Source organism: Zingiber officinale, chromosome 4A (genome assembly GCF_018446385.1).
Source record: "Zingiber officinale cultivar Zhangliang chromosome 4A, Zo_v1.1, whole genome shotgun sequence".
NCBI classification, from domain to species: Eukaryota; Viridiplantae; Streptophyta; class Magnoliopsida; order Zingiberales; family Zingiberaceae; genus Zingiber; species Zingiber officinale.
Genome location: NC_055992.1, coordinates 132,620,673 through 132,692,761, shown reverse-complemented (window position 1 = coordinate 132,692,761; position 72,089 = coordinate 132,620,673). Strand labels below are relative to the sequence as shown.

General features: G+C 37.6%; 4 protein-coding genes across 6 annotated transcripts; 2 read left to right on the top strand and 2 right to left on the bottom strand.

Moving 5' to 3' along the window:
* Positions 1-36,473: 36,473 nt before the first annotated feature.
* On the top strand, positions 36,474-41,203 carry LOC121971302 (serine/threonine-protein phosphatase PP-X isozyme 2). Its single transcript, XM_042522495.1, has 8 exons — positions 36,474-36,688; positions 37,984-38,136; positions 39,288-39,350; positions 39,431-39,516; positions 39,597-39,672; positions 39,740-40,005; positions 40,511-40,589; positions 40,671-41,203. The coding sequence occupies exons 1-8, from the start codon at positions 36,548-36,550 to the stop codon at positions 40,719-40,721; spliced, it is 915 nt and encodes a 304-aa protein (XP_042378429.1). The 5' UTR covers positions 36,474-36,547; the 3' UTR covers positions 40,722-41,203.
* A 277-nt stretch (positions 41,204-41,480) lies between these two features.
* Positions 41,481-44,110, bottom strand: LOC121971301 (protein RTF1 homolog). The gene is made up of 2 exons (XM_042522494.1): positions 43,972-44,110; positions 41,481-43,664 (listed from the first exon to the last, which is right to left on the bottom strand). Exon 2 carries the CDS (start codon positions 43,638-43,640, stop codon positions 41,652-41,654), a length of 1,989 nt encoding a protein of 662 aa, XP_042378428.1. The 5' UTR covers positions 43,641-43,664; positions 43,972-44,110; the 3' UTR covers positions 41,481-41,651.
* Positions 44,111-46,441: 2,331 nt separating this feature from the next.
* Positions 46,442-50,461, bottom strand: LOC121971300 (protein PHR1-LIKE 2-like). 3 transcript variants are annotated; one of them, XM_042522491.1, is made up of 6 exons: positions 49,985-50,461; positions 47,907-47,983; positions 47,741-47,795; positions 47,264-47,333; positions 47,104-47,188; positions 46,442-46,884 (listed from the first exon to the last, which is right to left on the bottom strand). In XM_042522491.1, exons 1-6 carry the CDS (start codon positions 50,145-50,147, stop codon positions 46,651-46,653), a joined length of 684 nt encoding a protein of 227 aa, XP_042378425.1. In that variant the 5' UTR covers positions 50,148-50,461; the 3' UTR covers positions 46,442-46,650. The 3 variants fall into 3 exon arrangements, with proteins under 3 accessions (XP_042378425.1, XP_042378426.1, XP_042378427.1); XM_042522492.1 differs by having other exon boundaries at positions 47,104-47,173; positions 49,985-50,459; XM_042522493.1 differs by having other exon boundaries at positions 47,907-48,089; positions 49,985-50,124.
* A 10,251-nt stretch (positions 50,462-60,712) lies between these two features.
* On the top strand, positions 60,713-71,815 carry LOC121971299 (flowering time control protein FPA-like). Its single transcript, XM_042522489.1, has 5 exons — positions 60,713-60,877; positions 61,099-61,413; positions 65,327-66,645; positions 67,059-68,293; positions 71,428-71,815. The coding sequence occupies exons 1-4, from the start codon at positions 60,875-60,877 to the stop codon at positions 68,281-68,283; spliced, it is 2,862 nt and encodes a 953-aa protein (XP_042378423.1). The 5' UTR covers positions 60,713-60,874; the 3' UTR covers positions 68,284-68,293; positions 71,428-71,815.
* Positions 71,816-72,089: the final 274 nt, after the last annotated feature.

The following is a 72,089-nucleotide window of genomic DNA, read 5'->3' as shown; positions in this document are numbered from 1 at the left end:
TGCTCACTGATCGCGGAGGGATCGATCGGCTGACCGATCCTGGGGGATACAGTAAGCTACTGTATCCATCTGGATCGGTCGGCTGACCGATCCAGGAGAAGGAATGGCACTGGATCGGTCTGCTGACCGATCCAGGTTCTGATAATCTGAAACGAAATCAGAATTCCTGATTTCCAGCACTGATTCGTGCCAAAACCTCACACTACCACTATCTAATGCATAATAAACATTCTAGCAACATGTAGTAACAATTCTAAACTTAAGCTAAAGCAAGGTTTACTGGTTCACGGCATTTTAACAACTTAAAGTGCATGAAGGTATGAATTTCTAAAAGTTCTAATTGCTTAAAACATGAAACTAAACCAAATACTGAAAAGTGCTAAGGTAAATGCTAAATCCCCAGAGGGTCTTTTATTCCAGTTCCTTCCACACACATCCTCATCTGCATTGACCTCCAGCCTCCACTGCTAATCCATTTTCCTTTTTCCTATATCTGCAGTATAAGGAAAATAGTATCTGTAAGCTTTAAGCTTAGTAAGAAACCATCTACCTCACAAAAACACGCAACGATGCATTTCATGACTTTTAAAACATGCTATTTGAAAACTGAACTGAGCATGGCAACATGGCATGACATACAAAAGCATAAACTGGAACTGAAACATGGCATAGCATATAGATTGAACATGCTTTAAATTGAACATGACATACTTATAAACTAAGCATGAAACTGAACTAGTCATGCATATATCTAAATCTGTACATGAACTCAAATCATATAAACGGAACCTGAACTGAACTGAAAGCTAAATTAGTGTTCTCATCACTGGTTTCAAATTTGAAAACTATACATATAATAGATGAAAATACTAAACATGCTGCTGGGGCCCTCTGTATTTACTGTGCGCGATCCCTACGAGACCCGGATTGCAAGTTCGAATCCAGCAGGTTACTAGGTTATCTCGAACCTAGGAACGATGGGAGTCCGCCCATGGATATCTGATCCAAGTACAGTGCCAACTGAAAAAAGTAAAATACTGCATTTTATTTTACTTTTTACTAGGTTATCTGAACCTAGAGCTAGGTTATCTGAACCTAGAGGCTACTGTGGGAGCCCACCCAATGGATATCTGATCCATATAGCTGTAATAACTGATAATAAGCTGAATAAAATGTTTCTATACATTTTACATGCTGTTAGGACGCCTACTGGTGCATCCTTCTGAACTGGGCATTCTACCGAATACTTGGTGTGCACTACAAGCACACCCTAAAACTGAAAACTGTAGAACTACTGAACTAACGCCAAAACTAACAAGCGAGAGCAATTATACTGCAGGTGAGGGGTTTCTTACCTCAATCGCAAGGTTTTCTTACGATTCTAACCGCTAGGTTTTCCGGAAAACTGCTCCGTTCGACGAACCGCTTATGTCCTCGCATTCCTCTCGCGGAGAAGAACCTTTTTCGTGTTGGAGTCGTCGCCGGAAGATGTTCCCTTGACCCTTGGCTTGGTGTGCTGTGCGTGAGGAAGAGGGGAAGAAGCGGCGGTGAGGTTTCGGTGGTGAGGGTTGAGAGATTGCCGAACCAAAATAAACCAAAACCCACTTAAGTTTATATTTATATTAAGTGGGTAACTAGGCCCAAAACAAATATAAATATAAATGTTTCCCTTCTCTTTCAGCACGGCCCTGCTGGGTTCAACTGGCTACTAGCATTATCCCTTACACCATAGGTCTCGGGTTCGATTCCCGCCTAAGCTATTTTGCGACTTATTTATTTTTGCTACTTCCGGTACTCCAAAAATTATGTAAAAATATCCTAAAAATCTAGCGAAATCATAGGATATTTCTAAAATAAATTCGGGAATTTTTCGGGCTTTACATATCGAGAGACGAGCCGGCGTCTATAAACGTCCGAGCGGAAGACCGTCGAGCTCCGACGTTAAATATCGAGAGACGAGCCGGCGTCTATAAACCCTCCGAGCGGAAGACCGTCGAGCTCCGACGTTAAATATCGAGAGACGAGCCGGCGTCTATAAACCCTCCGAGCGGAAGACCGTCAAGCTCCGACGTTAAATATCGAGAGACGAGCCGGCGTCTATAAACCCTCCGAGCGGAAGACCGTCGAGCTCCGACGTTAAAAATCGAGAGACGAGCCGGCGTCTATAAATCCTCCGAGCGGAAGACCGTCGAGCTCCGACGTTAAAAATCGAGAGACGAGCCGGCGTCTATAAACCCTCCGAGCGGAAGACCGTCGAGCTCCGACGTTAAAAATCGAGAGACGAGCCGGCGTCTATAAACCCTCCGAGAGAAGGACCGTCGAGCTCCGACTTTAAAAATCGAGAGACGAGCCGGCGTCTATAAACCCTCCGAGCGGAAGACCGTCGAGCTCCGACGTTAAAAATCGAGAGACGAGCCGGCGTCTATAAACCCTCCGAGCGGAAGACCGTCGAGCTCCGACGTTAAAAATCGAGAGACGAGCCGGCGTCTATAAACCCTCCGAGCGGAAGACCGTCGAGCTCCGACGTTAAAAATCGAGTGACGAGCCGGCGTCTATAAATCATCCGAGCGGAAGAGGCCAATAAAAAGGGTACAATTGTCCAAGAAACTCGCCGTCAATATCGTTCGATCGTCTCTACGTTCCGCTCGGCCCAGTACCCAAAGATACTTCATCGGTGTCTAGCGAGCGATCTCTTCTATCAAAGCGGAATGTTGCATATTGGAAATATTACATATTTTGCCGAGCGGAAGGGCAACGCCAAATACTTGCATCTCATAATAGGCGAGCAGACAACACACATTAACTAGCAAAAGGACAAAGTACGCGAAAGGGAAATGTTGCATTAAAATTAAAACTTTAAGCCGAGCGGCCTAAGTACAAAAAAGGATCACTTTTTGGCCTAGCGGCCCAATTACATCTACCGACGTCTACTCAATGTAATCATAAAGGGTCTTGGGGATGTTATCCAGAAGCGCCACTTGATCGCCGGCTGGAATAGTAGTGGACTCCGGAAGAAGGCCCTGAGACTTCAGATATGTCATGGTGGCGGTCATAGCTAAGTCGAAAGCTGTGTACATCCGCTCGCAGATTTTCTCCGAGAATTCGGGCGAGCGGATGTAGCCCTATCTCAGAGCAGCAACCTTTTCTCGGCTCAGCCTCTTGGTACTCTTTGAATGCCAATTGAGATGCAACGAGGGATTCCTGCAAAGTGGTCAGCTCGTCCTTATGCTTGGTGGCGTCGGCCGAGCGGCCCACCTTCTCCCTGTCGAGCTGCTCTGTCAACTCCTTTATCTTCAGCTCCAGGCCCCGAGCCTCCACGTTCTTTTTCTCCAGATCGGAGATAGCGGTATTTTTCCGAGTGGTGGCCAAGGTTATTTTTGTGTCGAGCGACTTGACTTGTCGCTCGGACTCGGCCAAGGCATGGGCCTGATCGGTCGTCTTTTTTTGCTCGGCCGCCAACAAAGCTTGAGCTTTCTTCAGCTCCTTTTGCAGCTCAGAATATGAAGGGCCGTGAGAGCCGGACGGACCGACTGCCGCCTTTAGTTGTCTCAGTTCTTCATCCACCATGGCTAGGCGGTTGGAGACTGCAATCTCCTCCACCCATCTCTGGCAAAAGAAAATTAAAATTGTTAGTGGCCAATCGGAAAGAATGCATACAAAACTTCGGAAAAAGCGAACTTACCCCCGTGGCCTCTTGCATGTGCTATTGGCCAAGTTTCGGAGGGGGATCAACGCGATGCGCGCCCGAGCATCGGCCCACATCTCAGCTAGGGGCCCTTTCAAGGTAATGGTGTGCTCGGGCGCGGTTGGTCGGTCGGCCTCTGGCAGCAGCTCTTCAGTCGGGAGATGAAGGGTTACCCGAATCGTGCGGCCATGACCAGGGGTCGTCCGACCGGCGGTCGGAAGGGGATCAGAAGCCGACGCAGAAAACTGGGAATGAATGGTTGAGCGCTGGACTGAGTGACGAGCGAGCGGAAGGGTGCTGACCGGAGTAGCCTCAATTGGAGCAGCCGACTCGTCCCAATCAGAAGGCGTCCGGTCGGACGAAATGGCTTCAACCTCTGGCGCCTTGCCCCGAGCAGTCGCAGTGACCCGCTCAGATGGTTGGACCGCGGACGTAGCCGACCGAAGGGGAGTCTCCACTCGGCGCCTCTTTTGTAGAGGTTGTTCTTCCTCCCGAGCGGAACCTTCCTCGGGGGCAGTTGGTTCTCCGGGGGGGTGGCTCCGCTGGCCACATTTTGTTGAGAAGCTTGAGCAGCCGACTCAGCCTGAGTCCCGCTCTCTCCTTCATGGGATCCGACCGGCTGGATACCCAGCGCTTCCATTTCTTTGGCCGCCACGACTTCCAGAGCTGCCGCCTTTCTCTTCAAAACGTCGGCCATCACCGAATCCATGACGATGTCCGCTGCAAAGGAAAGAAAAGAAATCAGTTAGCAATCAAAGCAAATGCCAAAGTAAAATTCTTACCGAAGCCGGTCGGAAGAGGAGTCCGTATGGGACTCAGGCCAAAGATGTACATCACTCCTTCGTGAAGAAGCTTATTGATGTCAAGGCGCCGACCGGCTAGCATATTTGCAGCATGGAGGTAGTCCGGTCGGGTCTTGAATTTCTTCAGCTCGGGAGTGGGGGGTAGGCTGACCTGCCACTGGGTCGAGAAGTTGGCCCGATCGGGCATACGGATGTAGAAAAAATAATCCTTCCAATGTTTATTGGAAGAGGGTAGTTTGTTGAAGAAGACTAAGCCGGGCCGAGCTTGGAACATGAAAGTACCCGGCTCAGCTTGTTTGGGATAATAGAAATAAAAAAAGACCTCCGGTCGGAGGGGGATGTTGTGAATCTTGAACAAAACAACAACACCACAGAGGAGACGAAAGGTGTTGGGTACCAGACTGCCGAGAGGCACACCGAAAAAATTACAAACATCTATGATGAACGGATGTACAGGGAAACGCAGACCGGCGGTAAACTGGTCGCGGAAGACACAGAAAGCTCCGCGCGGCGGCCTATGCGGCCGAGCGGAAGGACCGGCTAAACGAATTTCGAAATCATCTGGGATCTCAAAATTGTCTGTCAGAACATCGAAGTCCCGCTGTTCGAATCGGGACTGCATGGTAGTATACCATGGACCGAGGGACTGGTCTTCAGGATGAGAAGAACTAGCCATGATCCGAGCGGGAGAAATCAAAAAGGTAGAGGTAGAAGAAAGACGGTATCAAGTGAAAAGAGCACCCTGGAAGCGAAAACTGGGGAAAGAAATGCGAAAAAAGTACCGGAGACAAGAAAGAAAAGGAGAGAATCTTACGGGAAAAAAGGAGGATCGAGGGAAGAACACCGAGGATCAACGAAAGCAGGAGAACACGATCGCCGGAGCTCTAGAACGAGACGAATAACGGGGGGCAAGCGCAAGGAGTAGTGAGGCAACGGTGGAGCAAACGAAGATTTTATAGGGTGGAGGCCGGGCGGCCTCCACCGTTGGATCCAGGTAACAGGAATCAAAGTGCACATCGCGCCGTCCATTTCGAACCGCCTCGATCCCATCAAAGCACCACACCGCCGCCGTCGTACGATGACGACAGTTCGCCACGTGGCGTTTGGTCATTCGATGCATTTAATGAGCGCATGCTCAGCCTTAATGTTGAGGATTGGCACGGGTTACGAGGAGATCCGAGGAAGGTTGCTGTTGACCAACCTTACAAGGCCATCCCTGCGGGAAGCCGATCGGAAGAGGAGTGCCTGAAGATGCCGCCCGGCTAGGCTAGTAGTCCAGTCAGTCGGACTAATCGCCTCCTTCGACTAGACTTGAAGGGGAGGCAAGTGATCCGATTGTAAGAACAGGGGTCCCCGTCCGGAGGAGTCAACGCCACGTGGAAGTCAAAGTAGCAGATGGCCGGGCGGAGAGGGGCGGGTTCGACCGGCCGGGCGGCCGGCCGGTGTCTAGTTGATGGTTGAAGGTGTCTCGCCGAAAGTCAGGGTTCCGGCGCTCAGCGGACAAGATCGCAGGGCCGATCGGATTGCAAGCTCGGCCACGCGACATCCGGCCGGTCGGACTCTCTCCAGGGAGTAAGGGGCAAAAGGACAAGGGACATCTTTTTCTGACAGCGGATATGTTCCACATGTAGGCCATACTGCAAATCTTATGACAGGGGATTCCGCTGTCCCATCGAGGACATGCTAGGACTGTAGCAGTATGGGTCAGGTAAGCTCACTGACAAGTCCTTACTGGGGTATGGGCCGTTGACACGTGTACACCTCGGTAGGTGTACACTTGCTTCTCCACCGCTCTATATAAAGAGCCTTATACTTCGCCGGAGGTACGTGTGGGACACCTTTGGAGTCACTTTTTTCATTATTTGCTTGCCTGACTTGATCGTCGGAGGGTCGCCGCCGGGAACTCCTTCCCGGCCAGACTTCTGTGTAGGATCGCCGGAGGTGCGTGCAACCAGTCGAAGATCCACATCAGCCATCAGAGAATACCACGTACCCAACGTCCGTTGATTCAACATTCGGACATGATCAATGATAAATAAGAAAGTACATCCTTTTAATGATTTTGAAAAAAAAGGTAAAAGTTAAAAGAGCGAATTATCAAAGAAGTGTGAGCTTTGATACTTTTTAGGGAAAAAAACATTTTATCCCGTCAGTAATTGTATAATTGTCCTTCATTATATTATTTCCATTTTTATCTACTGCACACATTGTAGTTATTATTTTCATAATTATTATAATACATATTTAACTTAATTTATTTAAAAATATTTTATAGTTAGTACAAAACATATTCAATTCTGTTTAACTATTATTTACACTACAATAGTTATGATTTTATTACTACTATAATACAGATTTTACATGCATATGTAATATTCATATATATGATAACATCCACAAAACTATAATATTATAACATGTTTAATATCTATGGTTTTAAAATTACTATAATACTTTTAATAGTTTAAGATTTAGATAGAAAATATAGATGAAGTATAATAATACTATTGTACTGGAGGACAGTTACCCTTTTATAAAAATCAAAATGGTGCATACCTGCTAATTAAAAAAAAAAAAAAAATAGGGCCGCCCTATAATTTCTCCCAAAAGGCAATATCCATTTGTTTTTTCCCATTATTTCTTTTGATGGTAAAATATTGTTTATCAATAAAAATAATAGAGGAAAATAAAACAAAATTCTGTAGAATGTCACATTTATTATATATAGCAAATAAGGATAATTTAATATTTATACGATAGAGAATAGCAAGAAAATAAAAATAAATTATTATTTTTTAAAATAAACCCATGAGTAAAAAAAAAAGTCTATGAATTTATCTTCGTGAGCAGTGTACTTGATTCGGTATTGAAATGATCTTATAAGGACAATGAAAATCACAGAGATCGTCGACATAATTGTTGGGACACTTTCAAGATTTATCCTTGGGATCGATGGAAAATTTTTATGGGACTAAATCGACCACCTTTAGAATTAGTTGGATCGTAATAATTGAAAATAAAAGTTATCAAAAAAATATTGAAAGATATAGGAAGATTCTAAGGAATATAACTTGGCTTGAGTGAGTGAGTGTTGTTATATGGTCTAGAGTAGGAGTGTTGGTGTAATCATTCTTAAGTCAAAATTGACCAATTTAAATAAACTCGAGATTGATTTGAGCTTGAGTTTCACTGTTTAACAATATTTGAGAAAGAAGTTAAGTAGGTCAAGAGATGATCGGATACTTATATGGAAAAGTCTTAACTGAATGTTAGGTAACGGAAAGTCCTAATTGGACGTTAGGCAACAGTAAAACCCTAGTTGAGAACTAGGTCGTGGATGCTCTAGCTGAGCTAGGCAGTGAAGACTTAGTTGAAAACTAGTCAATGGAAGTCTTAGTGGAGCTAGACAAAGGAAAATCCAAGTGAGTCAAGAAGGATTATACATTGGCAAAGGAAAGCCTTAACTGAGGTTAGACAAGGTGGAAGTCTATCGACTAATTAGTCCTAATTGAGGTTAAGCAAAGAAAATTTCAAGTGGGTCAAGAAGGATCACATGTTGATAATGAAAGTTTTAACTGCGGTTAGGAAAGGGAAAGTTCTAACTAAGGTTAGGTAGGGTAGAAGTCTACCGAGCGACTGTTGGGACCTTGATGTCCGCTAGGGGGTGAATAACGGCGTTTCCTACAATTGTTAGTACGTAGCGGAATACAAAACAACCTAACAAATAGAAAGACACACCCAATGACATGTTGATTTAACGTGGTTCGAAGATAAAGTTCCTACTCCATGACTGTCCGTAAGATGGACTATCCAGATTCGTCGGTGGATGACTCCTCGAAAAACCTCCGGCTAGCTCACGTAGCTCCTTATGGATGGAAAAACCTCACCACAACTCGCACAAACACACTTGAGATGCTAGGGCACTTGTAAGACTACTAATAGAGGTTAACCACCTCTATTTTGTCAACTTTACGGGCACCCCGAGCTCTATTAAATAGAGTTTGGGAGGAAAACATCAAGTTATTTTCCTGCCACTAGTCGACTGGTAAAAACACCAATCGACTGGTCCTAACTGGAATTCGATCGTTACAGACTAACGACTCGATACTAGTCCACTGATAAAAGTATCAGTGGACTGCTCTATATGGGTTGAGCGAACAAAGGCATTATATTCGCTACTAGTCGACTGATGAAAACACTAGTCAACTGCTACAGTAATTGCTACGGTACTGCTAGAGTAACTACTGTAGTAAAACCCTAAACCTAAGATTTTAACCCCTAGTACATTCACTCAGCACTCGTCCTTGTCCGATCAACCTAGACCTAACCTTCTAGCCTCCTCCATCGCCTTGCGTCTCTCGGATGCTTCCCCATCCGTCACGCCTTGCCTTTAAGAGTTTTCTCCGACCTTGTCACTTCCTTTGCCAAGAGGTCGCGCCTCTAGAACTTCAACCTTTACCAAGTTACACTTGGACTTACATTGCCAAGACTACATACTTACACCGCCAAGATTCCTCTTGGACTTTTCTCCTTTGCCAAGATCACACTTAGACTTTTGTTGTTGTACCTATATACTGCACACTCACAATACATATCAAATACAGCAATAAACCTAACTTAAACCTCTGTCCGAACATCAAAACCTAGGGCACCTAGATTGCTCCAATAGTCTTCCCCTTTTTGATGTTTGGCAATCCGTTTAAGTTAGGTAAACATAAATACAATAAAATATAAATAAACATGCATATATACTCATGCATAAGTCATGAAACCTAACCCTAGACTCCGCCTTCACCTAAACTCCCCCTTGAGCTAGAATTTCCCACAAAGTGAAACTTCTCCCCTTTGCCAACAAGTGAGCAATTGCTCCCCCTTCACCTAAGCTCCCCCTTGAGCTAGGATTTCTTGCAAAGGTGTGAAGTGCACAAGTGTAGAATTTGTAATTGCTTGTTTTGTTTAGCTTCTTGGACCAAGACTATATTTATAGCCTTGGTCGGGGCACTTGGAAGCGTTCTAGGGGCCTAGAAGGGGATAAAACTTTATCCCTTTCGCATAGATCATGTTTGACCGTGATCTGGATAAAATCCAGGTTTGGGCGCTTGGACTTAGGGGTGTAAATGAGTCAAACCGTTCATGAGCTATTCGAAGCTCGATTCAATAAAAGCTCGTTTGAGCTCGTTTAATTATGCTCGTTAAGATAAACAAACCAAGCTCAAGCTTCACAATATTCGGCTCGTTAGCTCGTGAACATGTTCGTTAAGCTCATGAATCAATTTTTAAATAAAAAAATAATAGTTTTGATATTGAATTTATAGATTTTACACTCTACTTATGAAAAACATAGACAAATATATTAAATTTATTTATTAGAATAAAATTATAAATTTTAACAAGAATATTATAATTTTTTTAAAATATATAATTTAGTTTTTAATGAATATTTAAATTTATAATTTATATTTATTAAGCTCGTTTAGGCTCAATAAAAGCTCGAATAAGCTCGTGAGCCATGAATATACTCATTAAATAAAGCTCGAGCTCGACTCGATTATAAACGAGTCAAACTCAAACATCCAAGAGTTCGGCTCGACTCGGCTCGATTACACTCCTACCTGGACTAAGAAAGTCAACAATGTTGACTTTTTTTATCTTTACCCTCTGCTCCAGTTCAACTCACCTCGGTTTGGGTCTTCTGTTCCGACTCCACTTGCTTGGGTGATCTCAGCCATCCGGAATAGGGCTCACCCGAACCCAACTTCTGGCCTTTCCGAGCAGGCTTCCGCTTCGGCTTATCGCCCCTCGGAATCATTGCAAGCTTCCTTCTCGTCCGCTAGTGTACTCATCCACAATTGTTCGTCCATCGGACGCACCGAGCTTGTCGGCTCTCTCCCGTGCCGACCTTCTCGCTAACTCCGTCTCTTGTTCCCCGAGCAATCTTTCGCTCCAACTTCTCGTCCCTCGTAAACACCGCATGTTTCCTTCTCGTCCGTCGGTGTACTCTTCCGCAGCACCTCGTCCCTCAGACGCACCGAGCCCGTCCGTGTCGTTCTTCTCGCTAGCTGTGTCTTCTGCTCGACTTCCTATGCTTCTAAGTTCCTGCACACTTAGACACATGGTTAAAACACCACAGGACCTAACTTAATTTGTTTGATCACATCAAAACAACCATGGGGTTCCAACAGATACAAAATCTAAAACTAGCTAAATGGTTCATTTGAACGTTGACCTAAAGTCCTAGTTTTGACTTCCTCTCGATGTATCTGCCTATACTAAACTATAATGCACCCCTAGCATTAGTTTATATGACATCTATACATTAAAAACTTCCTCTCGATGTATCAACTATCATGATGGAGGTCAAAGTTAAGGTGGTCAACGCCCAGATGTCAAACAGTTAAAGGGCCAAACGGAGGACAATTGCAATGGTCGGTCGGACAATTACGCCTCGACCGACAGGAGACGGGTCAGCGCATACCCCCATTCCGAATCGGGATGATACTCAAGACAACTGACGCTCAATACGGAGCAGCAGGACGTTGAAGGAGACCTCATAGTTGGTTTGAACGGTGGAAGATATGTTACTACACGGTCACCGCATAGAAGAACTACGAAGGCTGATACAGAGGAGGAGTCTCAGCCGAGCGGCTACCCCTCTCGAGTAGCTGCTTGGCCAAGCAACAGGACTTGACCATGGATAAAGTGAAGTCCTGATCGAGCTGTTGGTTGCTACTCGGAAAACCTAGAGGTTCCACTGTACAAAAATTTTGTACAAAGGTCTGAACCTTTTCCTAGCTACCATGTGTTCTTTTAAATTAAATTTTGGATCGCCTGCGGAACTTAACACGTTTGATCCAAAACTTAATCTATTTGTTCTTTTAGGTTTTGACTTGGATCTCCTGCGGAACTTAACACGTTCGACCCAAGTCACCTTAAGTTATTAATTCCATTAAATATTAATTTCCATAATCGGTTCCCAGTACTGACGTGGCGAAGCACATGACCTTCTTGGATATGGGAGCAACCACCACCGACTAGACAAAACCTTTTATAGAAAGCTAATATTTAATTTCCTAAAATAACTTTAGGTTAACCGAAAAGAACAATCAAATCACAAGGAAAAGAAAAACAAAAGAACACTATATCGAAAACAAATTCGAAACTCTAGAATCATATGCCTCTTGTATTTAGTATTATTTCCAAAAATAACTAGTATGATGCGGAAAGAAAAATTACTAGTTATACCTTTAAGAAAAACCTCTTGATCTTCTACCGTATTCCTCTTCTAACCTCGGACGTTGTGTGGGCAACGATCTTCCGAGATGAGAAACCACCAACCACCTTCTTCTCCTCCTAGCTAGGTTCGGCCACAAAAGAAAAAGCTTCACCAAGGAAGAAAATCAAAACACTAACCAAGCTCCAAGAGATGCTCGCTTCCTCTCCTTCTTCTTCTTCTTCTCCAAGTAGTATCCGGCCACCACAAGAGCTCCAAGGAAAGAGAAGGGTTCGGCCACCACAAGAAGAAGAGAGGGAAAGGATGGCCGGCCACACCAAGGAACCAAAAGAGGGAGAGAAAATAATAGAGGTTGTGTCTTGTGAAGGCACCCTCACCCCTTCTTTTATATTCCTTGGCCTAGGCAAATTAGGAAATTTAATTACAATAAAATTTCCTTAATTCCCTTGACATGATTTAATTGAGAAAAATAAAATAATATTTCCCCAATTAATCTCTAATGGCCGGCCACATCAAGAGAAATAAATTAGACAAGTTTTAATCAACAAATTAAAACTTCCTAATTTATTTCCGGAAATTTTAAAAATAAAATTTCTCTTTAAAAATCTCTTCATGGTTGATAAAAGGAAATTTCTATAATTTTATTTTTATCAATATGTGGATAATTTTAAAGAAAAAATAAAATATCTCATCAATCTACAAATAAGGAAAGAGATTTAATCTCTTTCTTTAATCTTTTGTAGATCTTTTACAAGAGAGATATTTTAATTTTAATTCTCTTTAATAAATTATTTCTTCCACATAATAAAAATTAAAATTAAAATCCCTTTTTAATTTAATTTGGCCGGCCCCCACTAGCTTGGGTTCAAGCTAGGGCCGGCCACCCAATTTTATACCTAGGCCGGCCCTAGCTTGGTTCCCAAGCTAGCTTGGCCGGTCCCTTATTGGTGGGTATAGAAGGTGGGTATAGGTGGGTATAGAACTCTATAAATAAGAGGCTACGATAGGGACCGAGAGGAGGAATTGGTTTTGGTCTCCCGATAAAATTAAGCATCCCGTGTTCGCCCCGAACACACAACTTAATTTTATCAATAATAATTCATTCCACTAGAGAATTATTATTGAACTACACCAATCCCAAATTACATTTTGGGCTCCTTCTTATTATGAGTGTGTTAGTCTCCCTGTGTTTAAGATGTCAAATGTCCATTAATTAAGCGAGTTACTGACAACTCATTTAATTAATATCTTAGTCCAAGAGTAGTACCACTCAACCTTATTATCATGTCGGACTAAGTCCACCTGCAGGGTTTAACATGACAATCCTTATGAGCTCCTCTTGAGGACATTCTCAACCTAGATCACTAGGACACAGTTTCCTTCTATAATCAACAATACACACTATAAGTGATATCATTTCCCAACTTATCGGGCTTATTGATTCATCGAACTAAATCTCACCCATTGATAAATTAAAGAAATAAATATCAAATATATGTGCTTGTTATTATATTAGGATTAAGAGCACACACTTCCATAATAACTGAGGTCTTTGTTTCTTTATAAAGTCAGTATAAAAGAAACGACCTCTAATGGTCCTACTCAATACACTCTAAGTGTACTAGTGTAATTATATAGTTAAGATAAACTAATACCTAATTACACTACGACCTTCCAATGGTTTGTTCCTTTCCATTATGGTCGTGAGTTACTGTTTATAATTTATAAGGTACTGATAACATGATCCTCTGTGTGTGACACCACACACCATGTTATCTACAATATAAATTAATTGAACAACTACATTTATCATAAATGTAGACATTTGACCAATGTGATTCTTATTTCTAGATAAATGTTTATACCAAAAGCTAGGCTTTTAGTATACACTCTAACAATCTCCCACTTATACTAAAAGACTAAGCTACCATATCTGCTGCCATACATCTGATTCCCAACCCTTCAACATGTCCATCAAAAGCTCTCGCCTTAAGGACCTTAGTGAAAAGATCTATAGGTCATCATCTGATGCATTCTAGGCGGCAACAACTTCTCCTCATTTATACGATTTCTCGTATTGGGTGGTACTTGCGCTCTATTGTATTTACTTGCCTTATAGACTCATGGTTTCTTCGAGTTTGTTACTGCACCATTATTATTACAATAAATTGTAATAATCTTTGGGCAAACTAGAAATCATATCTAAGTCTATCTTGAGGTAATTAAGTCATTCAGCTTTTATGGCTTCCTCAGAGGCTTGCCATATACTAAGCTTCTATGGTGGAGTCCAGAAAAAACACCTATGCTTATCACTCTTCCATAGTTATGACTTTACCTCCTAAAGTAAACACAAAACCCCGAGGTTGACTTATTATTGTCCTTATCCGATTGGAAGTCAAAATCCGTGCAACCCACAAGGACTAAATTAACTGCCTTGTAAGCTAGCATATAATCTCTAGTGCCTCTAAGGTACTACAATATATGCTTTACTGTAGTCCACTGTCCTTGTCCAGGGTTACTTTGATATCTGCTAACTATGCCCTTGGCAAAACAGATTTCTGATCTCGTGCATAGCATACATTAGGCTTCCAACAGCCGTAGCATAAAGAACTGCCTTTATTTCCTTTATCTCCTTTGATGTCTACAGAGACATATCTTTAGATAAAGTTACTCCATCCTGAAAAGGTAAGAAACCTTTCTTGGAGTTTTGTATGCTTAAAACGAGCAAGGATTTTTCCGATGTATGAAGCTTGGGATAAGTAAAATATTCTTTTCTTGCGATCCCTTATTACTTTGATCTCAAGAATATATATATTCTCCCAAGTCCTTTATATCGAATTGTTTGGACAACCATACCCTTACTTCGACAACATTTTGATATTGTTTCCAACTACCAAAATGTTATCTAAGTATAGTACAAGAAATACCACCACGTTTCCATCACAACTTTTGTATACACAAGACTTATCCAGTTACTAAATCCATAGATCTGGATTACTTTGATAAACCGGATGTTCCAAGACCTTGAAGCTTTGCCTCAGTCCATAGGCGATTAAGCTTCACACAAGATGCTCTTAGCCCTTTGCAATGAACCCTTCGGTTGCTTTATATGGATGTTTTCTTCAAGACTTCCATTAAGGAATGCTGTCTTGACATCCACTTGCCAAATAGATAAAAGAATCCGGATAGACTTAAGCATGACTACCGGTGAAAAGTTTCATTTTCATCTAGCCTTGCTTTGAGAGTTTCTACCTTCCTGTCATCCCTCTTTTCCTAATATAGACCTTTTTACACCCAAAGGCTTTTATACCATTTGGTGGTTCTATAAGCTTCCAGATTTTATTAGAATACATATATTCTAATTCTTTTATTCATTACTCTTTGCCAAGATGCTGCATCTTTATCTTGGAGTGCTTCGTCATATGTCCGGAGATCAGGTTCATGTCCTCCAGGGATCGAGTCCATAAACTCTCCCAAAACATGAATCTTTTAAGGTTGCCTAACAACCCTCCCACTACGACGAGGCACTATCTGCAATTGTGTATCATTTGTGATACGTGATGCAGTTTTCTTATGGTATCTCATCTTGTACAGTTGGTACTAGATTAGACATGTCTTTTATTATTTCCTTAAGAACAAATTTTCTTATGAGCACGTGGTTCATTATATAGTCCTTTTCTAAAAATCAGTCATTGATGCTATCAATGACCTTTTGATTTTTAAGACTATAAACCTACTTTTGTTTATCTAGGATAACTTACAAACAAGTGAACTCCTATCCAACTTATCATTATCTCTCTTTAACATATGTGCTGGATTACCCGAATCCGAATATGCTTCAAAATAGGCTTATGTCTATTCAGCAATTCTATATGAGTAGAGAGTTATGACTTGGAAGGCACTATGTTCACTTTCGTTTTTTAGAGTTTATCCTTAAAACAAATTTGGTAATTTTCTGAATAATTCATCATCTATCTAATTATTCCATAAGAGTCCTTTACCTTCTTTCTACTACACCATTCTATTGGGGTGTACCAGATGCAGTTAGTTGGGATTGAAATCCAACTTATGATAAGTGACTCCTAAAATCTCTCAAGAGGTACTTGCCACTACGATCTTCCATAGTGACTTTTTACTTTATTCCTCCGCATCAACCTTGTACTCTTTGAACTAATCAAAGTACTTAGTCTTGCGGTACATTAAGTAAATTTATTTGTATCTTAAATAGTTGTCTATAAATTAGACAAAATATTCAATACTACCTCTTGTCTGGATAGTCATAGGATCACACAAATCAGAATGAACCGATTTCAACATATCTTTGACTCCATACCCCTTGGACTTAAAAACTTCTTGGTTATTTTTCTTCCAAGTAAGACTCGCAGGTTGGAAAGATTTCCACTACCAATGAACCCAAAAGTTCATCAGCTACCAATGAATCCTACTCAAGTATAACCTAGCTTTAGATGCCAAAGATATAATTGATTCATTTCCGAAGGTTGCTTTCTCTTAAAATTAGAAAATGTGTTACTAATTTCCATTTGTTGCATTGTGGGAGTTTTTGGATTATAAATTGTCAACCATCATACCAGAATAGATAACTTTCCTATTTTTCTTGATAACAACTTTGTTATCAAAATAGACACAATATCTATAATAGTTTAGAAACTGAAATCAGGTTCTTTCTAAACTTGGTACGTAAAGACAATTACTTAAAATCCATATTTTATTCTTATCAAAAGATAAACATCTCCCATTGCAACAGCTACCACTTTTACAGTAGTGCCCATGTGGACGGTGATTTACCTTTCATTTAGTTGTCGGGTTTCCTGGAACCCTGCAATGAATTGCAGACATGATTAATGACATCTTGTATCTACACTCCAGGTTCTGGTAGATAACACCACTAGACATGTTTCAACTAATGAATTAAATACACCTAAATTGTTCTTAGTTCTAAGAAGACAGTCTACCTTAATGTCCAAGTCCTATTTCCAATCAATTATAATTGGGACCAATAAGTCTATCCTAAAGTATATCAGCTAGGGATTGACCATCATCCTAAGAATCACAAAAATATTTGGTTAAGACCAACTCCTTAAAAATCCCCATGAATTTTGTATGCCACGTTAGTGTGGACGTATACAAATTCAAAGAGGAAATTTTAATTTTATTATCTCGTCAACCTTACTTTATGACGAATAAAATTAATAGTTGGTCTATCTTTAATCAAATATTTGGTCAAGACTTCTAAATTTAAAATAATATTGATTCCTCTAACAATACTATTTAAATTTACCAACACCTCAAAACACCGTAAATTTTGCATGCCACGTTAGTGTAGACGTATACAAAATCAACATTTGTAAGAGGAGGGTCTTACCCATTAACTATCTTGTCAACGTAACTTTATGACAAATAAAATTATCTCAAACACCGTTAATTTTGTATGCCACGTTAGTGTGGACGTATACAAAATCAATCATTTGTAAGAGGGGTTTTAACCCTTTAATTTTATTATCTTGTCAACCTAGTTTTATGACAAATTAATAGTTGGTTTCATTTGGTCACACAAATAATAACAGTGACTCCGATGGGGAGGATACTATTAGATGTGTCTAAGTGTATACCATTACTTGACACTAAGTCTATTAATAAGATTATGCCTCTTCCGTTGGGGAAGATCACACGCTCTTAATTAACTTCCTATAGTCATCCAAAAATGGAAGACTGTTCTAGTGATCTGCAAACTAGCTCATCCGTTATGGAGGAAGGCACTCAGAGCCAACGCGGAAGCTTGTTTGCATCACTTACAAACCAGTAATGGAGACCATGGGATTTACTTAAAATCCCTCTCCCACTTAGTTATTTATTAATGAGGAATTCTAACTATGCTAGCCTACTAAACTTGTAAACTAACATGCACACACAGCACAATATAAAAGCAATAAATAGAAAATCTAATTTTCAACTATTATGGCTTTTATCTCTAGTTGTCCTTCGTGTGTTGTCATCCCAAGCTGCTGCCATATTTGGCCACCGCCACCGGGTCTAGCTGTCGCATCCATCTTGCTCCTTGTTCCGCTGCGCCTCTGGTCCTTAGAAGGTTCCACGCTTTGCAAGATTCGATCCGCGACATAAATAGAATTTTATAATTTTGATCCTATATTCCATAAAAGGAATGTACATGTATCTAGATCAAAAATAAAATCCTAATAAAACTAAATACTCTGTATTTTATAATACAATCATGCACACATATAAATGCCCTTGACATGTCCAGGGTCCAATCACACACATAAAACTATAAGCCATAATAGTTGGATCCTGATCCACAAAGTTAGCACATCCTACTATTATCCCGCCTAAATTATGTATGACATGCATAATTAAACTAATACCAAATACACGAGGCAAAACCCTAGCTCGATACCAATTGTTGGTTGCTACTCGGAAAACCTAGAGGTTCCTGCAAAAATTTTGTACAAAGGTCCGAACCTTTTCCTAGCTACCATGTGTTCTTTTAAATTAAATTTTGGATCGCCTGCGGAACTTAACACGTTTGATCCAAAACTTAATCTATTTGTTCTTTTAGGTTTTGACTTGGATCTCCTGCGGAACTTAACACGTTCGACCCAAGTCACCTTAAGTTATTAATTCCATTAAATATTAATTTCCATAATCGGTTCCCAGTACTGACGTGGCGAGGCACATGACCTTCTTGGATATGGGAGCAACCACCACCGACTAGACAAAACCTTTTATAGAAAGCTAATATTTAATTTCCTAAAATAACTTTAGGTTAACCGAAAAGAACAATCAAATCACAAGGAAAAGAAAAACAAAAGAACACTATATCGAAAACAAATTCGAAACTCTAGAATCATATGCCTCTTGTATTTAGTATTATTTCCAAAAATAACTAGTATGATGCGGAAAGAAAAATTACTAGTTATACCTTTTAGAAAAACCTCTTGATCTTCTACCGTATTCCTCTTCTAACCTCGGACGTTGTGTGGGCAACGATCTTCCGAGATGAGAAACCACCAACCACCTTCTTCTCCTCCTAGCTAGGTTCGGCCACAAAAGAAAAAGCTTCACCAAGGAAGAAAATCAAAACACTAACCAAGCTCCAAGAGATGCTCGCTTCCTCTCCTTCTTCTTCTTCTTCTCCAAGTAGTATCCGGCCACCACAAGAGCTCCAAGGAAAGAGAAGGGTTCGGCCACCACAAGAAGAAGAGAGGGAAAGGATGGCCGGCCACACCAAGGAACCAAAGAGGGAGAGAAATAATAGAGGTTGTGTCTTGTGAAGGCACCCTCATCCCTTCTTTTATATTCCTTGGCCTAGGTAAATTAGGAAATTTAATTACAATAAAATTTCCTTAATTCCCTTGACATGATTTAATTGAGAAAAATAAAATAATATTTCCCCAATTAATCTCTAATGGCCGGCCACATCAAGAGGAAATAAATTAGACAAGTTTTAATCAACAAATTAAAACTTCCTAATTTGTTTCCGGAAATTTTAAAAATAAAATTTCTCTTTAAAAATCTCTTCATGGTTGATAAAAGGAAATTTCTATAATTTTAATTTTATCAACATGTGAATAATTTTAAAGAGAAAATAAAATATCTCACAAATCTACAAATAAGGAAAGAGATTTAATCTCTTTCTTTAATCTTTTGTAGATCTTTTACAAGAGAGATATTTTAATTTTAATTCTCTTTAATAAATTATTTCTTCCACATAATAAAAATTAAACTTAAAATCCCTTTTTAATTTAATTTGGCCGGCCCCCACTAGCTTGGGTTCAAGCTAGGGTCGGCCACCCAATTTTATACCTAGGCCGGCCCTAGCTTGGTTCCCAAGCTAGCTTGGCCGGCCCCTTATTGGTGGGTATAGAAGTTGGGTATAGGTGGGTATAGAACTCTATAAATAAGAGGCTACGATAGGGACCGAGAGGAGGAATTGGTTTTGGTCTCCCGATAAAATTAAGCATCCCGTGTTCGCCCCGAACACACAACTTAATTTTATCAATAATAATTCATTCCACTAGAGAATTATTATTGAACTACCGCACCAATCCCAAATTACATTTTTGGGCTCCTTCTTATTATGAGTGTGTTAGTCTCCCTGTGTTTAAGATGTCAAATGTCCATTAATTAAGCGAGTTACTGACAACTCATTTAATTAATATCTTAGTCCAAGAGTAGTACCACTCAACCTTATTATCATGTCGGACTAAGTCCACCTGCAGGGTTTAACATGACAATCCTTATGAGCTCCTCTTGAGGACATTCTCAACCTAGATCACTAGGACACAGTTTCCTTCTATAATCAACAATACACACTATAAGTGATATCATTTCCCAACTTATCGGGCTTATTGATTCATCGAACTAAATCTCATCCATTGATAAATTAAAGAAATAAATATAAAATGTATGTGCTTGTTATTATATTAGGATTAAGAGCACACACTTCCATAATAACTGAGGTCTTTGTTTCTTTATAAAGTCAGTATAAAAGAAACGACCTCTAATGGTCCTACTCAATACACTCTAAGTGTACTAGTGTAATTATATAGTTAAGATAAACTAATACCTAATTACACTACGACCTTCCAATGGTTTGTTCCTTTCCATTATGGTCGTGAGTTACTGTTTATAATTTATAAGGTACTGATAACATGATCCTCTGTGTGTGACACCACACACCATGTTATCTACAATATAAATTAATTGAACAACTACATTTATCATAAATGTAGACATTTGACCAATGTGATTCTTATTTCTAGATAAATGTTTATACCAAAAGCTAGGCTTTTAGTATACACTCTAACACGAGTGGCTACCCCGCTCAGCCAAGCAACAGAACCACTATAGTATCTCTTGACATCCTTTTGGGAGATAGTGCCGCTGACACGAGACATGGTCGACAGGTGGATCATACGACAAAAGATTCTACTATTGCGTTAGGAATATGCATACCCTGTTAAGGTATGAGGTCAGAGGTACTTTCCTAATAAGGTCCTTTCATGGGATACATGGAAGAGCGTGCCCATACCTCGAGAAGCGCACATGCTGCCCCCTAGGGCTCTATATAAAGAGAGGTCAATCATCGGCAGAGGTATGCGTTATCTACTGTTTGTGCATAGTGCTACTGTTGCTCTGCTTCTCCATATTTTCCGGTGACTGACTTGAGCGTCGAAAGGCCAACACCCTACCCTAGCTCGGCACTGACGTTAATTATTTTGTAGAGTGGAGTGAGGTCCACAGCCGATTAGCGGAGCCACTACCTCCCCAGCTTTCTAGCTTCACGCTTTCGGATAGGATAATTTTGACGTCGTTTGTGGGAACATAACCTGCATCTGAACGAAAAGATGGAAGATGCTGGACTATTCAAAACAGTGACGCTGACGCAAGAGGAGCTCAATATGCTGATACAAGCTTGAACAACCAAGATAGTGGAGCAACAACAATAATAAATGCTTGCAGAACGCTAAGCGTAGGAGCCCGCAATATTAGCCGCTAGTTGACCAGCCGAACAGGGTGACCGAGCAAACTGAGTATCTGCTCGGGGTAATAGCAAGAAGCCAGCTGGCACGTATAGAGAAGCGCCCACTATGTCTATCCCCGTCCACCAAGCACTGTTCAGGACCCCATCGAAGGAACGAGGCCGAGCGGACAGGAACCGTGGGTCTTCCTCAGATGTTGCACCCGTTCGGGATGCAAGGAAAGGGAAGACACCCAGGGAGGATAATTCGCCCAAGCGGATCAATCAGCAATTTCCGGAGGGGATTCTGAACGACCCTTTGCCAAAGCACTATACATCGCTGGCGATCGAAGAGTACAACGGAACCATCGATCCAAAAGACCACTTAGCCAAATTTGACAATGCGGCCACACTTCATCAATGCACCGACGGAGTTAAATGTCGGGTCTTCCTCGCCACTCTCTTCAGATCAGCACAACGCTAGTTCAAGAGATTGTCGATCGGCTCAATCCACCACTTTAATGACTTTCGAGCGGTATTTCTACACCATTTCACCAACAATCGTCGTCACTAGAAGACGAGCGTAAACTTATTTTCATTGAAGCAAGGGCCCAGAGAGGCACTAAGGGCTTACTTCCAGCGCTTTAATCAGGTGACCATGGACATCCCAGTGACCTCCTCAGATGTATTGATGAATGTCTTCACCTCACCGAAGGAGAATTCTTCCGATCGCTCATTCGGAAGCTGCTGAGGAACTTCGACCACTTGCAAAGGAAGACAACAGAATATATAAACCTGGAAGAAGCCCAAGCGGCCAGAAGAAGAGAGGTACCGATCGAAGCTATAACAACGCAGAAGAAGCAACCACCGAACAATCATCATCCACCCAAGGGCTCTCGATCGGAGAGATCACAGCCACATCAATCGTCTTTCTCTTTTAAGCTTTAAACGCTCTCTCGCACACGAGAGACCCTTTCCATTTGCCCCAATAGCCGTGTCAGAGAAAGAAGAAGAGGAGAAATCCGATCGGGTGAAAATGATCCACCAATTATAATCTAATTGTCATTAATGCGTTCTTGCAATAATTAGATTTTATAGTTATCTCACAATTTATTAAACCACATCAAATTACATTGTGAACACGTGCGTCGTCATCATCACATGATTTTGTTCAAATCACATCTAAACGCCAAACATAAATCATGAAAAATAAACACAAAATTATTTTTATTTTTTAAAATAGACGGATAGATAGAAACATATAACTCAGTTGGAAAAGCAAGTGACAAACGAGAAAATGGTGGCTCCGATAACTATCATCAGGGTGGGCATCGTTGTGAATATCGTGGCCGATACCGGTGGGCTAGCTGGCTCGGGTGTCGACGGAGCCATGGCACCATGATCGTGGCCTTCATGAGCTAGAGCTACGATGATGGAGATGGCCACGATAAGAAAAGCAATGACAAACTTCTTCATGCTCACCATGCTATTTTTGGTTTGCTCTCTTGAAGATTAAGCAAAGGAGACTTGATTTATAGTCTTCAATGCTTTGATTGGTCTAGAAAATTATTATTTTTTGGCCAGCTAAAAATATATAGATTTTTATTTAAATATTGTCAAATTTGGATTAAAATAATTGCTCATGATTGCAACTAATTAGGCAGATGTTTATATAATTAATATTGGAAAATTTTAATTTTACCGTTGATATTTTTCTTTGTTAAAATGCCCTTCAACTTTATTTATTATTAAATACCCCCAATATTTTAACTATTAAGAACCTTCCTTTTGTGACGCATTATCAATTTATTTTAAAATTATCAATTAGGGATAAATTTTTAATGTTAGTAGAGTTCCTTTTTATTTTTTAATTTTTTTTCTCGAAATACCCTTAAATTTTTATGAAGAGAAATGAGTTAGAAATAAATCATTATAATACATAACAATTGAAGGAAAAAAATAAAGATAAATTTAAATTGGCACTTCAATAATAAAAAAAATAAATTGAAGAATATTAAAAGATAAAAAGACTCTAATAATTATATATTTGATTTATTTATTATTTGATAATTAATATTTTATTTATAAAAATAGATAATTAATTAAAATTATTATTAAACTATTATATTTTTATTGAGAATATTTATTTATATATTTATTTTTAACTATTTATAGTTTTAAAATATTAATGTAATTTTGTTTAATTATTTCAAACTCTAACCATTAACATGGCTATTTTATAAAAGGAATATAAATGATTAGGGATCAAGACTTTGAAAAATTAGGGCATTTTGATGATTTCAAAAATTTAGAGGGTATTTAAAAACAGAGATAAGTTCTTGAGACCAAAATGAAAATTGATTATAGACAAAGCGTGTGTTGACTTATAAATGTCAACGGCAACGTACAATTGAGAGGCTGACTTTTATAAATTCAAGTACAATGCCCAAGTACACGGTATCTAGTACAACACTATACAAGTTACTTTTGGAATTGAATGCATTCGCCCAGTCATGGTGCGTGAAAAGAGATTTATAGGGATGATAATTTTTGACCCGATATAAAAATACGATTCAAATCGAACACGAAAAAATCAGATTAGGATTGGGTAATTTCGGGTTCGGGTTGAAATCGGATCGACCCATTTGACCCAATTAATAAACAGGTCAAGTTTGGGTCCACCTAAAATGACCCAATTACAACCCGCGAACCCGTTTATAAATAATTATAAATTTAAACTAAAATTACAAATTTAAAAAAGTTAAAAACTCTAAACATAGAGATATGTTATGCTATTGATTGCAATGTTGCTATGACTTATCATTTATGATATGAATTTTCAATTTGTGTAGATAAATGTTATTTTTAATTAAATATACAAATTTTATTTAATGAATTCAGGTCATATTCGGGTCAAACGGGTCAAACAGGTTAAACGGGTCAAACGGGTCGAACGAGTTAAACGGGTTAAACGGGTCAAACGGGTCGGGTTCGGGTCGGGTTCGGGTCAAGTGCAAATAAACAGATCAGGTTCAGGTTGAATATTTTGACCCGAATTAATAATCAGGTCAGGTTCAGGTTGTCATTTGCCAACCCGCCAACCTGCCAACCCGAACCTGTCAACCCGAACCCGAACCCGAACCCGAACCGAATTGCCACTCCTAGAGACTTCCTTATTGGTCAAGGATGTGTCCCATTGCATATTTATGCGTGATGTATTATTAAAATTTATATATATAAAAAATTAATAATATTAAATAAATATATTTATAGTTGATGTTATTATTAAAATTATATATATATATATATATATATATATATATATATATATATATATATATATATATATATATATATATATATATATATATATATATATATATAAAATCTGTGCACGATGTGCGTGGACACCTCCATATGGAAGGCGTCAGTTAATATTATTATTAAAATTATATATACATACATATTATTTTGGGTGATATTAGTGTACGACGCACGTGGACATCTCTTTGCATGGGGCACACCTCTAGAGATACCTCTTATGTAGAGAGACGTCTACGTGCATTGTACACGGATGTCGCATATATATATATATATATATATCGTATGCGCCCGTGTGACATGTGTTTAGGCCCCTGGAATTGATCAAGGCATATCAATCGTTTATTTATTTATTTATTTTTTAAAATACTAAACCCTAAATATTATACTTTTTTTTAAAAAAACAAAATGCACCCTAAATACTCCTAGCACTGTTGCGCCCAAAGAATGTCCATATATCTCCACAATGATATAATATTGTCCACTTTGAGTCTAGACCCTCATAACTTTGCTCTTGGGCTTTACCCAAAATGTCTCATGTCAATGGAGATATCTTGCATCCTTTTAACCTCATGATCTTTACCAAATCTTTTCAATGTGGGACTTTGATTGAATCCCAACAATCCTCCCCTCAAATGAAGGACCACAATTACTCTCATGATCCGGGCCTTCCCACGAGTATCTTGTCACTCTGACCTGCTCTGGGTCTCCCCGCAAGCATCCGCACCCGGTCACCTTGACCTACTCTTGGCCTCCCCGGGAGCATTCGACCACCTTGACCTGCTTTGGGCCTCACTACGAGCATCCGGTCACCCTGACCTACTCGCCTCCCCGCGAGTATCTAGTCACCTAGACTTGCTCTAGGCCTCCCTCAAGCATCCAGTCATCCAGACCTGCTCCAATCCTCCCCGCGAGTATCCGGTCACCCTAACCTGCTTTGGGCCTCCCTGCGAGCATCGGGTCACCCTGACCTACTTGCTTTCGCACAAGTATCCGATCACTCTGACCTGCTCCAGACCTCCCACGAACATCCGGTCACCCTGATCTACTCCGCGCCCACCCTCAACTTCGTTCAAGGTCACCCCACATGGTATCTAGTTCGAACCTGGCTTTGATACCATTTGTTGGATTGAAAAGAATTTAGATATCTCCACAATGGTATGATATTGCCCACTTTGGGCCTAAGCCCTCATGGTTTTGCCGAAACGATCCGTAAAAAATTTTTTTAGGTACCTAGAATTAATCCAGGCACCTCGATTTATTTATTTTTTGGATTTGATCCAGGCACCCGACTCTTTTTTTTAATTTAAAAAAACATAAATTTCTTAAAACATTCTAGAGACATATATTATACCCCATGAATACATGATTGAATCCTAGAGAAAAATCTTATTAGTTTAAATCCATTAAAACTCAACTCTAAATTTTAAAATCTTAAACCCTAAATACATTAATATACCCCGTGAGTATCTAAAATTTTTAATCTTGAACACTATAACCCAAAAGGGAAGCATGAGCCATTGAGGGAAAATTTTATTGACTTAAATCCATTATAACCCAATTCCTAAATTCTAAAATTTTAAACTCTAAATCCATATAATATACCCTAAAATAAAATAAAAAACCTAAGAGAATAATCCAAGTGTCTGGACTCATTCACACACGTGCGCCTGGATCAATTCCAGGTGCCCCGAGTCCAGTCCGGACGAGTTCACAAGATAGGAAAAAAATGTGAATGGAAAGTAGTGGAATGGATGAAGGAGACTTCATTGTGCATGAAACTTTAGTCCCATATTGGAAGTTTCAAGGCTTGATGGTTAGTTTATATTATTTCACAAACATGTAAGTTGTGAACAAATGCATGAGTAGAGGCTTTTTCTTGTGATTGGGTGCGTAAGAGGGTGCAGATCCATCGCCCTGATTGCATTGGACCCGGTTGACTCGTGTACAAGCACGTCAAATGTTGAACCGGTTAGGGTTAAATTTACCCAAATGAATGACATTTTGCATTTGTGTGTTTGCCCCATGTATAATAGATGCATTAATTAAGTTAATGAGAATCCAAAATTGACTTATGAAATGTTTGCGTTTCATTGGTGGGAATAAAAACCTTTAAAGGTTCTTTACCACCAAGGGAAGCACTCCCCTATAAAAAGAGCATGAGTCTTGAGCATAAAATATAATCAGAAGTATTGGGAAATCTTTCCATCCACCTGTCTTTCCCCTTTCTTTATCTTCTTCTTCTCTATCGTGTGTTTCTTTCACTCGACAAAACTCCAGTGATAGCATTTAGGTATTTCTCAGTTCGTTGTGACCACCAATGCTTAGTGGAGATTATGGTTTCACCATTGTATCCTAGGAAATGAACGACCCATGAAAATCTCAAAGCACAGCGAAGGTGAGGTGAATCTGTTTTAAGGAATCTGCATTAAACGCAGACCTCGGCTCCTTAATTCTCGCGCACTCTACATAGGCACTCAGTTTGGAATCTCAACTATCCAGTTTGACGTTTGGCCGACATGGCTAACGTGCTGCCCTACTCAACCGACTTGCTTCCCCAACTCAACCACTCGGCAGTCGGACTTGGCCTCAGCTGACAGCTTGAAATTATTAATTCAATCCTCTCAACAGATAAGTCTGAATCCAGTTTGTAAACTCAATATCATTAATCTTAGATTTTTACACCCCCTGCGTGCCCATGAGTGAGAGAGAGCGTCTACTTTTGTATTTGTTCGCAACTTATATGCTTGTTGATACGATGATAACGGCCGAAAAAAAGGCAGGTCAAGGCTGAGAAGATCAGCTGATGAGGTAGTCAAAATCAAAGAGCGCTCAACCTTCAGAGTCATCAACCGGGGTAGGGGCACACCTGAACGGGCCATATGGATGATCGACACTCGGCCGATCAGACCTTGGATGACCGACTGGACCTCAGGGCTTCAGGGTGCAATAAGTGGTGATAACCCAGCTAACCAAGCCTTCTGATCGACCAATTAGATCTACAAACCGATCGGACATATTGCACTCTTGATACAAATGAAAAGGCCGAGTGAAGACCGAGTCACTCATCATGTTCCACTAGGACGACCGGGCGGTCCTCCTGAGTGATGGCATGTTGGCCCATTGTGGGTCTCATAGCCCAACGACTTTGTACTCTCTTTTGAAAATTTCTGCCATGAAGGACAGAGGATATCATACAAGCAAATCGTGCTTTCAAAGCTTCCAAACTATCAAATCACAGACATTTACTGACTCATTTTAGAAAAGATGTCAGAGTCACTTTATAACCTGTCCTTTCTTAAGAGTGTTTTGGGATGCATGCATAAACACAACAATGACACTATAAAAGGGGTCTTTACCTACAAGAGGAGGTATGCGATGCTACATTTTCTACACACACTTTATTACAGTTTTTTCACTATTCCTCTCCACTACTCAAACACTAACTTAAGCGTTGGAGGGCCAATGTTAGGGATCTCCTCTTTGGTGCGACACTAACGCTCTCTGTGTTACAGAGGACAGCGTGGAGTCTTCCTTTGTCAATGATAAATCTAATTTTATCGTGAAATGTATCGAATAATATCACCAAACCCTTTTCTACACTAATGCATTATAGGGTTATAGGGTAACTTGGATTGTATCTTGCCAGGAATGTAAGCGGTAAAATGATAGTGATATGATCAATTATTGTTGGGTTGGGGTTTTTTTTTTTTGGATAAATTGGGATTTTAGAAATGACTTTTGAACAAAAACAAGAAGTAAGAACCAAAGCCTATGCTACATTTGCAAATTCAACTCATGAAAAATAACAAACAAATAATCTAATTAATCTAAACTACTGCATTGAAAGAAATAACAAAAAGAAATAACAAACAAGAATAGCCTAATGGAACAATTAAGCAAAACCTAAATTGATTAGACATCAAGAATAGTGACATTAACCGAAGGTTTCAAAGCAATAACAAAGGAATTTGAATCAACTATGCATTGATCAACTACAACAAAGCTACAATTCAAATAAAGATGAAGAAACTAGCATTTAGAAGATTCACACTAATCAAACTAGGAAAACCCTAGCTTGGATTTGATGTGCATTAGATAAGGAACTCAGCAATGAAGATAAATAGAGGAGGCTCTGTTGAAGCTTAGCAGATGGTGTTGATCAGAGCTGGTGGCATGAAAATGGAGGTGAAGGATACAAGGAAAATCCCTTTACCTCGATGGATTTCGGTGGCTATAGAACAATCAACAATGGAAGATTTGAAGAGGAAGATCAGTTGTAGACGGATGCGGGATGGATGGGATGACAAAAACAAAATTCTGAAGAAAAATTGTAAACCCCTATCTCCTTCGTAACTCCGGTCTTCTTCCTCTCGTTTCGGAACCAATCAAGGAAGAAGAAGGATGGCTTGCGGTTGGCGTCGATGGAGTAGATAGTCAGATGGAATGGAGGGACGCCGAGTGGATCGAGTAGGGAAAATGGTGGTCAGAGGTTCTGATGGAGATGAGGATGGACGAGGAAGGGAACCCTTGACCTCTGTGGAGCTCCAGTGGCCGACAATGGATTGGGAGGAAGAAGATCGCTCATCCTCTGCTTCGTGCGATCACACCCTCATCGTAGAATTTGACAATCGAAGAAGAGAATGCCTTCCCATTCCATTGTAGCACCTCATTGGATGTCGCCGATCGGGGAGGAGTTGTTGGGCGGGGTCGTTTATGACGCTGGTGTTGGATCATCGGCTCAGCAGAAATAGTGGACTCCGAAGGAACGACAATGGGCACCAATGAAGAACACTCTGGGGGCAGCTCCTCAGTGTTGGCGGTGGTATCACTTCCCACTACCTGACTTGCTCCTTCTTTGCTAGTCACCAAAGGGTCTAACTAATAGGAGTCTGTGGCTCTCCAGTTCGACAGCTCCATGAATCTTGAGTTCCTCATTGGTTAACTTCGTGGATTCACTTAGCAAAGTCTTCCACATTACTTTAGCTGCATAAAAGAAAAAGAAATAAGTTAGATCCAAAAATAACAGAGGGACAAATTTGTCACCAAAAGAGTTGGGCATCCGAGCGCGAATGTGACTCAACCCAAACATGTATAACACGCCTTCGAGCAGCAACTTATGGATATAATACTTCAGGTCAGTCAGTTGATCAGCAACTCCAAGGTAGACCGACTCCCATCTATATTTACCCAGCTCGAGAGGATTAGGTAACTTCATTTGCCAATCGGGCGGAAAGGTTGCTCGGTCAGGGAATCGGAGGTAAAAAAAATGGACTTCTAACCCTTATTGGATGAGGGCATTTTGTCAAAGTACACAACACCCACTTGGGCTTGAAAGAGAAAGATGTCTGGCTCAGATTAGTTTGGGTAATAGAAATAATGAAAAATGCGTGGATCTAATGGGGTTTGGTACAAACGGAACAGTACCACGATCACATACAATAACCTAAAAGAGTTAGGTATTAGTTACTGGAGGGGAATATGTAAATATTTACAATCTTTAAAAAAATGGATGTAACGGAAAAGGAGGTAGATATAGAGTTGATTCTTGAAAAAGTGAGAAAGTCGGCCAGAGGTGTGTGAGATAACAATCTGATGATTGGGAGGAATGTTGTACATGAGTTTCATTTGGTCCACTTCATCTCAAAGTCATATGAAATAGAAGTGTACCATAAGCCGGGTACAACGGGAGGAGGAGAAGGTGAAGCAACCATGGGGAGAGGAGGATGAAGATCGAAAGTTGAGGAAAGGAGGAAACTTACTGAACGCTAATCGCAGGCGACAAACAGAAGATGAAGAAGAAAGAAGAGGAAGATAATGTGAAAAACGATATAGTGCATTGGAAAGGGAGGATTTTAAAAACCCTAGTAAGGGTTATCTGGAGTTGTTCGATCAGGAGCTTAGAAGAGCAAGATTTAATCTGGACCGTCGAATTTGAAAAGTTGGCTGTCATATCAATTCTCAACAATCGACTGTGATATGATTCTCAATAATCGTCTATCACATCAAATATTTGGCGACGTGAGAATGCGACACATGGTGGTAAATTACAGGGTGCATGGGAGATGGGAGTAATCAGCAGACTCATGATGAAAAAGCATGCTCAGCGTGCTGTGCATTAATGATAGGTGATTTGATCAGGTTTCGATAAATTAGAATGACATCAGCTGTAAGCATAGGAACACTATTGAGAGGTGAAATCCGATCGAGAGAAAAAGGGAACAGTAGGCAGTAACACCTAAGCGCATTAGACATTCAAGTCGAGTGACATCCTATTGCGTATCCCCCGGTCGAGGAACAAAAGGCAGGTCAAGACTGGGAAGATCGGCTGACGAGGCAGTCAATGTCAAGGAGCAATCAACCTTTAGAGTCATCAACCGAGGCAGGGACACACTTGAACGGGCCATATACGATCGACCCTCGAGTGGCTGATCAAACACGAAGGATAGAGGATATCTTGCAATCAAATCGTGCTTTTGAAGCTACCTGACTGTCAAATCACAGATGTTTGCGGGCTCATTTTAGGAAATGTGTCAGAGCCACTTTATGACCCATCCTTTCTACACACACTTTGCTACCGTCTTTTCACTATGCCGCTCGATCATTGACTTGAACGTCAGAGCCAACGTCGAAGACCCCCTTCCTGGCCTAGCAAGGACAACATGGAGTCTTCCTTTGGTCAAGAGCAGAGCTATATTTCCAGTCAACCGCCTTTATCGCTTTCGGACATAATCACTTGTGAAACAATAAAAACCAACCATGAAGACTTGAAACTTCTATGTGGAACTAAAGTTCCATGTACAATAAAACCTCCTTCATCCATTCCACCACTTTCTATTCATATTTTTTTTTCTAATAATATATAATTTAGATATTCAATTTTTATCATCCAACTAATCTTGAAATGCAAGTAGCCCCTAATCCAATGTCTCAACATCACTAGTAGTTTGAGTATCGTAGATGTGTCCTACTTAAAAATCGGCATCCTGCCCTGGTGACCATTAGTAGACTTTTAACTTTTCACTTCGTCACTCTTTACTTCGGCGATTGTTAATTACGAAGTTATATATAACAATCAACTTCGTTAATAATACTAGCGAAGCAAAATATTATTTTTTACTTCAGAATTTTAAAAACAAGGATTTCACTGTTAATTTTAATAATATTTTACTTCGGTAAATTAATTTTGATAAAGTAAAAAAATTTAAAATATATATATAATTTTTTGTTTGTGTGAAGTAAAAAGATGAACCAGATATATATAGGAATTAATTAGATCTAATTTCCCATCAATCACTTCTAATTTTTACAAGTCTTAATTAACATTATATTATAACCTTGTTAATTAAATAACCATTACTCCAAAAAAAAAAAACAAAGCCCTAACTCGTGCGTGCGTCTCTAGCCTACCACCCCTCGCCGTTTTTTCATCTTGATCGAGCTTACGTCTCCTTCTCCAACCGCGCCTCCATTTTTTTATCTCCAGCTTGCGTCTCCATCCTCCGCTTCTCAAGCCTTGCGTCTCGAGCCTGTGTCTCCAGCCTTGCATCTTCAATCATCCTCTGTTTTTTGCGTCTCCAGCCTTGCGTCTCCAGACTTCGTCTCTGTCCACCATTTTTGCATCTTCAGTTTTGCATTATAAGGTCAGTCTTCTACCGCTTCAACAATGTTCCTAGTTGATAAATTCAGAAACCTAATATTTCCTTTCACATGTTCTGCCTTTTCTTTGGAGTACGGTTTATATGGATATATATGAACTCTGTCCAAGGAAAAGGATGTCGAACCATGAACGTGCAAGGCTCTTACTTTCTTGTTCATCCTCTTATGTAATTTATGCACTTAGAAATTACTCGAGTGATTTTTTTTTCAATCTGCAGTTCGTCCGTTTGAATTTCAAGCCTTGGAAGTTGCTTTAGAAGCTATATGTCATTGGCTTGATGCACGTACAAAAGAATTGGAAGCTAGTGCTTATCCAATCTTAGATGAACTGACATGCAAGGTATTATTTTTTTCTAGTAATTTGGTTAATATCACAAGTAACAATCAGATGAATTAGCATATAAAATATGTATAAATTATTCAGCATGTAATTATATCATCTTTCATCCTAACTCTTTTAGCATGTATATATATTTGTCTTATTGTTATTATTTATGTCATGTTTATGTTTATGTTATTGTTATTATTTATGTTATGTTTATGTCTGTGATATCTTAGTTATCCACGTAATGTGTAGATTTTAATATTGATTTCATTTATATTCTTATGCAGCAAAAAATATAATGGGTCGTAAAAAGGAGGGGAGAAAATCTACAGTTGAAGAGCTATAAGGATTAAATGAAGATAAGTTGCATGGAGTTATTGATGCAGAGCTACATGAACTTACTAATGAAGAAGAACGTCTTGTAAATGTGCAAAAGAACAAGAGAGGACTTACATTGATAGGTAAACTAACTGCAGTTGCAAGATGGGGCAAAAAGCAAAGATTGATTATGATAACATGGGAAGGCCACCATACAATGTAAATGGAAGGGCTTTACAATCATACATTGGCTCTATTGCTAGATCCATGATGCCAATTAATATAAAGTCCTGTCCTGATATTCCAGAAAACATAAAACAAAAAGTTTAGGAAGAGATCTTTGTAACTATAAGATTAGATTTTATATACTGTTCATTTAAATTTATTAATCCACTTTATACATAAAGTGTATATATGAAATGAGCTTGTGACACTTTAAACCAAGACATCTCTGCACAAAAAGTTTATACAACAAGTGTTTATATGCAATTCAATGTTAATTAGTGTACATAGAGTTATACAAATCTACAATTGTATCAACATGTAATGCTTGTTATACTGTAATGCTTGTTATACAAATTTGCAATTGTATCAATATCTCTATAATGCTTGTTATACAAATCTTCATTACCTATATACAGATTTCAACATGTCATAATTATCTATACTGTAATGTTTGTGAGTCTGTTGTAATATTTTTTTTTAGTAGAATTACTAGTAGAATTCAATAGAATTCAACATGTCTTAATAGTATCAACTAATATTTTTTTTTTCAGAGTGTCTTCGAACTAGCTCCACAAAGTGAGTCTGCTGTAATGAGTTCAGTAGCTCAAAAGTGGCGAGATTTCAAAAACAAATTGAACAGTAGATTTGTATGGCTGAATAGGAAAAATCCTGAAAAGTTAATTTCTCCACCAAGTCAGTATCAGCTTCTAGTAACAGATTGGAAAGCATTTGTGGATGCGAGACTGGATCCATTATGGGAGGTATAATTTATAAATTGTCATGTTTCTTTTAAGAACTATTAATTTCCATACTTATCTAAAGAACATAATGATGTAGGTAATTCATGAAAAACAAAAAGAACGGACCATGCATTGTAAATATCACTACAGAATGTCTCGTAAGGGTTACATCGGTTTGGAGCTTGAACTGGTAAGCTATGAAGTATTCTATTTTTCATTTTAAGCAAGTTTTTCATGTTCTTAAGCTAATGAATTTTGAATTGTAGAAAGAGAATAACATAATTGCTGAAGACGAAGAAGTTGATAGATCAGTGCTTTGGCGTAAAGCTCGGGAGACAAATTTGGCAACATAACAAATGTGGAGACGTCAGAAGTTGTAGAAAAAATTGTAAGTGTTTAGTTTTATTATATATACCGTTCTTCTTTATGATATATAATGAATGTAATGATTTTATAAATCTAATGCATTTTTATTTTTTTACATAAAAGTTTGCAGGAACAATCAAGAATCAATATTACAACCAATCTCAATATGATGAAGTCAGAAGTGAATGAAGTGAATTCATCTACTCGTATCTAGGTGCCTACATGGGTCATGTACGTTAGGATAAATATTTTCTTTTACATTATGAATTTTTGGACATGCATACATGTGGATACACTTTTGGTTTGTGGATGGATTTTTTAGTTATGCTTGTGGATATATATATATATATACATACTTGTGGATTGATGGATAAATTTCTGGATTTTGTATATATATATATACAAAATGACAAATACCATAACAATCCAGAAATTTATCCATCAATCCACAAGTATGTATATATATATATATATATCCATAAATCCACAAGCATAACTAAAAAATACATCCAAAAACCAAAAGTGTATTGTATGTATGTCCAAAAATTCATAATGTAAAATAAAATATTTATCCTAACGTACATGACCCATTTTGGCACCTAGATACGAGTAGATGAATTCACTCCATTCACTTCTGACTTCATCATATTGAGATTGGTTGTGATATTGATTCTTGATTGTTCCTGCAAACTTTTATGTAAAAAAAAAATAAAAATATATTAGATTTATAAAATCATTACATTCATTATATATCATAAAGAACAACTGTATATATAATAAAACTAAACACTTATGAAGTGAAAAATAATTTTTTACTACGTCGCATTAAAATTGTGTCGAAGTCAAATGTAACATTTACTTCATCACAGTTTAATAATTGTGAAGTCGTATCTTATCAATTACTTCAGTATAATACAAAACAATGAAGTTTTGACAATCAATTACTTTGTTAATAAATATAAATTATGAAGTAACATAATACCAACTACTTCGATTACTAAAAATATGGTGAAGTTATAGATTATATTTTACTTCACCAATCAATATAAACCGTGACGTTATATATCATCTATTACTTCAGCACGTTACACAACCGATGAAGTAAAAGATATTTTTTTACTTCAGTAATCCATTTAAATCGTGAAGTTATATATTATTGTTTACTTCAGCACTTTACAAAACAAACAAAGTAAAAGATATATTTTTACTTCAACATCGGTCCAACTTTGAACCGGTTTTGCCTCCTTAAATCGGTTAAAGACTTCGCTTTTTTCCTAGATACGATTTCAGTAATTGGATGAAGTAAAATAGTACCCTATTACTTTACGTGCGTCTACTTCGGTAGTTATCTATCTATGACTTCGGTGAATATACGAAGTAAAATGTCAAAATTCTACTAGCGACTCATCTATGAAAGAAGACTACAATGAGTCCGAAAAAGGAAGTGAATAATAAATGAGGCTCCTTTGTGATGCCAACCCCGCAGATTCTTCATCGGTTAAGAAAGCAAAACTTTCAGATTCTTCAGCTTATGTAAAGGATAAAGGGGAAGATTTTGTAAAGAATTAAACAAGGGCAAAAATAGAAAAGTGTGTTTTATTTTTATTATCGCTGGCAGAGTGTCATTGTTTAAAATAATCTCATATTTAAAAAATATCTAAAGGGTGATTTTATTTCAGCATTGTGTAGTAATTTTGATTAAAATTATCATAGAGGACCGTCTAATCCATGAAACTTTCATCAGTCTCAAAAAAAGAACCGATTTTAGGCAATTTTATTCTATATTACAAAAGATTATTTTGACAACTCTAGTCACAAAGTGCTTGTTTAAGCACTCTTGATCAATTTGATGGCTAGAATAATTTTTAACATTTTGACTAAGATTAAAAATAATATTAAAAAAATAATTTTTATGGCTATAAAGTTTATTTTTTACGTTTTAATTATAGTCTCAATTATCATTAATGTTTAGTGAGTAACTAACATGTTTAGTTAGGGTCGGATATTTGATAGTTAAACGGATTCAGATTCGAGTAGTAGTTAAAATCATGGACCATCCTAATCGACTGCATTTGACTCCGTTGAGGCGCTTAATTGGTATCTGGTTTCGCATTCGGATCCTCATTTTACGGATCGGGTTTACAATGCAGTATAAAATAAACCTCGCCCAAAAAAGATCGACCATTCACCGCTCTCGGTGGGTTACCGTCACCGACCGGTACTTATAAAATTGCTGTTGTTTGCTGCAGCTGTTTTTTCGCTTTTGTAGGCGGCGTGAGCGACTGCGTGCCATCGAGGGAGGGAGGGAGGGGGGGAGGAGGAGTCGGGGCTGCAAGTTAAGAAATCGGAGTTAGAGGCGGTGAAGGAGAGGGGAGATGTCGGATTTGGACCGTCAAATCGAGCAGCTGAAGCGGTGTGAGCCGCTGAAGGAGTCGGAGGTGAAGGCGCTGTGCCTCAAGGCCATGGAGATCCTCGTTGAGGAGAGCAACGTGCAGAGAGTCGATGCTCCGGTCACGGTATGGAACCCTAGTTAGATCCATGTTGTCCGCCTCCGCTTCGTTTTTGCTCCTGTTATATCCTTTTTCTTAATGGGTCGATTGAATCGAGTCCGGTCTTCGCCAGGTCTTCTTCGATCTGCGTTTGGTATGGGTGCGCTTAGATCGTCTGTTGATCACTGTTTTTTAACCAAAGCAGGATCTTTTTCGTTCGGATTTTGTGCCTAGGGTTTGTTTTCGATTTCTCACATCGAGGGATAAATTTGAGTTGATTGTGACCAAATTTGCAAACTGACGTTGCGTATCTAGATGTAATCTCCTATATGTTGTTGGGATTGTAAATATATTTTTCATTAATTGCAGAATCAAAATCTGTAGTTACTGAGACACGAATTTGTTGATTGTATGCCAATATTGTTTCTTGAGTGTGATTTCTAGTGCTGAGTTTTGTCCAATTGCTTGTATGTTCAATTAGTTTTTGCTAACATGCTGAACACTTGAAATTGGAATTGGATTGAAAAAAAAAAAAAAGATTCTGGATTGAAGACTCCAATAGCCATCCTTGCATGAAAATATCATTTTTTTTTCCTGGTCTTAGATCACTTTCTATGAGCTGCATCTTTCAAGCATCGGCAGACTACATTTGAATGTGTCTTGAACTACATAGGTCAGCTTGTCAAAGAGCTGGTTGTGGATTTTCTAAGGTTTGCATTGGGATAGATTCATTCTGGCTCCACTTTAGGATGTAAAGGAAAGCCAAATCAATTGCTAATTAGTTTATCTATGATATGTTGACAGGACAGGTTCTCTGCTTGACATGGAAGCACATTTAATCCTTATCATACATATTACATTGTCCAAAAGATCTAGAATATATTTCTCCCCATGTAACCTAAACTATTGCGCTTTCTCTACACTTCAGCCTATCTGCAGCAATTTGCTTTTCAATCTACTGGAGCAACAATTTTTGTTTTGTTTTTTTGGCTATGTTTCATAAGTGTGAAATTTAGTAACGAAACCTTTCCATTTCCTACAATATTTAGTGTCAATTAAATTTGACATTTGATTAGTGCTAAAGTTTATCTCATGGCATCTGGCATTGTACCAAATATATGGGTATTTGTTACTTTGTGCAATGAATTATGTTTTTCCAGGGTATTTTCTTTCTTCCATTCTCCATGGCTGCCATAGTTGTTTTCAAGTTGTACAATGTCTTTGACATTGTTTTCTTATATCAATTATTAGATCCATCATAATTTTGATGAGTTTGGATTTGGTACATTCTTTCTTGACTGCTTTTGATTTGCTTATCTCAGATATGTGGTGACATTCATGGTCAGTTCTATGACATGAAGGAACTATTCAAAGTAGGAGGCGATTGCCCTAAGACAAATTACCTATTTTTGGGTGATTTTGTTGATCGGGGTTTTTATTCAGTTGAAACATTTTTGCTTCTGCTAGCACTGAAGGTACCTTCTTCCACCTCTGTCCATATTTTTTTTTTAAAAAAATTATTTACATTTTTAGGACTTGCAGCATTTATGTGTAAGCTACTTATTAGAGATTGACAGTCCAATCTAACACACATATCTTGTTTGAGAGCAAAGCTCCAAGCCCCACCTCAAACTTTGGATCATAGAGAAAATCATTTCTTCAATTGTATTTCCTTTTGACAGTGTTCATATGGCCATGCTTGTCTATTGAAATCTTAAATATGGTTGAATCTTGAATAAAACTTTACTTTCCAGTAAAGCAAAACTATCAAGTAAGCAAGGAATACCTAATCCACAAGACAGGAAGAACCAAATTCTTCCATGTTGCTTGAACACTTAACATTAAAGATGTTTTTTTTTCAGTCCCTTTTTTGTCTTTGTAAAAATGTTAGATGAATTTTCAATTAGAGAAGCCAATTCTACATGAGCAGATGTGTGCTTCTGGTTGAAGTCAAAATTGTTTTTTTCTTGTTGACTACAGTTTGACTCTGCATCTAACCTGTGTCAAGTTAATTTTTGCCTCTGTGCTTAGAATACGTAGACAGCAAGATAAGATCCATACCTCAAATAGTTGCAACAATTGCTTGTTCTGTAAAGTTTTATTGCATTTTGTGTGCCAAAATAATTTAAAACAACTTCCAGAGGTTGTCACAAGCACAAGACAACATTGAGGTAGATAATAATTCACTGACTATATGTGATGAAACATTTGCATGATAAATGCATTAGTGAGTCATCAGTGTTTTGCATCAAGTTACCTACTTGGTATGACTGGTGTCTGTCATCTGATGATCCTGTATGTTTCGAAGTTATTTTTTACTGATAATTGTGTCTGCTCGACTTGGTGCTGTAATATAGACAGCTTGCCTGTTTGCTTATTGTTGAATGTTTTGCAAGTTCCAGAGGTTGTCACTAACACACAAAGATAAAAGGGTTGTACTCACTTAATACCTTGCGATCAATCATGAAACCTTCCGATGATAAATGAGTTACAGTTACAAGTATTTTCCATAAAGTTGGCTTTGGATGATGGGCATCGATTCTGCTGCTTCTTTACATTTTGCAGTTGCCGACGATCAGTTGTTTTTCCCCATTCTTTCTATTCAACCTTCACTGTGCTTCTGTAGGTGAGGTATCCAGACCGGATAACTCTAATACGAGGGAACCATGAAAGCCGGCAGATCACACAGGTTCAAGATCTTAAAAAACTACAATGGTTTCCATGAGTTATAATTCTGTTTTACAAGTTATTGGTGTTCCTTCCGGCTAGGTATATGGATTCTATGATGAGTGTCTTCGCAAGTATGGTTCTGTGAATGTGTGGAGATATTGCACAGACATTTTTGATTACTTGAGGTAATATTGGTCATATTGCTAGTAATCCAGCATAGATCCTAATTGCTCGTGTTACTTTTATCCTTCTTGCAATTTTTCAGTCTGTCAGCGTTGATCGAAAACAAAATATTTAGTGTTCATGGGGGTCTTTCTCCTGCCATAACAACACTAGATCAGGTCAGTTTTCTTGTGTGTTCATGCCTGTCAAGCAACTTTCTTGACTGTCATTAATGATCTTTTACAGATAAGAACAATTGATCGCAAGCAAGAAGTGCCCCATGATGGAGCCATGTGTGATCTGCTATGGTCAGATCCAGAAGATGTCGATGGCTGGGGGCTAAGTCCTAGGGGTGCAGGTTTCTTGTTTGGAGGAAACGTTGTGACATCATTCAACCATGCAAACAACATTGATTATATTTGCCGTGCACATCAACTCGTAATGGAAGGGTACAAATGGATGTTCAATAACCAGATTGTAACAGTCTGGTCTGCTCCAAATTATTGTTACAGGTGCTCTTAAATTGCTCATCGATGCTTAATATTAATTAAGTAGTATTGGTGCAGCTAACTGACAATTTTTTTGTCGAAGCTTCCTAACTTTTTGCACCGAGTTTTATAAAACAACAAACTAGAATTTGGCTTTTTTGCATCTGTTTTTAGTCAATTATGGCTATAAGCAATTTCTTGTTTTCAAACATAATATTACAGTTATTGCTCATTTATCCCCAAACTGGAAACAAGAGGTCATGTAATTACATTCCAATAAAGTCGAACAAATTTTGTTAGTTGTTAAGTCTGCCCACAGATCAAGTTTCAGAGGTCTTGCTTCTCTTGAAAACTTCTCTGAGAAGTCTGAAGGATGTCACTTTAGTTGATTTCTTCCATCCCTATTTGTTTTTCATCTATTCTTGATAGATCTATTATTTTCCGCAGTTTTCCTTGATAGATTTGGAATGATGTTTGCTGTGTTTATGAATCAAAAACTACACCTTACATTAAAAAGTTCCATTTCCAGATGTGGTAATGTGGCTGCTATTCTGGAGCTCGACGAGAATCTGAACAAGCAATTTCGTGTTTTTGAAGCTGCGCCGCATGTTCGTTCCTATAACCTTTTCTTCTCTAAATTTTCCTCTTAATCTCACATAGTGAACTCGCTAAGACCTAACCTATTGCAGGAATCTAGAGGAGTTCCTTCAAAGAAACCAGCCCCTGATTATTTTCTCTGAATACCAAAGTAGAAGAAGAAGAGGTGTAATCTTATTTCGCAAGTTCCTCAGGTTTTCTCGCAAATCCTGGTGTCGAGCTCATTCAACTATGTTGCAGTGAATGGAATAGAAATGGAGAGATCGCTATTTAATATTCTAGAGGCGCTCTCATCTCTATATCTGATGGCCATTGTGTGTTGTTTCACATGCCGTGGGGAAGTGAGATGTTGACTCATTACCATCTTCATCACACTTTCTCGAATATTGGATGGAAACTCTTTTTTGTTTTTTTTGGTTTTTTGCCAGCTAGAAAGGTTTAAAAAATCAATATGAATCAGCTGGTTCGATCGGTTATCATTGGGAAAAATCATGATTCGATAGATCGATTGGTTTGGGTTTGAACTATATCCTTTTTATATGACCTTTTGGTTTTTCATGTGTACTTGTATTCTAGGAGCATTTCTTCTTCCTTGTATTAGTCGATGAGGTGAACTTCATGATTGCTCTCTGTTTGTCTGTGAGTAAGAATGCTTTTGCTTTGTCGTCCATATTGGATCTTCGATGGCTAACACAAGATTTTGCTGATGAAATCTCCCTCGGCATGATGTTGATGTTGGTGACGACCTTGATTTGCAAGACTTGATCCTCTTTAAGTTTTGATGTTTTTCGCTCAAATTGCTGTCGTTTTATGTTAACGACTAATTGAGTGGATATCCCACAACCTGAGAATTGTATTCACTCTATTTTGTTCACAGGAATAGCTTCGATCAAAACAAGGCCTCTACAATCCCCACTAAAAACTTCATTTGATAGAAAAGATGCCGAGCTTTTTCAATGTTCGATAGTTGGGAGATCAAGTAAAATGTGGCAAGCCATACCATATATTCGATTGGCAATCTCATCCATGAGAATTACCTCAAACTTACATAGAACAATTCGTGAGAGTATCATTCACAGCAAACCCCTTCGACGCTTATAATCACTGACTGTCAAAGTCAGCGGATGCCTCCTCCCATCGCTATCGGGAATCTTGTATCCATAAGTGGCTTCGACTTTCTGTTTCCTTGCCAAGAGCCCGATATGCACACCCTGTGGACCTCCAAACTTCTGTAGGGCAGCCAACGAGATTGGCAGATCGAAATCATGAAGGAAGTTAAAGGTTGTTCCTTGGTCTACTGGAGCAACTGTATCAACCAGCTTACCGGCACCGGCTGCAGCTCTCAGTGCAGCAGCAGTTGCTGCTTCACCTCTCTCCACTTCATTCATTGACGCTGTTACATTTGCACTAACAGAATTGCCATGCTCAGTATTTGCTGTTGATGTACTGTCAATTCCCCCAGGTTTTGCAACATAATAGTTCGTCGATCTTGTCCACCTCCTCGAGAATGGATCGTAGCCAGCTTCCCCGACCTTCAAGGAAGTGTTAACTGGTTTCAAAGCCGAGGCGTTCTTAAAATTCTCAGCTCGGTTTCTCTTATTCATCTCTGCCAATCGAGCAGCCTTTTCATCAAGCTGCTTTGTACGCTGTGGCATGTCTTCTAACTGTTTCAATCGCGCCCTGATCCTCTCCACCTCTGCTCTATCACGTCTGGCTTCAGCAATTTCTATTTCCTTCCTAAGCCGGTCCTTCTCAGCAGCGATATTGACTGGCCGCAACGAGGCTGACTTCTTCTCCAGCAACATCTGTTTTACAGTAGCAGCGGAATATACAAAGTTATTGATCCGCTGGATTTCAGCCTTCTTATCGAGCACCTCCTGACGGGTCGGCATCCGGCCATTCCCCTTCTCCACCTCCCATTTCCACTCGTTGAATTCATCTACCAATGGTGGTGAATCCGAAACCATAGCCATCTGCCATCTAGCAGCCGATGCATCGCTGCCCCATATGCAATTCAACCACTTATATGTCGTATAGTGTTCCAGTTTGTAATGCTTTTCAGGGTCAGTCGCATCAACATTCCGTACTAAGCATAGCTTATACTTGGGCTTCCCGGAGCGAGTCTTCCCGATACCAAGCCGCACAAAGCATCCTGCGATAAGCTCTTCGAAGAAGGGTTCCATGAACCATTTCACAAGCTTTGACCTCCTGATAGTTATTTCTTTAACATCCTCAAACTTTGGCGCATCCAACCTTGAGGGGGATAGATCCTCTAAGTCGTCATCTATCTTCTTATCTTCCCCGAACTTATCATCCTCGCTGTCAATTCTGCCTCCGCTCTCGCCTTCATTGCTGTTATCACTGGGAGGACTGGCAGCCATACCAATACTTCTATGTCTGGGAGGAGAAGAATCGCCGAGACCAAAACCACCGCTGCTTCCCTCCCCGGTCAAGTCCCTTAGTCGACTGCGGTAGCCATCAGGATCTTGTTGTCTCATTCTCTTTGCTCTCAGCTCATTCAAAGCACTCTTTGCGGCTGTCTTATCGTTGCGGGCAGCTGAGCGACCGGGAGGTGGCATTGGAGGAGAGCCCCTCTTTCGGCCCCTCTCCATCTTTGAAGATGAAGCTCTCGCCATCTTTTTCAGTTTGTAATCATCTATTTTAGTACTCCTCTCTGCCAATATCATCTCCCTGTCAAGCTCAGACATCTTCCCGAGTTCTTCTTTGTCTGCATCATCCTTGTAAAGATCACTCCCAACCGATGGAGCACTGTCTGAATCCTCATCACTGTGTCTGCGACTACTGTCATCGTAATCATCATCTCTCCGGCTGCTCCTCCTGTCAGTCTCTGGCGGGTCAAACCTCTTCTTCAGCGGAATCTGTGAGCCTGGCGGTTTCCTTTTTGTATACTTGGGATTGTCTGAATCATCATCCTTGGAGTCACTTCCGTCGGAGTAAGAACTATCTCGCCTCCATCTTGATTGTTTGCGTGAATTGCTGTTCTTCCGGCCAGACCCTGTCCTTCCAGCTGCCTGTAGTAGCAGATTCTCTAGATCGGCCATGGTGACCTATTCCTTCCGAATGATCTGCCAAGAAACAAATCACGAACTTTCTTCAACCAAATAACGGAAAATCCATCACCAGAAAAACAAATTTCCGAAAAATTATAAATCGAATCATTTTACTATCGGAGCCGAGCAAATCTCCCCATTTGAATTTGTCGATATACCAGCAAAATCGAGGGAAAACACACACACACACACCCAAAAAAAACAAAGATTTCTTTTTTGCACAAAAATCACATCAGATACGGATCGCCGAAAGAGGTATTCAACCGAAAACATGAGAAAACCAAAGATCGAGGAGGAGAAATCCATGATAAGGGAACCAAACCGATCGCTAGGCACGAAGAGAGGATCCAGTAGCGACCGGAGAAGTCTGTGGCTAGGGTTTCGCTCGACAGGATATCACTTCGTGGCTTTGTTTGGCGGAGGTCGCGATTGGACTGGTCGATCTGGCGGCTTTCGTAGTCATTGTCAGAGCCCATAGGCCGGCAGCCAGGCCCATCAAATATTCCGGAAACAATTTTATTTTACCCCTCGAATGCTACAATATTTTTATTAAACCCTCAAGTTTTTAATTCCGGAAAAATGAGCGATCTCCTGCGCGCGCACAGTAGCGTACTGTGCGAGCGCGCAAGAGATCCCTCCTCTATATATTTTTTTGATTTTTTTAATATTTTAAATTTAAAAAATCAATAAAAAAATTTAACATTTCCTTATATAAATTTTTAATATCTTAATATATCCCCTCAACATATTACAATACTCAATAAATACTTAAATTAATTTTATTTTAATTTTTTTTTAAAACCAAACACTATAATCTAATTAGAAAGCCTAAATCATATAGGTAAAATCTAAAAAAAAAATAGCTTTAACACTATAACCAAAGCCTGAACCCTATAAATAAACTTAAAAAAAAAAATTATTTTTTATTTTTTATTTAATTATTTTTTAATTAATAAATTTTAAAAAAAAAACAGTTGTTATCCTGCGCGGTGCGCACAGTCGCGCACTGTGATGTCGGGCAGGATAACAAATTTATCTATATATATATATATATATATATATATATATATATATATATATATAGTTTTGATCTCCTGCACGATGTGCACAGTGCACGACTGTGCACGTCACGCGGGAGATCAAGCTTTGTTTTTAAATTTTTTTTATTTTTTAATATTTTAAATTTAAAAAATCAATTAAAAAAATTAACATTTCCTTATATAAATTTCTAATACATTAATATATCCCCTCAACATATTACAATACTCAATAAATACTTAAATTAATTTTATTTAATTTTTTTTTTAAAACCAAACACTATAATCTAATTGGGAAACCTGAACCGAGAGGTAAAATCTAAAAAACAAAATAGCTTTGATACTATAACTCAAAGCCTGAACCCTAGAAGTAAAATCTAAAAAAAATAGTTTTGATACTATAACCCAAAGCCTGAACCCTAAATAGTTTTGATATTATAACCCAAAGCCTGAACCCTAAATAGTTTTGATATTATAACCCACAGCCTGAACTCTAAATAGCTTTGATATTATAACCCAAAGCTTGAACTCTAGAGATAAAATCAAAAAAAAAAAAAAATAGCTTCGATACTATAACCCAATGCCCGAATCCTAAAAATTAAATTTTTTAAAAATATTTTAATTATTTTTTTAATTTAAAATTTTTAAAAAAAAATTAAAAAGAAAAAAAAAAGCGCTGAAATCCTGCGCGACGCGCATAGTCGCGCACTGTGCCGTCGCGCAGGATATCAACGCTATATATATATAAAGTTACATGTTAATTTTTACATGGCTTATTTTTATTTAATTGGAAATATAATGAGTATTATGAAGTTTTCATCAATTGATTTGCTCATTAAAATATTATTTTAATTAGATGATCATTCAGAAAAGTAAAAACTAAAATAATATAAAATCATAATTGTAAAAATTAAAATGTAACTTCTACATATTATAAAAACTAACAACTAACTTATACATAGTGTAGAAGTTACATGTTTACTTCTACAATGTGTAAAAGTTACATGCTAATTTCTATCCGATTGATTGTGATGAAATAATGTTCATTTGAAATATAACGAGTATCTTTCATCGTTTTCCTAGTTGAATGTTATTTTAATCAGATTGTCATTCAGAGAAACAAAATAAAATGATATAAAATCATTTGTGTAGAAACAAGCAATTAGGTTCTACACATTATAGAAGCTAGCAACCAATTTCTATACTTATAGAAGCTACATGCTAACTTCTATATGACCGAGTGCTCAATTGACTTTAATTGAAGTGTCCATCTAAAGTAAATGCAAATGATGGACGCCCTTTTAATTTTCATTCTTTTTTTTTTATAATTCAAGTTCAAGCTCTTCAAATGGACGAATCTTAAAAATGATCAATTTGACCTTACAAAAAATTTTCATTGACTACCCGGATAAATTCAAAAGTACAACTGTCTAGTTACCCAACAGCCAGCGTCCCAAGTTTGTTATCTGAAGAAACATACTTTGCAATACGTCGTAAATAAGCTAAAGGAAGACAACAAAAACATTAATCAATATAATGAGTATTTTATGTGGCAAATATAATGAGTATTTTAGGATCGGCTAAAGGTGGACGACAAAAACATTAATCAATATAATACTTAATAATTTAAGTAATTTTGATATTAATAATCATATAATTTCACTAAAAATTTAACTAAGAATAAAAGTTTTAATCATCAATCGTAAATAGTTGAAATAAACACAAAACACTAACCATTCGCATCCTCAATCAAAATGGCTCAAGAACAAGAACAAACTTCATGTAAACAATTTTGGAGTGTTTTCAATCATCTTACAAAAGGCTAATGCTTCTTTCTCCATTTACAAAGGAAAGAGAGATCTAGTGCAGTGATAGCAGTTTCGATCAGCATGGTTTGTTCTTCACTTCATATGGCTTCCAAGGAAGAAGTGGCCTCCTGCGATGGAACAATACTACTCCGACAATCAGGTAGGCATGTTCATCGAGCTCATGGATAACTGATAGAGAACAGATTGGGTCAAGAGATCGGACGAGGAGGTGCAAATGGTTCTGCCTGGCATGTCTGCAAGTCCATGATGCTCAGTTGAATCGAAACTAGTCAAAGCGACTTGATCTGATGCTATCTCATAAGCCTTTGCAAGTAAGGAATCGATGTACTTATGAAACGCGTCCATTCGGATCTGCATATGCTTCTGAACCTAATCAAAGGACGAAGAAGGGTGTTAGTAAAATCTGCTAAGCAATTTGAGCTTACACAATGTGTACTAGCTGAAAATATTGCACGTAAAAAGATGATATTAAAGTCTCATTAGAGTCGGTAAATAGCTACTAACTCGGTACCTCCACAGAGACAAGATCGAAATACTAAATGTCGAGGTCACACAAAATGGACGGAAACAAAGATGATTACTCGGTACCTCCACTTGTTCAAACAGTCTGCTTTGTACTTCCATTTGTGCTTGTAATGCCTCCTTTACTTCCCGACCTCTGAAAGCAGAAGAACTAACCGTGTCAAAGTTTAACAACCGTGCATCATACTATATGTAGACCTACTAACTTATGCAAAATATGACTTACTCGTTGACATCAGGCATAGGCACTCTTGGGGATAAAGCATTGTTGCTTAGATTCTCCGAATGGAAGGAAGCTGAAACACAAGGTACAAAGAATTGTCGCCACAAGGTACATGAATAACCAGTGATAATGACAGAATAGCAATGAATTAATAACATCAGGAAAAAGTAGTCAAGTGTGATGTTGTTATTACAATTTCCCCATTTTATCATGTACAATATTGGTGTAAACAGCTCCAAAGAGAGTACAAGAATCTCATTTACGAGTTTGGAAGTGTGTTTAGGTAAAACACAGCCAGTTGCATTCGTAGGATATGGAAAGAACTTAAACTTAAAGATCCAAATGATCTAAAATAGCTTGAAACAGTTTCTGAACATAGTGAAGGTTCATTCCTAGCTACAATAAGGTTTTCGTCGAAACCTTTGGAGATTCTGTCATATCTAGAATGAGTTGAGCATAGATACGAGCCAATTGACCTACCGTCTTTTGACTGATCAGTCATCTCTCTGCCTGATTGCTTTCCTAATCTGTATTTCTGGAAACAATAACAGGTAAAAGAAGTATTATAGTGAGAAAATCATGTTAATAGTTTATTCTATCAACAAAGGAAGAATTCATCCGACGATATAATTTAACATGCTGATACCTGGAGATGACTTTTCAGGTGAAACAGCGTAAGTCCTTTAATGCCCATTGTCCGCATGATAGCCTTTGGTGTTGCCTCTGAAATATTCAACATGGTCATCATTTACTCGTTAAAACCAGTGATTTACATCGAATGATATCGTTGTGATGTGGACGCCGAGGTGGACGCCTTTGTTGAACATCGCTATAGTGGGAAGCAAATTAATTACTACCTAATTAGCTATTAGTAAAAAATAAATAATGACATAATTTAACTACTGCTATAGTAGAAAACAAATAATGGCCTAATTAGTTTTTCTATTTTTGATTCCTTGTTTTCCTTTATAGTTGGTCTTTCCTAATCTTGTCATGTTTGACTCCTTATATAAGGAGTGCCATTATTAATAAAGGGAGGAGAAAAAATTCAGCAATTAGGACTCTGTTTAGGACGAGTCTTCTCCCTTGAGTGATTTGGACTCTGTCTAGGACGAGTCTTTTTCCTTCTCCCTTCCCCCCTTACGTGTTGCATGACCAAGTACGGATCTGGATCTCGACCTGTGACTCGATCCTATACTCAGGACCATATCACATTGTTGCTATGATCTTGGTATCATAAATACTCATGGAAATGCCAATCACATAAGCTTAAAAACCATATATAAAGGCTGACTGCATACATTTAGATCTTCAAATCGATACAAGGACACTACTAATAATCCCTTTCGATAAAAAAAAGCATTAAAAGTAAAGAAAGATTGATTGCCATTTGGTGTAAAATAATGACACCATGAAACAGTGTCATTTAAAATACTGAACTGCTCCACTGAAAGAACAGGAGACATAACTACATATAAGAGAAACAACATTGTGGAAACAAGCATATCTGTGTTGAGGCATGGATTCACTAATTTATTAGTCACCAAACCAGACTCGATCATCATTAAATAGTATTATAATATAATCGTAGTCTCACATGACATATTATATCATAGATATTCTGTTCGAGCCATCTGTGTATGTGCACATGTAAAAATATGTATAGGGGTGAAAGATTGTCATTAGGTGTAACATAGTGACACCATGAAACAGTTCTATATTAAAATTACTGAAGGGTTGCCACTGAAAGAACAAGAGACAACTTTATATAAGCGAAACAACATTGTGATTTGTGCGGAAACAAGCATATCTATGTTTTTGAGGCATGGATCCAATAATTTATTAGTCACCAAACCAAAATCAACGTCATTAAGTAGTGCTACAATATGTACTCATAGTCTCACATGGTATTCTGTTCAAGACATTTGTATACATGCATGTGTGTAAATACGTATAGGGGTGAATTCTTAGTTTTGACTTGGTATCAAAGCAACCTACCCCTCCCCTTTTCAATCCACTTAAAGGGAGGCTTCTCCCCATAGATATGCATGTTCGTGTTCCTCTTGGTTGTGTGATTACATATGTACTCAGTCCTATTTAAGGGAAGCAATGTGTTCGACATAATGGTGCAGCCTTCTATTGCACTCCTCTATAGATGAACATGTTCCTGCAGCCGGCTGTCCTTGCAAATGGCCTTTGTTGCACATCGACAAGAATTAGGTGAAGAACTGCATCCTTTTTTCCTTTGAAGAATGAGTTCACCTCAAGAAAAGTCTTGCATCACTTCCATTGCAGCTTTAGCATCAAACACACTACTGCTGCTTAGCAAATGCCTCCGATATCATTTATTAGGGTTGCAGATCATTCTAGTGCTGCTTCAAATTCATAGAATGCCACCTCAAATCACCCTTTGGAGATCCCTCCAATTCTCCAAAGAACCAAAGCACACACTTCACTGAAATCGAAAGTGTAAATGGTGTTCTAACTAGAGAGGATTCAAAGAGATGCGATTCCAGGCAATCAGGAGACACAATGAACTCCCAATAGGATCACAAAGTAAATCTGGAGTCAATCGGCAAGGAAACTCAAATCTGGATGCGTTTTAAAGGGGAAAATCAATCAGAAAACGACCTAGAAAGCAAGCAGTTCACGATTCGGTATTTGTTTGTCATCTATGGAGAAAAGGAGTAGGGAGAGCATCAATGAAGGGCAAAGGATACTTACTTTCAGGTCCCCCAAGATGAGCGACGGCGTCGACGAAGCGATCGTGGAGCTCGGATGTCCATCGGAGGCGCGGCTTGGGCTCCGCCGTCAGCGCCAGGCTCGGGCCCTGCGCCTCCTCCGGCAAAATCGAAGCTTCCGGTCGGCGGATCAACCCCGAAAACATCCTCCTTTCGCGTGGAAAAGCGATCCTCGAAAGGCGAAAGGGCACGGAAGGGAAAGGGCGTAGCTTTTTGTCTCCTAGCTCAAGCCATTGCACTAACAAAGGCACAAAACCAAGATTTGTCGCCTCCTTAGTCCTTAATCATGCCATTACCGAAACAAAGCTTCCTTTCCTCGATATCTTCATCGTTTTTTCACCGATTTGAAGTCTGCGTCGGAGATGTGTGATCAAAGACGAAAGCTGCGAGGCGAACAAGGATAAGAAAGGAATGAACAGTATGGAAATCGCCATGAGAGCAGCAACCATTGAATTGACAAGTCAATGATATTAATGGAGATATTAAAACAAAGAGAGTTGAAATGGTACATACACTGATGATAAAAATGGATAAACTCATAGTTATATGTGTATTTACATAATTGCTTGTGGATATTTAATTAAGTAGCTTATATCTACTTTATCTTCGATTTTTTTTCATTATTGTTCTTTATTTTATTATCTTTATCATTATGGATTCTGACTACCGCTCAGAAAAATATCTCTTGTTTTTTAACTCCGTTATTTAAAATTTTTTACTTTCCATTTAATTACAATTTTCAAGATATCTAAATTGATATTAGCTCTTCGAATACTATGTCACTTGATATATTAATATCTCTTCTATTTAATACACCTATTCATTTTAATATTAACATTAATTATTTATAACCTCTATTATCCATCTATATTTTTTATATCTAAAATTTTTGTTTTTATTTTTAAATTTTTTATATAAAATCCGTTCAAAGAATTGAACACTATTAATATATAAATGTTATAACACTTATACACATTAATTTATAATATCATTTAGATGTTATAACATTCCTATAGTAACACTAATGTAGATGCTTTTAAAATGTGACCTGGATATCTTAGAAAATGTTTGAAAAGCAGAGGTTGATGAGAGTGATAAAAGGAAAAGAGTAGATAGTTGAATTCACCCTTTGATAATTATCAAATTATAATGCGCCTTTTGATCAATTCTTAAATTTGTTTATGTCTGGGGATGTTAAAAATGAATTCGATCTGACGACCTGACCCGAGTCGATCGGAAAAAAATCAAACTCGGGTTGGAGGTTTTTGGATTTAGGTCAGGTTCGGATGGGGTTTGGGTTGAAGGATTTTCGGGATAGAAATTTTTGGATCAGGTTTAGGTTGATCAGATTGACTCAAATTTAGATTTTAGTAATTTTTTAGGATTAAATTAAATTTTATTTTAAAAATTAAGATATGTGTATATATGTCAATATGAATGTTAGTATGATAATAATAAATTATTGAGATAAAAGTGTAGAATTATAGAGAAAATAGTAAAAAAAATTATTTTTAATCAAGTTATTCGAATCGAATTTGGATTTGTTGGATTTGAGTTTGATTTTAAGGATTTTAGATTGTATTTAGATTCAAATTAAGATTTTTATAAAAAAAATTCAGCTTAATCTGAATATGATCCGATTTATTTGAATTGATACCTCTGCTTACGCCCTCTGGACAATTGTCAAAAAAATATTATATAGGTATCAAAAATAATTTTTCTTAAGTTGGTCAAATTTAATTAAAATCTTTATTAATTTGATAACAATGATTTTAAAATTGTTATAGTTAGCTATGTTAAATGATTTTAAAACAAGTAAAACAGTTATAATTTAGAGTAAGAATAGAGTCTGGATGAAGTATTTGCTAGCGCTTTTTAATTTATTTATTTTTTGATCGATAAAAAAATTCCAGGGGATCATATGGACCTTTTTCAAAATTAATTAATTTAAAAAGTTAAATATTTGAATTTTAATAATAATAATAATAAATATTTTTTTAATTTTTTAATAAAAATATCATCTTTGGTTTTATGAAAATGGTGCTAAAGTGTGCCTATCCCACGGGTGTAGCTAACGAAATCAATTCTTGTTGTTTAAAGGCCCTGGAGCGTAACTATAAATCATATTTTAATTTTATCTTTCAAGTACTGTTTCTTAAAAAAAAAATTACATTATTCATCATAAAATATATACATCTTTAAAAAATAGATGTAACTCATTAAAGTATTTTTATGATGCACTTTTAAAAATAAAACTATCAATAATATCATATTCAATATTTTCTCAAATATTTTTTTCAATGTATAAAATTGTTAATCCATTTAATTTATCTTAAATTATTGTGATCCATAAATAAAATTTTATATTGATATTAAAGTATTATTGTACATTGACGGATTTACAAAAAAAAAAAAATATATATCATATTCTCTAAAAATAAAAATTATAGACACCGTGTTCTCTAACAAAGTATTTATCTATATTTTTTATTCATAAGGACACTATATATATATATATACAAAAGATGAGATACATAAATGTTTTCCTATATGAAGATCAAACTCCATTGCTTCATGAGATAATCAAACTATGTCTATAAACGAAAAGAAAATATAAGAGGAGAAAAATTCAGGATGCTCCTATTGAAACTAAAATTGAGTCATCTCATCCCTTATAGACTTAATATTTTAAAGTTCATTTGACAATAAACAATCTAACAAAATGATAGCAGATGCAACCGTATTTGTCTCAAGAAAGAATAAATTGAACAATCTTTACTCTTGAGATTTGCAACATACCTGATCATGCTTGTGATAAGCATCCTAATAAATATAAATTCACGGGCAACCAGACTTTAACAGTTTAATAAATAATAATATGTAACACTAAGGCTACGTTTCAGGATGGGTAATCAATATAATTTTGAAAATTATGTTACAATATTAATTATTTTATTTGATACCGTTTTAAAATAGTAATGTAATATAACTAGGAGTACAAAAAAAAATAATAATAATAATAATAAAATTTTATAATCTGGATTACAAGTCTAATAACATGTAATCCAATTATACTCCAAGCTAAACGTTTAATAAAAATTTAGATGTCAAATATACCTCTAGTCCATTTCTTACACCAATTGGTCGTCGACGTCGCCACCACTATTGGCCACCACCGTCGGTCGCTGGTCACCACTGGTCGTCGGTCATCATCGACAATTGCCCATCGTCGGCTGTTGGCGGCCACCGTCACCACCAGCAGGCCGACGCCACCGCCGGCCGGTTGACGTCACCATCGGTCGGTCGACGCAGGTCGTCGTGGCCGGCTGGTCGACGTCAGCCGCCGTCGAGCTCCGATGGCCGCCATCGGGCTCCGACTGCCGCCGCCTCGGAGCACAGGTCGTCACCTCCGAGCATAGGCCGCCGCCTCCGAGCATAGGTCACTGCCTTCGAGCGCAAGCCGCCGCCTTCGAGCGCAGGCCGCTGCCTTCGGGCGCCAACAACCGTCGATCGTCGATCACCATTGCCGGTTTTCGCTAATCGTCGACTAGTACTATTGGCCGCCGACAGGGGTTGCAAGATATTTTTGTCATTTTATAATAATATGAAATATATTCTTTATAAAACATAATATATATCAAACAAAAGAATATACTTACCCTGGTAATAAAAATTATATGCATAATATAAATTTTTTTTACCTAATGTAATATTAATTATATTACATTACAAATTTTAAAATATTATTATATTTCTCTTAACCAAACTCAGCTTTCATGTGATATTAATAGAGCCATTGATAAATTTCATGATAAAAAATATGAATAAATGTGACAAAAACAAAATATGATAAATAAGAAAATGAAAAGGATGAGCGTTTACCAGCATGGGAGTTTCATCACGGTGAGGAAAGGCAAAGTGGAAAAAATCAATAAGGGAAACAATTGATCTACAAGTTTTATTTCAAAGGAAAAACTTATCGATCAAAATTCAACTATCCTTTAAAAGTTTTCTATTTGAAATTTATGTTTACCGGCAATGGAGTTTCGTCACGGTGAGGGAGGGAGGCATGGGGAAATGAAAACCATAGCTTTGTCGCAGACCACATGGCAAGTGGGGAGGCTCGGGGGAGGGTGCGACGAGGGTCGACGTCGCATCGTCACAGGGAGCTTCATTGCAAGGAGTTTATGTTGAAATCAATAGGGAGAGAAAAGAAATAATATAAAACTTTTTTGATGATCTTATTATTAAAGTCAATAGACTTATTTATACAAATTGACCAAAATAATAATGGAAAGATTAAATAAGGCATACAATCATAATAATTATAAACATAGTAATATAATAGACTTGGAAATATGTTTTTCCCTATTTGATTCATGTCGATCTTTATCGTGTGCTAAATATAATAAATCCTAATTGATTGAAATCAATTAGAGTTTATTTTCATTATTGTCATTACACCCGACAAACTCAACAGGAGTGTCTGAACGTTGAGTTTGAGTGCTAACTTGGTGAAACGTTGTCTAGATAATGATTTAATAATTATATCAGCAATTTAATCTTCCGTAGAGATATAAGAAACCGAAAGTTGTCGAGTCGCCACACGCTCGCAAACAAAATGAAATCAATCTCTACATGCTTGGTATGAGCATGAAAAACAGGATTTGCCGCAAGATAAGTTGCTCCAATATTATCACACCATATTTTAGGCATAGCAGTTGGGAAAAAGTGTAATTCTGAAAGAAGAGATTGTAGCCAAATAATTTCTGATGTTGCGTTAGCGATAACTTTATATTCAGCTTCAGTACTCGAGCGAGAGACTGTAGGTTGCTACTTTGAAAGTCAGGAAACAAGTTTTCGTCCAAGAAATATAGCATATCCACTAGTAAAACATCTATCTTCTGGAGATCCATCCAAATCTGCATCACTATAGGCAATCAACTCTCGTGAAGACTGACGATATAAAAGAAGACCATGTAGAATAGTGCCTTTGAGATGCCGAAAAATTCTCTTAACACATTCCCAATGATATTCAATAGGAGCATGCATAAATTGGCAGACACGATTCACAGCGAAAGCAATATCAGGTCATGTAATTGTGACATATTGTAGAGCACCAACAATACTACGGTTGATCTGGGGCCAGACATCAAAGAGGAGGATGAAGGTGCAGTGAAACGATCCTCAATGATTGGTGTGGAGATAGGACATACACCATCCATTTTAGCTCGTTGTAGGAGCCCAATAATGTATTTGCTCTGAGAGATAAGACATCTCTTAGAATGTGAGAGAAACTCTATGCCAAGGAAAAAACGAGCATTACCAAGATCCCGAATAGGAAACTCTTGACGGAGAAGATGTAGTAAAGTAGTAATGTCATTTTGATCACTACCAATTATTAATATATCATCCACATAAATCAGAACAAATATTAAAATTCCTCATTACATTTGTAGAATAGGAAAGAGTCTATTTTTGAGCCAAAAAATCCCTGAGTATGAAGCTAGGTAGATAGACGATGAAACCATGCACGAGGTGCTTGTCGAAGACCATATATAGACTTCTGAAGTTGGCACACATGTGTTGAAAATTGCGGGTGGATGAATCCAGGAGGTTGTTCCATATAAACAATTTCTTCAAGGTGTCCATGAAGGAAAACATTGGAAACATCTAATTGGCGTATTGGCCAATTGGAGCTTACAACTATAAATAGTAATAATCTGATAGTTGTAATTTTGACGACTATACTAAAAGTATCATTAAAGTCAATACATGGCTGTTGATTAAAGCCTTTAGTAACAAGGCGAGCTTTGTAACGTTCAATAGAACCATCTGCATGATATTTAATTCGGTAAACCCATTTAAAGCTCACAATATTTATAGATGGGGTACGAGGGACTAAGCTCCAGGTTGCATTACGAAGAAGAGCATCAAATTCTATAGCCATCACAGCACATCAATTTGGATATTTGACTGTTTGTGTAAAACTAGAAGGTTCAACAAAATTTGAAGAAACAATAAGAGCATGTAGAAGAGGATAACGAGTGGAAACAGGTTGACATCATGGATAAATATCGCTTAGAGGAAGCATTCGCCGAGAAATATCATCATCAGAGCTACTCGGAGATGAGTGGTCAGACAGATGAGAATCAGAACTAGAGAGTGGATCACCACTAGCCACCGAGTCTATAGGAACTTGTGGAGATGGAGCAGGACCCAATATACCATCCTCCCTTGTACTTTCAATTTATCCTAATGAATCAATATGTGGGGCTTTTAGTATATTGCTTGGTGAAATTAGATAGTTGTCTTGATTATTTGAAGGAGAATCTGAGGTAGCAACAACAAACGAAAATAGAGATTCATCAAAACTAACATGTCGAGAAATATATATCCGATCGGTCGAAATATGGAGGCAACGGTACCCGTGATGCAAATTACTATAACTAAGGAAAACACATTGTAAAGAGCGAGGGTTTAACTTGTGCTTAGAGTAAGGTCGTAGCCAAGGATAACATGCGCAACCAAAGATACGAAAGAAGGAGTAATCTGGAAGACAATTATAAAGTCTTTCCAAGAGACACTTATTTTTAAGTAGTAGAGTGGGTAAACGATTAATAAGGTAGACTGCGGTTTGGACGACATCATCCCAAAATTTAAGTGGAACCGAGACATAATTAAGAAGAGATAAGGCAATTTCAACCACATGATGATGTTTTTTCTCGGTGTATCCGTTTTGTTTAGGAGTGTGGGGACAAGAGACTCGATGGATAATGTCAGAGAAAGTAAGATGACGATGAAGCGCTTGATACTCTCCACCCCAATTAGAATGAAGGGAGAGGATTTTACGATCAAAATAATGCTCAACTTATTTTTGAAAGCGACAAAAAATATCAAAGAGATCAGACTTTCTTTTCATAGGAAAAATCCAAGTAAACTTGCTGAAATTAATTATCAATAAAAATAACATAATAAAGAAAATCTTGATTAGATAGAATAGGAGCATGACCCCACACATCAGAGTGAATAATTTCTAAAGGAAAACTAGATGTGCGAAAAGAAGACACAAAAGGTAATTTATGAGATTTTGCTTTCATGGAAGCTTCGCATAAATGAGAAGAGAAAACTAAAGAAATTGGTAAACCATACTGGTTAATGATATTCTGAACAACACATAGAGACGAATGACCAAGACGTGCATGCCAAGAGAATTTATCAGTGCATTCTCCAACAAATGCATTAGTATAAGTGGGTTGAAGATGATAAAGACCGTCTTTAATATTTCCTCGAAGTAGAATATTTCCTGTTGTGGGATCCTTCACAAGACAATGATGAGGATGAAATTCAAAAAACACATTATTATCAAGAGCAAACTGACGGACGGAAAGCAAATTTTTAGTAATAGAAGGAACATGAAGAGTGTTGCGCATGCGAAAAGTACGATCACATGATTAAAAAGATATATTTCCAATGTGAGTAATTTGTAAACCTGAGTCATTACCTATTTGCACTATGTCGTGTCCATCATAAGGCAAAGTTTGTGTGAGAATATTATATTCCGATGTAACATGATGAGTTGCTCCAGAATCCGGATGTCATCCTGGGTTCTCAAGAGACGATCAAACTATATTAGGAGAGATAGAATATGAGAATGCTCCAGTATGAGATGACTTGTTTGCAGAATGCCAAGAAGGTGGTGGTCGATTTGAAGATGCATGCTCTTCTTGTGAAATAGTTGTTTGTCCCAATGCTGCAGGACCATCAACAAAATTTGAGTAAAATCTTTTAGGACATTGAATACCAATATGTCCAACTCTGAGACAAATTTGACATCTTCTCCGACTATAAGACCAATCAAATCTTCTAGAGAAATGAATACTATTATAACCAACGATGTGACAAATTTGATATCGATCTAACATTTGCTTTTGGCCACCTTGATGATGTTGAGTATTAGACATCGAAAATAAATAATTCGTCACTTGATAGTAATAAATCTTGCTGGAAGAATTTTCGACGGCTGGAAATAATATTTGGCACTAGAACCTTGCTGTTCAACGGAAGTGACAAATCAGAAGCTTGGTGGATGGTGACAGCCACTTGTTGTGGGTGGCAGAGTAACTTTTCAATGACGATAAGAAAGCAGAGGATTTTCTGCGTTGACTTAGGCAGCTATCGATGGTGAATAAAAGCACTTGTTACGATGGAGAAGAACAATAATAAAGAATAACGCTAAAAGAAAATGCAAAGAAAAAAAATAAGACTCTAAAAAAAGACATTTTTTTCCTTTTCACTGCTTTTACTTTTTTTTCTCTCTGTTTTTTTTTTTTGCTTTTTTTCCCTCTGTTTTTTTTGCTTTTTTCTTCTCTGTGTTTTTTTTTTCCTCTCTATTTTTTTGCTTTTTTTTTCTCGCTGTTTTTTTTTTGCTTTTTTTTTCTGCACGTTTTTTTTCCTTCTTTTTTTCTGCTTTTGTTTTTTTGCTGACAGAAACGGAAGAGAAAAAAAAACAGACAAGGAGGAAAAAAATACAGAGAAAAATAAAACGAATAAATAATAATTTTACCTCGCTACGATTAATATTATCGAAGTTGCTACTATTGATAAAAAAGAATTGTTGATGAAAGAAGAAGAAAAGTTGTTATTGCCAAAGTTGCCGCACTGTAGACAATGATATCAAACTTCGATGTTGAAATTCTATAGCTGCTGTAACAAAAATTTGGAAGAGAAAATTAAGAGGAAGAGAAGATGACTCTGATATTATGTTGAAATCAATAGGGAGAGGAAAGAAATAATATAAAGTTTTTTTTATGATCTAAAGCTAATATGTTTATTTATATAAATTATCCAAAATAATAATAGAAATATTAAATAAGAGATACAATAATAATAATTATAAATATAGTAATATGGAAATATGATTTTCCCTATTTGATTCATGTCGATCTTGATTGTGTGCCAAATATAATAAATCCCAATTGATTGAAATAAATTAGAGTTTATTTCCATTATTATCATTAGTTTCGTCGTGCCGAGGGCTGGCAAGGAGAGAGAGGGGTAGAGGGATCGTCTTGTTGAGGGAGGATGCCTCAGAGAGGGCTCGTCGAGTCATCACGGTGAGGGAGGGATGGTGCGGTGAGGGAGGGCTTCGGCCAGGAGAATCACGAGGGTGAGAGAGCCAGAGAGGGTTAGGGCTTTGACGAGGATAATCACGAATGATGGGATGAGAAAAAGTTGATTTTAGAATATATATATATTGATTCGGTAATGATATGGAGTTCCACCAAAGGTGGGTCAATGTAGGGAAGACCGACTGACGTGGAAGATAAAGGTAAGTGGGATATCCTAGTCTACCGAGTTGACCATGAAATGCTGAATGGACCAATTACGATCGAACAGGACGGTTACGACCGAGCGGATGGTGATAGCTACGTGGATAAGTATGCCAAGCTCTGCCCCTGGTCGGGTAAAATGACCCTCCGATAACGAAGAGAAATAAGCAGTAGCTGGTCTCGTTGGCCGGGCTTTGCGTATGATCTGAGCGGGATAACTACAGACAGTCAGGAAGTAAGGAGAATGACAAGTCGACATGTCTTGAGGACACCACCTAGCGAATGCAGCCCAACCGAGCGAATCTTGATTGGTTGGTTGTGCATGACCCCACCAAGTATCTTGTCATATCCTTTTGGAAGTTTGTCTCGCTGATAGCAGGGCATGTCTAGCAGGCATTTGTATATTAGAAGCTTCAAAGCTATCACATCAGATGATTACATGACTGCTTAAGGTATGGTGTAAAGGATACTTTTTGACCTGTCTTTTTCTAGGACACCTAGGAAGATATGCCTATGCCTTGAAAAGCATGCATGAGCACCTAATTGACACTATAAAAGGGGTTTTTTTAGCTATAGGGAAAGATACATATAACTTCGTCTTCTACATCTACTTGATACAGTTCCCATTTCTTGAGATCACCAGATATTAACTTGAGCATCGGAGGGTCAACACTGGGAATTCTTTTTCGACCCGACACTGATATTTATTTTCTTATAGAATTACGTGAAATCTTCACCGCATCAACTGCATAGTTACATCCTAACTTATCATCTTACCTCGTCTCGAATAAGATCATATATATATATATATATATATATATATATATATATATATATATATATATATATATATATATATATATATATATATATATATATATATATATATATATATATATATATATATTATTTTTTGAGCCCTGACTAGAAGTCCTCATAATTTTAATCCAGAGCCGGCTCTAATAACTGAGTTGATACTCAGACAGAATTTGCCATTAAAGAAAGTATGATTCAATCTTGACGGGGAAAAAACTGCTTCGGGTCCTTCCTAGGAGATTGCTCAACTAAAATTGAAATTGCCCTGGGCCGTTAAAATGGCGAGTTTATTTTTTACCACCGGATAATGAAGTGCGCATTAAAATATGAGTCCTATAGTAGCGGCCGAGCCATTCCAACCCAGCTCAAACTGCAGAGCAGAACGGCTAGGCCGACTCGAGTCGTGTTGGGCCGGCCCGGATCTATGGATGGGCGTCCAGGTACGTTTTACACAGCTAATTAGATATATGATAGCCAATTTTATAGACGGTCGAGATGCATCCCATCACCCTTCTCTTATTTCTTTTCCTCTATATAAAGGCATTTTAAAAAAGAAATATCGTGCCGTGTTCGCTGCCAAAATACCAAATCCCCCTCTATGCCTTCGGTTCTTCGATCTCCGCTCAAAGCGACGGCGACAATCTAAGTCTGGATCTTCTCCTCTTACCTCGCTGCTTCTTCCACAGCTTCAATCTTCGATCGCCTCCGCCTAAACCCTAACGCAAATGGTTAGTTTTCGATCTGTCGATGCGAGTACTTGTTTCCATCGGGTCTTCGCAGCTTTTCCTCCTTCCGTTAGGGTAGATTAGCTTCGTTTCAACTATCAAACTCCGTTTGATGCTTAGAGTTGTAATTTTAGCTTCGATTCCAGCCCATTTCGTTTTTATGCTGTTGGATTTTTTTTAAACAGTTGTGTATTCTGATTGCTTTCGCTTGTTTTCCATTTTAGACGGGAAGAGGTGGACGGGACAGGACAAACAGTGACCGCATGCCCAGGCTTGAGGAGAAGGGGCGGCGAAGTGGGTGGGACGTCGCTCCTCCTTCGAGGCACCTGTGGGTTGGAAACTTGAGCCGTCGTGTCTCCCAGAATAACCTATACGAGCATTTCCTGAGGTTTGGGGACATTGACAACATAGCTTACACTCCTGGCCGAAGCTATGCATTTGTAAACTATAAGAAAGAGGACGACGCGACCATAGCATTCAAAGGTCTCCAGGGTTGCATTGTGGCTGGGAATCCTCTTAGGATCGAGTTTGCAAAGGAGGTTAGTGATGAAATTCCCAGTCATCAGCTGCTTATGCACACCTTTTATCTCGTAGGATTTAAACAAAGAGAAATTTCAACTGATTTGTAAATGATCAAACCATTAAAATCTAACATTAAATATCTAAAAAAAAAAATCAAAAGATGTAATATCAACACATGTCAGCTGCTTTGCATTTTATTCAATATTGTAGATGATTTTAGTACATGAAAACAAAAGGTTCTCTCAACTCTGAATCCTTTCACTCATCTAATCTCAGAATAATGAATGCTTGCTTAACTATTCATCATTCCTTCTAACTTGATAGCCTTTGAATGTCGTGAATTTATTTGAAACTTTTGATCATAGTTTTAATCTTACACGCTTAAAATATTCTTTAAGTAGTGAAGAAGAAAATTGCCTCAATCAAGAAGTGGTAAAGGTCAAATGATGAAAAAAGATACAGTCATAGCTGAGAAAGGGGGAAACAAGATAATGCAAAAACACAAGAAAAATTGATCTTCATTATTAACCAAGCCAGTTCTCTTTTTCACTGTTATTTATTCTTAAATTCCAGATTTTGCATTGGGATCTCCAAACTTGAACTACTTATAGTCCTAAACTTGTTGATTCACTTTTTTGTCATAGCATATAAAATTTTCTATTATAGAATGAATGGCTGTGACAAATATCAGCTCAATCTGAAGGAATGCACAAAGCTTTACAAAATTATTATATGCAACTAGAACTTAATCCCTATGGTCGAAGTTATATATACTCTATCACACAGGACTTATATACACAAGTAATAAAGAGCATACAAGGGCTTTGGAATATTGTTTTTGGGCATTGGAATGAAACCCATTTCTTATCACAATGTTTTAACAATATGATCATGATTTTTCATTACGTGCAACAAACTCTGCAGTAAAAAAGTGTTTATTAAGTGCTTAAACCATTAACTAGGGAAGATAGGAAGTTGGAATGATAAAAGAAATTGAGGGAAGACAAAGAATGGGAGGTAAGAAATTGATAAACATAATTTACATAGGAAGAGAGAGAGAGCCTCCTCCCCCTCCTTTTTCTCTCATTCCTTGTGCTTCCAAGGTTGCCACCCTTCCACCATTGCTGACCTGGACGGCTCCGTCTTCCATGGTCTTGATGCAACCCTCGATAGCCTCACACCAGCTGCTCACTTCAGAGTTGGTGTTCCAGCGGAGCTGTTCCTCTGATGCTCCACAAGAGCAGGGAGCAATGTCAACTGGTTCTACTGCTGGCCTGCTACCGTTGCTTCTTGTCTTTCCGCCTCTGCTCCATGCTCCAGTGGTGCAACAAACTACTTTTCTGCAGAGGCACTGCAGGCAGTCACCTATGACTGAGGTCAGCAGGACAAGGTCGGTGGGTGAAGGCAACACAGAAGGCGTGAAACGATCTCATGGAAGAGATTGGATGTCGGTGTAGGCGTTCCTTGGGCAGCAGTGCGTGGATCACATTGATGATTTGGTGGAGTGACCAACCCGAGATTGGTCTAAACAAATCTTTCTTGAAATATTCAAATAACAAAATTTAAAACCGTAACAATGAAAATATCAGAAAAAATCCTAGCTACGTCTGCTATACTTTTCATTAAGTTAACAACACACAATATCTTCTTATTCTATGCTGTCAACCATTACGTCTAAAAAGTAAAAAAACAAAGGGGTATTCAAGTTGTAATCCCTATCCACTATCAAATATATTTAATAATGAGTAACCATGCTTTTTTTCCTCTTATAATTTGATCTCTTAAGGGCATAAATTTGTTAATACCAAAAAATGGTTAGTTGATGGGTTTCTGTCTAAGATATTTTTGCATTTCCATTTTTAGTGCATCTCTGTAAATGGTAAAGAATGCCCACTTCCATAAGAAATGCTAATATTTAGATTAGTAGCAAATGCTCTACTTCCTAAGGCATTGAAATAGGTCCATTGTTTTCTTATGCTTTACCAATAAGATGGTCTCAGACCCTTCGTTCATATTTGATCACAAAAGCAGGCTGAACAAAAGAACCTTCCAGTTTCTGTGTGCTGTAAGGATCAACCCCGTCATAGATTATGCCCAATAATTGGCAAAAAAAATGTTGAATCCCAAGTTAATAGTTGTTTGACTCATCTAATCCTATAAGCCTATTTTATTAACAAAACTTTTCATGTGAGACTAAACTAGAATGTCACAACCCCAAATGAAAGAACTGGTCCATTAGCTTTGTTAGGTCCAACAATTTGTCAAACTGCCTAATTTCAAGTTGAAAATAATTTCATTCATTCATCCAATCCTAGCAGTCCTTTAACTAACCCACAACTTTTGTGGGCTACACGAGATTTTCATGATCTCTCCCAATTAAGCCTTGCATTTTTGTCAATAACCAAAATTATAGCCAATGTTGCCTCTTCCATTGCACAAACTGCTTTTCTCAAATACTTTGCCAAGGTTTGCTCTGATACAAATTGTAATTCATTCATTTAAATTTTTTGTCATATCAAATTACAAAAGTGTGACATACATTCCCTACTAGCCATCTGGATTCACACAAGAGAAAAACAAGTAATAGCTAGCAGGTTTATCTTGTTTTACTTGATTTTGGATGGTAAAAGTTTGATACAGGTTATAGAAAGCTCATTACAGATGATACAAAGTCTGATACATGTTACACAATTATCATCATACAGCGTGCATGACATATATACATGATAGGAACTGATCAGAATTGTGAGTAAAAAAATATTTTGATGAGAGACTACACATATAACTCTATGTTATTGAGTTAGAGAATAGATGATTTATTGATACATGATTTAGCATCTTTCCAACTGCGACCTAAACCAATACTGTATTTGAGATTTGAAGCCATGCTTTTAATTATCATATTAACTTGTTAGGTCCAACAATTTATCTAAAATACTAAAGTTAATGATGGCTCACTCATCTAACACTATAAACTCCATTTATTAGCCCATAAGTTGATGTGCGACTAAACTAGGGTGACACAAATAGTATATCTTTGTTTGCAAAGTACCACACTTTCCTTTATCTGCAAGGTATGCTCTCATGGCTAGTTGAAATACCATCTGGTAGCTTATCCATGTCCTAGAGCAGAAAACATAATAGCTGCAATTGTTGCTGATGCATGAGCAAGGAAACAGCACGAGCATAACCCACCAAAGTATCCATCTTAAGCAAGTAGCTTGCTAATTTTCAAAAATTTAATGCGACCAACATGTGGTCCATGACTGTTCCCTTTGTGTAGCTCCTTGATACAGTAAATCATCAAGGATGTACCTTTATTATTTGGCATGCTTCAAATGTCAAATTCAAACTATCATTGCAGTTAATATCTTTTGCACAAAGATTAAGGTAAGATATAAGGTATTAGTAGTTGAGTACTGCTATTTTGTATTGTAAGTTTTATTAACAAAGTATGTAATTTTCTACAACCTTGCATTTGTTTGTTTATGATACAATTTGGTGGATGCTCATATATGGCTTCCCAGGAACACCAGTTTCAATTTATAACAAGCTCTTCTTTCATGCTTTTCCCCCTTTTTGAGGAAGGGAAAGGCCAATGGCCTACCCACATATTCTAGAACATATACGGAGGCAAGCACCCCATTCCATTTGTGAGGGTGCTATTCCTACCGAAAACAACATATATTCATGAAATTTATTTAAGCTTACTTGGCCGAATTTCAATAGCTGCTTTTATTGTAGTTCTTCTTCAGAGAATAATTAATTAATTTTTCCTTTATTTTCATACATTTGAGCATTATCTTTAAACTAATTACTGTGTCTCAATATAGCACTCATGATAAAGAAAGACTTCAGTGCCGTGCTAGTTTAGGCAGTGCATAACAAGTATCTCTCTCGTATTTATTTATTTAGAATGTTGAATCACAGGACAGAGGTTCTGTTTCATCACTGGATGATGAATACTCACTGCGTAAAGATGCGAGGTATTCTGTTGACCAGCGAGAATCACTGCTTAGAAGAGATTCTAGAGCTCATAGCCCAAGTCCTGAAAAAACACATGAAAAGAACAAAAGAGATGATAGCACAGAACCTAGTGCTGTGTTATGGATAGGATTTCCAGTATTTCTCAATGTTGAAGAAAATGATTTAAGGAGAGCTTTTTCACCTTTTGGTGAAATTATCAGTATCTCTACATTTCGTGGTCGTAGTTATGCGTTTGTACGATACCGAAGTATAGTCGCAGCTTGCAGGGCTAAAGAAGCTCTTCACGGAAAATTATTCAACAATCCACGTGTGCATATATGCTTTGCTAAAAGTGACTCAACCGACTCAGAGAGGAACCTTAGCAATGCTCCTTTAAGTCAGCGTCTTAAATCTAATTCACTATCTGGGCTGAGTAGTGTTGAACCTTCTAAACGGAGTAGAGATTATGACAGTCATATTGGAGATTTTCTTACTTCTCCTCGAGATGCAAAGTTTTTGCGAGCTAATGATACAAAGTTCATCGGTTTAGGGAAAAATCTTATACGACCTGATGCAGTTCCAGGATCCAATTTAGGTAGCAACAATGAACGCATATGGTTTCACGACTTTAGTTCAGAAAGAAAGATGCCAGGAGAACTTTGTGGTCACTACAGAAGAAGTCCTACAGCAGAGAGAGCTGGATGGTGGCGTGATGCTTCTTTTGAGCCACGACAGAGAAGTCCACTTCCAGATGATTCTTTGGGTATGGAGGATGGTTCTTTTCGATCAGCTAAGAAGGCAAAAGTAGACTTGTTTTCTGACGGAGAACTTCCAGAATATCCATATTCTTTTCAATCAAATAAGAAGGAAAAGGTGCATCCATTTTCTGACAGAGAACTTCCAGAATATCCATTCTCTGACCTAGATCAAAGAAAACATGATTTTGGACGGACAAAATTCTTGCCCAGTTTGCCTTACGATAGTGCCTTGAATAAAGATTATGAGTCGGTTCCTTTTGATCATAACTATTTGGCTCCTCAAAGTTTGAAGAACATGAATGGTCCTTTTGCAGATAGGGATGACTCACGCAGTCTATTTGATCACTTAAACACAGGTCCTGGTGCCTTTCCTTTCGATAGTGCCAATTTGCAAAAACCAATTCCTGAGCATCATCAGCCCCCACGGATATTGGACTGGAAGTGGGAGGGTACAATCTCAAAGGGAGGTACTCCAGTTTGTCGTGTGCGTTGCTTTCCGGTGGGAAAGGTCCTAGATTTTATATTGTAAGTTCCATAACATTATACTTTATTCTTCTTTGGTTTTGCATCTTAAAAACTGCCTTAACGTTATACTTTATTCTTCTTTGGAACTTAGCCAATTTTACATTTAAAAACTGAATACGATGATTTATACACGAAATGGCAGTAGCTATTTTATTCTTAGTGTTGTTAGAAACATTTCCATTTTTTATTACTTTGCTCATTTTTTTCATCTTTTCTCAACTTTTGATTGCTCTACATACTTCGCTTATTTATTCTACTGCTAATTCTTTCTTTTGCACCTACCATTTATGCCCTTGGTTTACTTCATAGAAATAGAGGCTTACTTTTTTTTTTTTTTGGTATACTTTGTTGAAAGGGCATATCCAAGTTAGTTCTTTTTAACCGTGCACATTAACACTTATACCTCACTACAGGCCGGAGTTCTTAAACTGCACAGCTAGAACAAGCTTGGATATGCTCGCAAACCATTATTACCAGGCCACCAGTTCCTGGGTGGTGTTTTTTGTTCCTGAAACTGACGCAGATATTGCTTTTTATAATGAATTCATGCATTATCTGGGAGAGAAGCAGCGTGCAGCTGTTGCTAAGCTTGAAGAGAAGGTTACCTTATTCCTAGTGCCACCATCAGAATTCTCTCAACAAGTTCTAAAAGTACCCGGGAAGGTGAGCATTTCTGGTGTCATTTTGAAGTTTCAGCACAATTTCAGTTCCCTCCAACCTCTGGAAGTCACAGAAGCAAAACAGCTACCCTTTGCAAATCGTAGATCCCCTGATTTAAGGACTTTCTCTAAGAGTCAGAACTATTCCAATCCATCAATGGCACCTCTACCTCCCCCACTTCCTTATTCTCCACCACAGAAACTGAGTGACCATCTTCCTTACTCAGGATCTATTCAACCAATGGAAAAACTACCTAACTATCATGAGGCTAGCAGACATGATCGATGGTGGTCTCTAAATCCTGCAACATCACCAAACCGTTCTAGTCAACTGCATAATCCAAGTTCTGATGGTGGGAGTTTCACTGCAAGTGCCGCGTTACATATAGCTAGGAGTGCTACAGCAGACCCACATCTGGGAAACAATAAGATTTCACAAGGATCTCCTTCAAGCAATTATGCACCTGAAACTTCCTCTGTTCCATTGCACAATAGCAAGTTCCCAACACAAGTGGGAACAAAATTGCAAGTTTCCTCAAATGTGCCTCTTCCCTTAGAGCCGCAGCAACTCACAGAGCTTGCTGCCTTACTGGGACAGTACAAACAGTTAGGTCAGGTACCATCCATATCGACAGATGGTCAGAACAAACTGACAAAGTTGTTGCAAATTGACAATTCGCATTCCATCACTCCAGTGATGCATTCCCAGGCTTCAGATCCACATTCTCTGAACTCTGTGACACCCATGTATTCGGCTTTCCCTTCTAGTTCTTTAGGTGCCCAAGTCAACCAGGTGCCGCAGAACCATCAGCCACAATCTAATGTTTCTTCAGTGCAAACTGTGACAAACTCTGGCCACCAAAACGAACAAGAAGAAACAGAAGCAGATCCCCAGAAGCGTCTGCAGGCAACTCTGCAGCTGGCAGCAGCACTCCTTCAACAGATCCAGCAACAATCAAAATCTACCGATCAACCATAGATTGGATGAGGTACACACTTACCGCATCTTCATACTCGTAACACTTCAATGAATATACTTCAATGAATATATAGCTTGCCATATCTAGGGTAGAAACTTAGTCTAATTAACATACAATAACCTTAGAGAACCTGGTATAACAATTGAACATGTGTTGATGCATTTAACTCTCAAAAGGGCGAGAATCTTCAGTTGGAATTTGAATCATGTTAAAGCAAAAGAGAACGATATGCTGTGTTAGCTCAGATGTAGCTTTAATTTTTTTGATTATGCATTAATTGCATACATGAATTTCTTTTCCAAATATATTGTTCTATTAGGGTGCATCAGGGTTATGAGTTTGGAACAAAAAATAATGAAGGAAAAACTATATTGGATTTTGTGATGGCATATGACATTATATTAACTAATATGTTTTTTAAGAAAAGAAAAGAACACTTGGTCATATTCAAAAATGAAAATAATAAATCATAAATTAACTTTTTTATGGTTAGGCAGAATGATAGAAAAATTTATAAAATTACAAGTTATCCCTAAAGAAAATTTAACTACTCAACATAAGTTAGGGATCGATTCCTATTCAGTACTTCCATACCTCCAACTAATTTTTCATTTTACTATTTAAAACTTGCTTTACTTGTGAAGTTTGAATTCTATGATAAAAAATTTATATTTTTATACTCGTTTAATCCACTGAAATTACATAAGTTAAGTTGATAATCTAACTTTCATTAAAAGATGATGAAAATACTTGTTCCTCTTTGATTTTCTCATCGTTTACTAGTACTTTATTGTGTTCATCTTTAATATCTCTTATTTAGATAAGATTTATTGTCTTGCTCTCTCTAACTTTAGCTATTTTGTAAATATATTTTCCTCTTTTTTTAATCCAATTTTCGATATAAGTATTCAAAAGTTTCATTTTTAACTTCATTCACTACTTTCTTAGTCTCTTTTTTAGATATTATATAGTTTTTAAAATTTTCCTTATTCTTACAAATATATAATTTTTTATAGGTTAGTTATCTTTTTTCACTTTCTCTCGGGCTTTCTCATTCCTCCACCAATATTTTTTATTTAGTAGTGCACGCTTCTTTGATTCACCTAGTATACTTTTGGCTATTATTTTAAACTTTGATATTATCTTATCTCATGTCGTATTCTAGTTGTCGTATATTTCTCCTTATATTTGTGCTTCTATCCTCTCCTTAAATATACTTTACTTCCAATTCTTTTTCTACCAATTAATTTTAGGAGTCATGTATATTTTTTTTCTAATTTTTTTAGTTGGCACTAGGTATCTAGCTTACTCCGACTAATCCTAGGGATGATCGGTCCAACCCTACAAAAAATTTTCACGGGCTAAAGTAAATCGGGAAGTACTCGCAGTGGGCGGCCAATCAACCTAGTGTTTTTAAATCAATCACGCATTAAGGGAAATTTAACTTGATATTAAAAACTAAATAAATATCTGCTTAGTGGAGGGTAAGTACTCTAGTTCTTTTATATAAGAATAAAGGAGACGTACAAAATTATACAAACTATAGGAGCATTAAATTAATTTGTTATACGACTCATACTATGAAACTTTGGAAAAAAGTAATAATTGTCGTAAATCAATTTGGATTTATGCTTGGAAAGTCGACAATAGATGTTATATATTTTATTAGGTAACTGATTGAAAAAAGTATAGGGAACAGAAACAAGACCTACACATGGTATTCGTTGATTTCGAAAAAGATTATGATAGTCTTGAGGAAAATTATATGGAGAATTCTAGAAAAAGAGGTATTAGCATAGCATCTATTGAACTAATTAAGGATTTGTATAAAGATGTAATGACAGAAGCATTTTCCATAAACATAGAGTTTCATAACGATCCACTCTAAGTCTTTATCTTTTTACATTAATCATGAATGAATTCACTAGACACATCCAAGATACAATACCACAGTGTATGTTATTTGTAGATGATATTATTTTGGTAGATGAGACACGTGAAGGAATAAATACTAAACTTGAATCTTGGCGAGAAATGTTAGAAGTGAAGCGTTTTAGGTTTAGTATTGCAAAGACAGAATATATGAAATTTAAGTTTAGTAATATTAGACGTAATGGGACAATTATTACGATAGGAGATGCTGAGTTGTCTGTAACTGAGAGTTTTAAATATTTATGATCATTTTTACAAAAGGATAGAGAGATTGAGAAAAATGTATTACATAGAATATAGGCCGGATAGTTGAAAAATGAAGTAGAGCATCAAATGTTCTCTATGATCGTAAAATACCTCTAAGATTCGAAAGGAAATTTTTACAAAACGATGATTAGACCAGCTATGTTATATGAAAATGAATGTTGAGCTACTATGACTTAAGCATAAGAATAGAAAATAGGAGTTGCAAAGATGAGGATGTTAAGGTGGATGTATATAAGGATGAGCATGATAAGAAATGAAAATACTAGAGAGAAAGTTGGGATTGTACCTATTGAGGGAAATTTGGGGACACATTTAAAAACGTTTAAAATGATATGGATATGTACTACCAAAAATGTTTCAGTTAGCTCAAACAAGTAAAAAGAAGACTAAAAAAAATTCGATTAGTAATAATAAAATAAAATAAAATTTATTTAAATAGAAATGACGATATAGTAGGGGATAGACTTCAATACGTAGAAAGATCCATATATTCGATCTCATATAGCGAGATAAGATTTGGTTGTTATTATTGTATATATCTATTAAAACTTTCTATCTTCTTCCTATCGCTCCTTAATGACGGTTATTGTTCATATTCGAAGTAGAAAATTTTTATCATCACTAAAAATGTGTAGGGAAGAATGCTTGTCATTAGAATTGATGGCTTACAAGTCTAAGGAAGAAGATAGCATAGTCTTCCAAACCAAGAGGATGAAGTTAGGCTCATTCTAAAGCAGCAGCCTGTATGCTTCCGTGGTTAGCCACCGTATCTAACCGAATAAAAATACTTTCTTCCTGGACTTACTATTCATAAACACTAATACTTATCAATAATCTATTTGATTATGGATTTGTATGGTTGATGAACATCTCCTTTCATGAACTTCTATATTTCAGTTGTTCTGAGCAAAAATTACTATGAATCTTGTTGCTCATTTGACCAGATTAAAGCATACTGATATGTTCAAGAGTCCAGAGGCCTCAGGACTTCTGTCATCCAATGCTGTTCTCGAAGCCATGGGGGGGCATACAAGTTTGTTCATGCTATTTACCATCCTTGACGTTGGATCGTGTTTATGCAACTAATGATAAGGTAATGTATGAAGCACAATCTCTTTTTTAATCGTAAAGCTAGTCCTTATTTTGATTTTTTGAAAAAAAAAAATATTTATGATTCCTTATTACTTTTGATGATCATCAACTATCTTACTCACAAATCAAAATTTATTTTCAAAAATAAAAAAAAACTCTTCTTTGAAGTCATGCCTTTGAACCAACAATTTTCTTTTAGGAAATTTCATTTTTTTAATCTTTCATTAAAAATAACTTTTTCCATTATACGAACATTTCTCTTATATTGTTTTTCTTTTTACCAAGCTTCCCTCCCTATGATTTTCTCTACGATTATTCAAGATTTTCATATTCTCTTTAACATTTTTTTAAATGCAACGTGATGGGAAATCATTTTGCAGCATAATTTTAATGTAAAATCAAATATAAAATTTTACTTTTCAAAAATGTAAAATAAAAATTATTGAATATTTTAACTAGAGTAATCCTTAAAAAAAAATGATTGGGTAAATATGATTAAATAATTATAATAATA

Bases quoted from the DNA above. Each gene is read 5' to 3' on its own strand.
- LOC121971302 (XM_042522495.1), top strand. From the start codon at position 36,548: ATGTCGGATTTGGACCGTCAAATCGAGCAGCTGAAGCGGTGTGAGCCG. The intron at 39,351-39,430 runs GTTCAAGATCTT...CCTTCCGGCTAG, and splicing joins AAAGCCGGCAGATCACACAG to GTATATGGATTCTATGATGA. The intron at 39,673-39,739 runs GTCAGTTTTCTT...GATCTTTTACAG, and splicing joins CCATAACAACACTAGATCAG to ATAAGAACAATTGATCGCAA.
- LOC121971301 (XM_042522494.1), bottom strand. From the start codon at position 43,640: ATGGCCGATCTAGAGAATCTGCTACTACAGGCAGCTGGAAGGACAGGG.
- LOC121971300 (XM_042522491.1), bottom strand. From the start codon at position 50,147: ATGTTTTCGGGGTTGATCCGCCGACCGGAAGCTTCGATTTTGCCGGAG. The intron at 47,189-47,263 runs GTAAGTCATATT...TGACACGGTTAG, and splicing joins CCTATGCCTGATGTCAACGA to TTCTTCTGCTTTCAGAGGTC. The intron at 46,885-47,103 runs GTACCGAGTAAT...TCCTTTGATTAG, and splicing joins GACTGTTTGAACAAGTGGAG to GTTCAGAAGCATATGCAGAT.
- LOC121971299 (XM_042522489.1), top strand. The intron at 61,414-65,326 runs GTTAGTGATGAA...GTTGAATCACAG, and splicing joins GGATCGAGTTTGCAAAGGAG to GACAGAGGTTCTGTTTCATC. The intron at 66,646-67,058 runs GTAAGTTCCATA...ACCTCACTACAG, and splicing joins AAGGTCCTAGATTTTATATT to GCCGGAGTTCTTAAACTGCA.